Here is a 72,089-nt window from a genome sequence, read left to right on the forward strand (position 1 = left end):
CATCAGAATTAAATTTCGAGGTCGTTTACACATAAGTCGACATCCGGTCACTATTTTAACTTAAGCTAAACCTTGGAACAAAGTGTTCCAATTCATTCCAAAACCTCACCGGACCCGAATCAATTGCCCCGGCAAGTCACACAACAACTGTAAAGCCCAATTTGAGCAGTAAATGGGGAAACAGGGTTGTAATACTCAAAATGATCTGTCGGGTCATTACATTCTCCCCCACTTAAACATACGTTCGTCCTCGAACGTGCCAAGAGTTGTTTCCAAGCCATCAAATCACTGTTCCATCTTACCACACACGTACCCGGGGGTGAACCCACACCATCCTATTCCATATGAGGTTGATAACACAATACAATTGAAATCATTGATTTAACTTTAGCCCATAAACCTTGGAATTTAATTTCTAACCTTTAGAATTTCTTTCAAGACACAAATCTTACATTTACACCGTGTATGAGTTTGAACAAGCTGTATCAAGCCATAACCATAACCATAACCACGGTTGATAATAAAAGAAACACGCGAAATTTCATGACCACTTACCAGATCAACAAGTCACGGAGCTCTCTCGCCCGAACCAGAACCGTAATCACTTTCTGAGTCGACTTTCAATATTATACTCACGAATATACCGAAATTAAACCTGATAGTACCCACTCCAGGTCCAATGACCTTATATTACTAAACATAACTATTCCACAGACATATCGCACCAATATAACTCAGAGCCACAACCCGTGCAATCCGTGCACCAATAAGCAATAGTTCAAATGTACCCAGTCATGGAAAATGACTCAAATGAGAGAACTGCCCCGCCAGATTAACAAGTACCGCCACAACGAAACGTTGAAAATTCATCATACACCGTAGAACCATTACCCGATTCTAACACAAGGTTCATATTATATACCCCGAGCCACCCTGCTCCAAATTAATAACGACGAAGAGGCAAATGACAAAAATGACACACAAAACCTGAAAGGACATAACCATTACGCTATCTTTTATGCAATACCCAAATACTTATCACGCTCAAATTCCGCTATAAGGCTAAAATAGAACCGCACCATATATGCACATAACCAATGAATCACAACTCCTCGTAGCATAAAGGAGTAACTCATAGATCATTTCAGAGCACGAATAAGTTCAACATCAACTGAATGACACGTCCCTCAACAATAGCAGTATGGAGCCAACCATCCTGGCTCGATGTATAATACACATCCTAATTGGGCCTATCAATGGACCCCCAAATCACTCTGGTTACCCATAAATAGATAAAAATCCCTCCGAAAATTCATAATGACTGAATCATAATACATTCTATCATCTAGCTAGCTCCGACCACAACTTCACAGTCCACAACCATGAAACAATTTGTTCCTGACAACTCCTAGTCTCCAAATCCATAGAACACACACACCACCATTTCCGGTCCTATGTCCACCGCCCGAATGTCTAACACTTCTATCATACACGATCATCCCACGAGAAATACTTTAAAAGTTCTTTCGTGCCACTTTGCAAAATTTGAATATCAGCAGTCTATCAACCATGTGAGTACCACAATACTAATTAAACATCCGTAAGTCAAAATACAATGCGCCTTCTAAAATACGTACCCTTCTCATATAACACCAAGTAGTAATTGTATTTATCTAGTCATTTGGAACTGCCCATGTTGTCTAAGAATTCATGACCATTCTGCCCAAACTTCGTTACCTTCCTTCAAGACTGAATGACCACCTTGTACATGTAAATCTAACTTCCGCACAACACATAACATCTATCTTTCCATCATGTAAAAGGCACAAGAATCTCATTATCAACTCTGGTCACCAATAAATTATATATCCGGTTAGTTAGAAACCTTTATCTTGCTTCCTTCCAAGAGAAAATCATAATACACAACATGTTTCTCACACTAGTAGAAAATATCCGGTTCAAACCATGGTAGAAACCATCAAGAATACTTTGAAATCCATTTGCACATAACCAAGCTATTAGAACTAAATTCCTCTAACTTGACCAAACCACGTAGGTCACCAAACCCAAGAATATTACCAACAAAACATCTGTAGAGTCTCACCAAATCATAATTACGCATATAAATAGCACAACCGAAACACCCACTCTGAGAATACCTTATTTGAGTCTAAGGACGTTTTATTTACCTTTCTGATACCAAAATATAAAATCCATAATGATATACAAAAATGCCACAAGTCTCGACACCATCCAACTTAAATATCAGATTTTATCCTTACACAAGTCCGGAGAAATTCTCAATTGCTATATAAAATCTCAAACCCACTAGAATTTTCTCGGTAGTCACCCACTTTGCTCAAATCTAATTGAATCGCCCAAATGGGTCAAAAGACATGTTCCCCATTAGCACAACAACACTCAAAGAAGTAACTCTACTCTAATACCCCCAATCAAATTCATACTCCGTGCGTACTACATATTTTGAAAATAACAACTCACTCATCCCATGATTTTCACATACTCATAAAGTATAATATAACCCGTGTCCAAGAATTCGTTTACTCAAGTCATTCTCGAATTCTATCTCTGCAAGTCATAACTAATCCACAAGTATGCCTCAGACCAAAACTAAAATTTAATATATAACCATGAAATTAAGCCTTCTGCAGCAGGCTCCCCCACTTGGCTCAAAGCCAAAAATTTATACACTCCATAACTCACAATGTCCATACTCTACTACTTCCCTACTACTTCCGTCAGTTCAACAAAAAATTCTTCTCAAACTCATACAACGCCAACCATAAAAATACCCCAAATCATCTGCTAAGCTCATAATCATTCTCTTGACACTCAAGTCAACTTTCTCAGCCAGATTCAAATTCAAATCTCCTCACAAACGCCCTGCTGGCGGAAACGTAACTCTCCACTCACATATAAGGAACACACCTACGTAGATTACTCTCCAGGAGATAACCCACCTCCCTAGCCTCAAATTGACATCTTGTTATATCTTTTTGCAGTCACAATTACTATGCAATCACTTAGTCAATCTGAGTCCAAACTCATTACCCAGACATGAGAATTTAATTTATCCCAAAATTTAACAATATGAAAGATCCTTCAAAACATTCATACTCGAGACTCTACGTCACATTAAAACAAAAATCAAGCACCCAACGACCATTTCTTTACATTTCAAGGAAACACTTCTCGTCACATTCAAATCATCTTAACACATCCCGCAGTCACATCATACACATCATACCGCCATTCCACTGCTCATCGAGCCACAAATTCTACTGTAGGGTCATTACCGGACATATGAGTCCAATTATACAAGTTATAACTGAAGTTAGGGAGCTTAAACTACGGTCTAACCATGGCCTCAAGTCCTCCAGACTGGCCCATCACCAAAACATAGAATTCACATCTCCCACATCATCCCTGAAATCACAAGCCGGCGATACACAACTGATACCGAGCGGTCATGTGCGCATACGAATACATGGAAGGAATTCAAAGAGTTATGTCCCAAGATGAATCAATCCCGCACGATAAGGAAAGAAAGATGGGAAGTATATATCTTAAATGCCCTGTAGCCTCTTCGAAGATAAGTATGGACGTCATCATACCGATCCGCAAGACTCTACTAGACACTTGCTCATGACTTGTAGAACCTATGAACCTAGAGCTCTGATACCACCTTGTCACGACCCAAAATCCAACTAGTCGTGATGACACCTAACCCAACCCGCTAGGTAAGCCAACTTTCAATTATCCAATTCCAATAACAATTATTAAAGCAATTTAAGTAAATAATTATCTTAACCTTATACATTCCCCAAGAATTGGTAGTACAAATCATGAGCTTCTAAGAATAGAGTATACAAAGCGGAAATAAAATAATTACATAGTCTCTTTGAATAATACATAAACAGAGTTTTTATAAATCTAAGGCTACCATGAACAAGAGACATCTACAACAGGAACGCTGGTACATCTTCAAATCCCGCAACCATCGAGCACATCAACAACAACAGCCAACATCTGCACACAATGTGCAGAAGTGTAGTATCAGTACAACCGACCCCATGTACTGAGTAAGTAACAAACCTAACCTTAGGTTGAAAGTAGTGACGAGCTTCTACCAAGGTCAGTCCAAAACCACTAGTCCACAACAATCCATAACAACATAAAGCAAATAATACCAGAAGTAACTCAGAGATAAAATACTCATCTAAATCATGATTTCAAAAATAATAGTTCCTCCTTTCAAGTACATCCGTGAAAAACCCAAATCATTTACCGAAATTTCCAAAAATATGAATAAGTTTGAAAGCAATAATTTTCCCAAAACCCTTTCAATAATAAATGATATGTTTCATTTTCTTTCCAGATAACCCGTGTAAAACAAATGCATCACTATGCCCATCTGTCAACATGTGTGAGAAATCATGAATAATGTGATGCCGTACAGCATAAGGAAAACACATCTCTATGCATATATGTCATATGTGCATGTCAATGCAATGTATCTCAAAGATTGTACTCATGTACTCACATTCTCAGAGTACTCAATATCACTGTCTCGCATTCTCTCTCACTATGCTCAGCACACTCAATCACTCAACGCTATACAATACTTGCTGCGGCGTGCAGCTCGATCCCTATTTATAGTTGACTGCGCTCACTGGGGGTGTGTACAGACTCATTAGGGACTTCTACAACCCAAGCGCTATATGCATGAACAACTCACGTGCTATAATATCATATATGGATCCGCACAGACAACTCACGTGCTACACGGAAAACTCACTTGTTATAATAGTATCTGGATTCGCACGGCCAATTCACGTGTTGCACAGCCAACTCACGTGAAATAGTATAATATATGTATCCGCACGGCCAACTCACGTGCTGCAGGACAACTCACGTGCAATAGTATAATATATATAAAGCCAATATGGCCTGCTGCGGGCGGGCAGCCCCGATCCACATAATAATCCTCACAATTAGGCCCTCGGCCTCTTTCAGTCATCAATCTCTCCAGTCTCTCTCTCATGGGCTCACAATGTCATGAAAATAGCCCAAAAATGATGATATGATGTATCAATAAATAATAACAGAGACTGAGATATGATATGTAATGACATGAATATGACTAAGTATAATTTTCAATTTAAAACAAATAATTCACAACAATATGACCTCTGTGGGTCCCAATAATACTAGCACATAGCCTCAACATGATTTTTAATATACTTTTCAGTTCAATTTCTTTAACACATAAAATCGCATGGAAAATGTCAAGATTATTTAACTACAAAATTCCACAGAAACAATTATGTCAGAATTTCTATAGTGCACGCCCACACGTCCGTCACCTAGCATGTGCGTCACCTCCCAACAATTCACATAATACATATATTCAGGGTTCATACCCTCAGCTCCAAGATTAGATGAGTTACTTACCTCGAACAAGCCAAATCCAATGTCGAGCAAGCTAAGCAATGCTTCAGAAATTCCATTCTGTGCGTATAACTTCCAAATGGCTCGAATCTAGTCACAATTAATTTGATTCATCTCACAAAAATTATAGGAATTAATTCCATATCAAAATACTAATATTTTCCAAAAATCCAAAATTACGTCCCAAAAATGACCCGTGGGGCCCACATCTCGAAATTTGATAAAACTTACAAAATCCGAACCCCCATTCAAGCACAAGTCCAAAATCACCATACGGAGCTATTGGAATCATCAGAATTAAATTATGAGGTCGTTTACACATAAGTCGACATCCGGTCACTATTTTAACTTAAGCTTTAAACCTTAGAACTAAATATTCCAATTCATTCCAAAACCCCACCGGACCCGAACCAATTGCCCTGGCAAGTCACACAACAACTGTAAAGCCCAATTTGAGCAGTAAATGGGGAAACATGGTTGTAATACTCTAAAAGATGGGTTGGGTCATTACAGTAAGCCTAACACACGTTGATTAACATATTAAAACTATTTAACTATTAAGCAAAATTTGATAAATGACACAACGTAACTGAAAATGAATAATATTCATACATTTCTCAAAACCTGTAGTATGGTAATTAGCTCTACGAAGAGTAACTAGGAATATCAATTACAACACTGTTTTGGAATGAAAATAAACCGTAGCAAAAGTAACATCAGAAGGTGACTCCGAGGCCTGCGAGCGGAATGACATGTATACTTTGAAGTCTCCTCAGCAACTCAAATCAGCTAGCTAACATCCAGCACGCTCCGAGGTACCTGGATTTGAACAACAATGTGCAGAAGCATAGTATGAGTATACCACAGTTGGTAACCAGTAAGTATCAAGACTAACCTCAGTGGAGAAGTGACGAGATTCAAGTAAAGACACTCACTAGACATAAAAATATGTGCAGAGTATCAATATATAGCTAATAACGGAAAACAAAATATATAAATGGCGACAAAGAGTAAACATGTAATATAGATGTAAAATAATCAAAACACAACTAAAATATAAGTGAAATAAATTAAGGAAATAAGAATAACAGTTCAAATCATCAAGCCGCTCCAACATAGAATTTACAAGAAGAATCACCTCGAGGTACCACACCTCAAAATCATAATTCACAAGTCACACATCTTATACCCATGTCGCCTTGTGCCCACACAGTCAAACTCCTTCGCACAGCAAGGATCTCGTGCCACAACACAAGTCACACTCGCACGACAAAGATCTCGTTCCAAATGTATATCACAACTGCATGGCAAAGACCTCGTGCCACAATGTATATCACAACCCATGTCCATTACCAATGACTTGTTCAAGAGAAATTTATCAAGAATCAAATTATGTAATGCATGATAACAACTTCCTTTTTATTACATTTCGATATGTTTCCAGCAACTCCATAGAATATGAGATAACAACTCCATATAGGTAAATTTACCTTGGCAACCAAATCATCAAGTAAATGACAGAGACACAAATAAGCACGTTGGAAACAACATAACAAAACAAGTAAAAATACATGACACACACACACAATAATTCATACTATTTCACAAACCTCATCAATAAAATGCCCCCAAGACATCACATATCATCCTCATAGCCCCTCTTGTCTCGCTGCACATGCAACAATAAAGTAAATGCCCGCCTTGTCTCACAACACACACATCAACAATTATCCCACCTTGTCTCGCAACATGTGCAAACCCGATGTGTATATATATAGCCCGCATTGTCTTGTCGTATGTACAATATCAATAATACCAATAGCATGGCATAAACCTCGTGCAAACACCCCGACAATCTGCTTAACAAGTCCACATGTGCCAAAACTACAACAACACAACATACCAACAATTGCCATCAAGATATCAATTCACAAATCCACCAACTCAGTGCACAAGACAATCAATAAGGGAAATCGGATGGGTGTTCAACATATAACATGACTTCAGCTAGCCCAAATAGCAATAATTTCACAAATGCCCTACTTGGCCAATAAGGAATTAAAAACCTAAAACATGATCTCTAGCATGGAATATAAATTTATATAAATAACCAAAGTGAAATCATGTAAAACAAGGACTTCTCAATCAAGGCAAAGCAATAAAAGAAACCTCGAGTCAAAGCCGATCATAACCAACACATATACACATGTGTACCCTCGTCACCTCATGTACACGTCGTTCACATAATACAAAAAATGCAATTAGACCAAATCTTACGGGGAGGTTCCCCTACACAAGGTTAGGCAAGTTACTTACCTTAAAATTCATCAATCAAAACTCTAAAAATGATTTTTCTCTATAATTCACCTTCGCTCGGCTAAAATCTAAACAAAATTGACTCAATAACATGTAATGACCCGATCGGTCATTTTGAGCATTAGCATTCCGTTCAGCTATTTGGAGTCTTGATTAGCTTCGTATGATATATTATGACTTGTGCGTATCACCGGTTTTGGTTCTAGGTGTTTCAGAATTAGTTTGGAAGAATGAATTTCATATTTGAAGCTTTAAGTTGGAGGAGTTGACCAAGTTTGACTTTTTAGTATTTGACCTCGGTTTGGAGTTTTGATGGTTCCGTTAGGTACGGATGGTTATTTTGGACTCGGGCTTATGCCCGGATTTTCATTTGGATATTTCTAGAAGGTTTTGGCACTAGGTGGCGAAAGTTGGAAATTTGAAAGTTTGGAATGTTCATAAGTTTGACCGGTTGTTGAGTTTGATAATATTTAATTCGTGATTTTGATATTTTTATGCATGATTTTAGGCCTCGAGTATGTTCGTGTTATATTATGGGTCTTGTTGGTATGTTCAGATGGGGTCCCGAGGGTCTCAAGTGAGTTTCGGACGTGGTTCAGATCATTTCGAATGGTTTTGCATTGCTGGCTTTCTGTTGTTACCTATTGCTTCTGGTGTTCTTCACGATTGTGAAGGTCCAACCGTGATTGCAAAGGGTGTTTTGGTCGGCTATGAATTTTGTTCTTCGCGTTTGTGTGAGAATACACGCATTCGCGTAGAGTTAGGGCTGGTCTTCATCGCGTTTGCATCTGCTTCTAGGTATTCGCGTAGTGTTTGGGCTGAGCTGGGCAGGATGCTAGTTACCTCTTCGCATTTGTGATGTTGTTCCTGTGATCGCATAGTTCTGCCAGCCTTGTGTTTCACATTCCCGAGGTTGTGTTGCGATCGTGTAGTGCATTTTCAGGGGCAGTGCATTTTTCTTCTTCGCGATCGCGATGGTATTTCAGCAATCGCGATTCATTAATTCGTCCGATGAATACAAAGTACTCTATTTTGGAGGTTTTGACCATTTTTGCATATTTGGAGCTTTGGAGCTCGAATTGAGATGATTTTTGAGGCGATTTTCACCATATGGATTGGAGTAAGTGTTCTTTAAATACGAAAAGTAGGCATTTTCTTAACTATGAAGTACCTTCCAAAATTGAAGTTACAAAGAAAAAAAAGAGGCGGTATAATGATACTTACGTCGTATGGATCGTTCTAATGTTATCGCTTCTTGATTTCTTACCCGGGATGTTAATTTTTTTTGAAACCCTTTTAGAGAGCTTAAGGATAAGTTTATGAGGGTATTCTGTTCGTGTTCTATGAAAAATGAAGAGAAAGACAACTTAAAACCTATATATATATAAAGGAAGGTTGATAAATTTGTTTCCTAGTAGTTAGAACTCACGGGACGGTGATCGGAAGCCGTGAGTTCGATTTATTCCACTTTTAGGGAACTATTTTGTAGCCCACTCATGTTGGACTCTTGTGCTGCTGATTTATGGAGTTTGGAAGGATAAAAGGCATGGAGAAATGCCACATGTGGTAGAGTAGTTGGTTGGTCGTTCGTCGTTGCAGTTTCAGGCTACTTGATAACTTGTTGATTGGGTATGTAATGGTATATTTGGGGTTTTTGTTGTATTAAAGGTCCCAAATTCTAGTTAGGATGTTTTCGAGTTGCTGATTGTATTGTGTTGTTGTCTCGCCTATAGTAGGCTCGAGGGAGCAGTAAAATAAGGGGAAATGCTGCTCGTTTTTTGTTTTTACAGATTAAGTTACTTTCGTTATATAAGTGAGAGTCATTCGTAACTTGACAATAGCTTCACTGTCGTTGTTGTAGATTAAGGTGCAGCGAGCTGAGTTTAGCATTGTTATTGGACAGATTTCTATAAGGTATGTTAAGGCTACTACTCGGGTTTGATTATATTTAATGAATCTATCCTCGTTGTTTTACATTTGATTGAAAATTTCATAAAATAATTTTTTGGGATTTCAATGTCGATTCAAAGTCGAATTTGAGTGAAACTAGTATGGTAGGACTCATAATTGAATGGGTTGTCGGATTTTATGAGTTTTGTCGGGTTTCGAGGTGCAGGCCCGGGTTTGACCTTTTAGTTGACTTTGGGATTTTGATTAAATATTCAACCTTTATTGATTGGGTTTGTTTCCTTAAACATTATTTGATGCATTTGAGTTGCTTTTGACTAGTTTCGAGCCGTTAGGAGGTTGATGCGCGCGGGATGGCATTTCTAAGTATCGTTTGGCTTGCTCGGTATTGGATTTGACTTGTTCTAGGTAAGTAACACTTCTAAACTTGGTGCTGAAGGTATGAACCCCTGAATATACGTGTTATGTGTTTTGTATTGAGGTGACGCACATGCTAGGTGATAGGCGTGTAGGCATGCACAATATGAATTATGACTCGATTGATTCTGTGGTACTGCGTAGCTACTTTTTTTTTATCCATGAAATTTTACGTGCTAGTGTAATTGAGCTATGATACATGTTAGAAACCATGTTAGGCTAAATGCTTATTTTGTAGGGATCCACTGAGGTCATTTTTGCTGTTGGGTTATTTGCTTAAATTTCATTCACATGCTCAGTCATATTCATTCATTTGCATATCACATCTCAATCTCTGCTATCATTTGTTGTCACATCATATTACCATTGTTTGGGCTGGTTGGCATGAGATTTGGGAGCCAGAGAGACTGGAGAGATTGATGACTGAGTTGGGGCATGAGGGCCAGATTATGAGTGATATTGATGGGATCGGGATACAAGCTGCAACAGGTTTTATTGATTCGTGATGGGATCGGGCTGCACGCCGTAGCAGGCCATATTGGCTTTATATATATTATTATTATATAGATCGGGGCTGCCCGCAGCAGGCCATATTGGCTTTATATATATATATATATATATATATATATATATATATATATATATATATTTTATTTTTATTTTTTTTTGGGATCGGGCTGTACGCCGCAGCAGGCCATGATGGCTTATATTAGCGCTTGAGCAGGATCTGCCCCTCCGGAGTCTGACATACCAGCAGTGAGCGCAAGTTATATTGATTCATGATGGGATCAGGCTGCGCGCCGCAGCAGGTACCATACAGTGCTGAGTGACTGAGTGTGCTGAGGGATTGGGCATGATGAGTGGGAGTGTGAGACAGTGAGATTGAGTACTCTGAGAGTATGAGTACATGAGTTCATCACTGTGATGTATTGTATTTGACATGCATACTTGACATACATGCATAGAGATGCATTTTCTCATGTTACGTGGTATTGTGATATTCATGACTTTACATGCACATTGACATGTAGGCATAGAGATATACTTTCCTCATGTTATATAATCAAAATCGAATTAAAATTACTTACCCAATAATTGTGTATGAAAATCTCTTCTCAAAATCGCCTCCCACCATGTCTAGGGCTAAAATATGTGATAAAAATGAAGCCAAGTCCTGAAATACCCAGCTATAAACAAGCCATAGATGTCGCATTTGCGACCTAGATTTCGCAATTACGACCCACGCGAATGCGGAAAAAGGATCGCAAAAGAGACCTATGCATATATATATATATATGTGCAAATGTCGAAAAAGCGACACAATGTTTGGAATTGCGAACTCTTACCCCTTTACGAAAGCGATCACCAGATCGCATATGAAGAAAGCCCTAGCCTAGTGTCCCATCGAAAATGCGATAAATGAGTTAGCAAATGCAAACACTCCAGCCTCCATCCAACTTTGTTAAAGTGATCAAACTTCCACAAATGCGGGCTTCGCAAATGCGAGCAGACCTCCGCAAATGCGAGGTCTGCAGCACTAGCAACCTGAAGCAATGATCAAAACACCCTGAAACACATCTGATCCTCACCCGAGCCCTTGGGGCTCTACACCAAATATCCACAAAAATGACATAAACATCATACAAACTCGCTCGTGGGATAAAAGCACAAATATAACAACCTAAACCATGAATCAGACACATAAACACATGCACATTACAATGAAACTCAAGAATTGCTAGAAACACCACTATGCGTCCGATTCCTATCAAACCAACTCAGAATGACGCCAAACTTTGCAGACAAGTCACAAATGACCAAACATACCTATTCCGAAATCAAAATCCAAACCTAATAGCCATAAAGTCAAACCATGGTCAAACTTAAGAAAATTCTAAACATTCAAATTGCCAATATTTGCCAAAAAGTGTCAAATCAACATAAGATCCTCCAAATCCAATTTCGGGCATACGCCTAAGTCCAAAATCACCATCCGAACGTAACAAAACCATCAAAACTCTAATATAAGATTAAATATGCAAAAAGTCAAACTTAGTCAACTCTTCCAACTTAAAGCTTCTAAAACGAGAATTATTTTTCCAAATCAATTCTGAATCGCTAGAAAGCCGAAGCCAATCATACACGTAAGTCATAATAAATAATATGAAGCTACTCAAGACCTTAAACCACCAAACGCAAGACTAAAGCTCAAAATGACCGATTGGGTCTTTACAATTTGTTACTCCAAAACTAAATTAAACTAAATTGATATGACATTTGAATAAGGATCCATTGATTCATCAATGTTGCTATTTCTTTTTTATTTATTACATCAGGGAAGAGGGAAAAGGGAAAAGGGAAAGGGGATGTTGCACTGATGATGAGGTTTGAACTCTCCACCTCTTCTGTTGAAGCTGGCAGGAAGCTTATCAAATAAACTAACCTTAATCCGATGTTGTTAATTTTCCAAAATGCTACGACCTGGTAAAAAGATAGAATGTAGTACTTGTTAGGTAATGATAGAGAAAACTAAAAAGCTCTTGATTATCACTGCTATATATATATATAGAAATGTGGTTAGTATAACTAATTAAACTCATTTGTAGAGACAGAGATAATCAAACATCCACTTTGGTAAAACGAGGATAAAAAATAAAAAATATAAACACAACATGATTGACAAGATAGATTGAATCGCCTAATCGAGAAGTCAGAGGTGAATTTAGGATTTGAATTTAATGTATTCTTGTTTAGACTTTATCACAACTCATTTGATTTATTGAGGTCAAAATCATTTATATGTACTTATTTACTAAAAACGTTTACATGCACACACACACATACACAACCAAGCGATTCTTGCTTCTGTGTCCTAACTGTCGCTTCTGTGACATTGCATTTGCGGAAAAATTCTCGCAGATGCGAAAACCACTTAAGCCCATGACTCTTCACTTTTGCGAACATAAATCCGCTTCTGCGGACAAGTAGTGCACTTGCACATGCGCATCTACTGTCACGATCCAAAACCACCAATTGAGCGTGATGATACCTAACACACTTGCTAGGCAAGTCGAACATAACACAGACAAATCATAATAACAACATTGATAAAATAATACAAGTCTAAAGTCTTCAACATAACATAATAGCACCAATATATGATAAATTCTCCAAAATTGATAAATACAGAGTCATGAGCTTTAGAACGAAAATACAAGTTTGAAATACTAAATAGCAAAACTATCTAAAATAAAGACAACTGTACAATGTGAAAACATACACCAAGACTACGAACAAGATATAGCTTTACCTCATCTCTCAGATGACAACTCGGCAATAAGCCTCAGCTACTAGTGACTGGGTCAGACACCAAGATATGTACAATTAAGTGGAGAGTGTAGTATGAGTACAACTGACCTCATGTACTCAGCAAGTATTATAACAAACCTTCGCGTGGTAAAATGAGAAAGAATTATAAATAACTCGCTAATCACCATACAGTTCATAAATCCAACTAAGTACAGAATTCGAGGATGGACCCCTATCCACACGCTGCAAGGTGTAGTAACGTGTAATAATTATAATTCAATAGGCGTGGTCACAAGCTCAATATCACAATCTGCCCGGCGTGGTCACAGGCTCAATATCACAATCTACCTGGCGTGGTCACAGGCTCAATATCACAATCTGCCTCGTATGATCACATGCTAAATATCACAATCCTCCCGGCGTGGTCATGAGCTCACTATCACAATCCTCTCGGTGTGGTCACAAGCTAAATATCACAATATGCCTGGCATGGTCACAAGATACCAGTCCACATCATGTCAGACAGAAAGTAAATATACAAGAATATATGTATATGATCAATGAATATCAGATTTCATACTTCTAGACTGATATAAGTGACATGCTAAGGTGTATGCATGTGCAGAGTGTGCTACACAGCTCAAATAAGGTATTTGCATCACTAAAGCAGTAATTGTCAAGTTCAATAAAGAGATTAACCTCAATGCAGTCTCAAACATGGCTCAAATAACTCACAGGGTACATATATGAGAAACATCACAGCATGAAGCTTAGAAATCAATTAAGGGCATATCATATAATTGATAAATACCATGTGCACACACATGGGGACAATCCCATGCATGTGCACCACCCTTAACACGTAGCTATCACAAATAATTGAGGCAACTAGTGACTTAACCAAGTTTAGGCAAGATACTTACCTCAAGCAACCCAAGTCAATGCTCTAATAAGCCCTTCCCGCGTGAATCATTCTCCGAATGGCTCGAATCTCGCCAAAATAAACTAATATAATCAATAAAACCAATAGAAAATGATTCCAAATGATAAAGCTAAGATCTTTAACAAAAATCACAAAGTCAACCCAAAAAGTCAACCCCGATCTTGCACTTCGGAACCCAGCAAAACTCAAAACTTTCTAACACTCATTTTGATACGAGCCTAAATATATGTTTTTCATCAAATCCAACTTCAAATTGACCCTCAAATCATCAAATCTCATTCTCCAAAATCATAGTCCAAAACCCTCAAATTCCACTTTTAATTCATCTAATTTAGGTATAATAATCTATATGTAATCAATATCTAACACCAAAGTTGAGTAAGGATCACTTACCCATTAAATTATGACGAAAACCCCTCCAAAGATCGCCTCTAATTGAGCTCCAGAACTTCCAAAATGAGAAAACAACCAAACCCTTCAAATATAAACACTCTCTAGCAAAGCCGCTTATATGGTCTAAGGCACCGCACCTGAGATACTGCATCTGCGGAAAATCCATCGCAGATGCAGAAGTCACTTACTCCCTGACCAACCGCTTCTGCAGATACACAGCCGCGTTTGCGGCTCCGCTTCTGCGGAAGCTCATGCGCATCTGCGACTGCGCACCTGCGCTCCATGGTTCGCACCTGCGGAACGAGCCCTTCCAGCCCAAATTCGCATCTGCGACCATCCTCACTACTTCAGCGGTCACACACCTGCGACCTTTCTTCGCAGGTGCGAAAGCACCAGGAATCAGATGCTTTTATCAATTCAATCAAGTCCATAAATGATCCGCAACTTATCCGAAACATACTCGGGGCCCATGGGACCCCGTCCAAATATACCAACAAATCCCGAAGCATAATACAAACCTACTCGAGGCCTCAAATCATACCATACAACATCAAAATCATGAATCACACCTTAATTCAAGCCTAAGGAAACTAATGAACTTCCAACTTCTAATTCTCTTGCCGAACCATACCAAATCAACTCCGAAAGACCTAAAATTTTGCATGCAAGTCCCAAATAACGCAATGGACCTATCCAAACTACCGAAACAAAAATCCAATCTCGATATCAACAAGGTTAACTCCTTGTCAAATTTAGGAACCTCCAAACCTTCAACTTGCCAAATGTTGCCGAAAGACATCAAATCAACCTACGGACCTCCAAATCCACACCCGGACATACCCATAAGTCCAAAATCACCATGCGAAACTATTAAAACTCTAATAACTCCATTCCGGGGTCGTCTACACAAAAGTTAAACTCGGATCAACTTTTACAACTTAAACTTCCTACCTAGGGACTAAGTGTCCTAATTCATTCAAAAACCTCCCCGAAACTAAACCAACCACCCCGACAAGTCACATAACCACAAATACACACTTGTAAGGAATCAAATGGGGAAAGGGTGCTAAAATACTCAAAATGACTGGCTAGATCGTTACATTCTCCCCCTTTTAAACAAATGTTTGTCCTCAAACGAGTCTAGAATCATACTAGGAGTCTCAAAAAGGTGAAGATATATGCTCTACATCTCCTTCTCGGTCTCCCAGGTAGCCTCCTCAACCGGGTGACTTCTCCAATGAACCTTCACTGATGCTATATTCTTTGACTTCAATGACCACTGGCTCCACGTCATAAGTTAAATTTCCATCTAACTGCACTGTGCTGAAGTCCAATACATATGACGAATCCCCATAATACCTCCGGAGCATGGAAACATGAAACACTGGGTGAACTCCCGATTGACTAGGTGGCAAGGCAAGTCTATAGGCCACCTCTCCAACCCTCTCAAGCATGCTTTCTTCCCAAACCTCATCACAAACCCTTCATGGGTGAAACTTTGAGTAGAACCTTCTCACCCGCCATATATGCAACATCACAAGCCTTCTTGTTAGCATAACTCTTTAGCGTCGACTATGTTCTATGAAGTCGCTCCTAAATCTACTTCACCTTCTCCAAAGCATCATAGACCAAATCAGTGCCCAACATCCTAGCCTCCCCACGCTAAAACCAATCAACTAGAGAATGATATCGCCTCCCATATAAGGCCTCATAAGGAGCCATCTGGATACTTGACTGATAGTTGTTGTTGTAGAAGAACTCTACTAACGGAAGAAGTTGATCCCATGAACGTCTAAAATCAAAGACACAGAAACATAACATGTCTTCTAAATATAGAATAGTGTGCTCGGACTGTCTATCCATCTGAGATGAAATGTTGTACTTAGCTCGACCTGTGTGCCCAACTCACACTGCACTGCTCTCCAAAAATTTGATGTAAACTGCGTGCCTTGATCCGAGATAATAGACACGGGCACTCCATGATGACGAAGAATCTCCCAAATATAAATCCGAGCCAGTTTCTCTGAAGAGTAGGTAGCCATGATTGAAATGAAGTGTGCAGACTTGGTCAGTGTGTCCACAATAACCCACTCCACATCAAATCGTCTCAAGGTCCGTGGAAGTCCAACAACAGAATCCATAGTGATACGCTCCCACTTCCACTCCGGAATGTCAAGCCTCTGAAGTAAACCACCTGGTCTCTAATCCTCATACGTCACCTGTTGATAGTTAAAACACTGAGCAACATACTCAATACTATCCTTCTTCATTCTCCGCCACCAATAGTGCTGCCTTAAATCCAGATACATCTTCGCAGCACCCGGATGAATGAAATACCGCGAACTATGGGTCTCTTCAAGAATTAACTCACACAACCCATCCATATTCAAAACACAGATCTGACTATGTAGTCTCAGTACCCCATCATCACAATTAGTGACCTCCTTGGCATCATTGTTCTGTACCGTGTACCTTAGGATAAGCAAGTGGGGATCATCATACTAACATGCTTTGATGCGCTCAAACAAGGATGACCTTGTTACAACACAAGCGAGAATTCTGCTGGACTCCAAAATATACAGCCTTACAAACTGATTGTCTAAAGCGTGAACATCCAATGCTAACGGCCTCTCCTCAACTAGAATGTAAGCAAGACTCCCCATGTTCTCAACCTTCCTACTAAAGGCATTAACCACCATATTGGCCTTTCCCGAATGATAAGGAATGGTTAGTTCTTTAGTATCTCTAACCAACTGTGTTGCCTCAAGTTTAGATCCTTTTGCTTGAATAAGTGCTGGAGACTCATATGATTTGTGAACACCTCACAAGACACGCATTAAAGATAGTGCCTCTAAATCTTTAGCACGTGAACAATGAATGACAACTCCAAATCATGTACAGGGTAGTTATTCTCATGAGGCTTACTGATGTGAAGCATAATCAATAACTATACCCTCCTGTATTAACACACATCCAATGCCAATCTGTGATGCATCACAATGTGTTTTCCTCATGCTGAATGGTATGGCATTTTATGACTTGACATGTATATCGACATGTAGGCATAAAGATGTATTTTTCCCATGCTTGATGGTATATGACATTTGATGACTTGACATGTAGGCATAGAGATGTAATTTTCTCATTCTATTCGGTAAATGAAAAGTCTTATTTAAAGTTGTAAATTAGGGAAAATGCAGTTCTATTTGATAAATAATGTTTAATTGATTTCAGCGGTAAGACCAGTCTTAACTGTTATACTTGAAAAAGCATGTCTACTTTCCCGAAGCTATGAACAAGCTGAACGTGATAATTCCTTTTAGCTATTTGTTGTTACTATCATCATCATACCATGTGTTGTTATTATTATTGTCCATTGGTATTAGACTCTGACCTTTATTTGAGCCCATCACTGCTTTCAACCTGAGGTTAGGTTTGTTACTTATTGAGAACATGAGGTCCGTTGTACTCATACTACACATTAGCACCTTCCATTCAGATCTTGGAGCTGATGTTGCTGTGTGCGAGAGCTATCGTCGAAGATGTACCTGCTTTCCGAATATAGCTGCCAATTGTCCTTGTTAGATTTAGATTTGCAAATCTGCTTATGCATATTTTGAATAGAAGATATATTTATTTTGTACCAGCTTTGTAAATTCTAAGTCTTAGAAGCTCATGATTTATTCTACCAATCCTTAGGATTTCGTATAGAAGTTCAGTTACTTTATTCTTTGGTTCTTATTATTCTTATTTGGGTTGAGTGAGTTGTTAATTGGCTTACCAAGCGAGTTGGGTTAGGTGACATTATGACTAGTTAGATTTTGGGTCATGACAGATTCAAGATGAGGATTATTCGGTTCATGATTGAGCGATCTGGCATTGAATTCCAATAGAGGAGGGGTAATTGGACTATGGATGTTCAGGCGTTAGTTGACGGAGTCGCGAGATTGGATATTTTTGAATTTGGTAGAATTTTTGGTTATGTTGTTATGCCGTCGTCCTTGTTGAGTGCCATAAGGTTCGTCAGTATGAGGGTCTTTATTTGCTTGCCTTTTGGGGAAATGTGGTGCGGAGTGGTATCTAAGAAGCGATTATCTGAGATGGCGGTGTATTGTGACTTCAGGGTCAGATCGGCGTTTCCAGTATTAATGGCCCGAGAGAGATGATCTTTAAGGAGGCTTAGAGTTGATGACAACCTATTTGTTTGGGTGTTACATATATGGATTGTGATTTGGGGAGGCATGATTGATGATGGATGATAAGAAGGGGACATGATGGGATATGTCTCGTAGTGGTTGTATTGTTAGTGGGTCAAGTACGAGCAGCAGGGATCGAGTAGTTTGCATAAGAAGATGGTTAAATCAGAGTGGGAATAATATCGTATTGTGTGGATATTGTGGTAGGATAGCCACGTGCTTTTAGGAGGCTTAGTGCGATTTGGGTCATGGTGGACAAATGACTAAGTGTGTGTATTTCGTTTGAGGTGGTGGCTTCTGTACTTGGGAAGTTTGAATGTGATGAAAAGAGTTTTCTTGAAATGTATATGAATGTGAACTCTTGATTGTTTTTTGGGATGCAATATAGCTTCAAGTTTTAAGCGTATTGTTGGGCCTTCAGTTGATAATAATGGAATGAACAGATTCTTACAGTTTGTGGACGGGTGTGGACTATGGAGGACTAACTTATTTCATTGTAGTTATAACTATGACAAAGTTGTTAGAAGATGCCGATGTACGGTTATGCAGGTGGGCTATCTCCTGTGAGAAGGTTAGGAGTAGCGTGATTTCTGATGAGGTTTCTATGAGGAGTTCTACCTTCTATCCAATGGGATGCATGTACTATGATGTGGAGTTTGGATCGCTTGAAGAAGATGGTGCGACTATCAAAAGGTCGAGTGTGCATTTATGGCTGATAATTCAGGATGTGTTATGATTAGTGCAACAAGAACTTATGAGAAATATGGCGAGTAGCGGTGTGAGATTAGAGTATCTAGGAGGAGGAGTCATTGTGGGTACTTGGATTTCGTGATTGTGTCTTGAAGCCAAGTGGGGGAGCCTACTGTCGATGATTGTGCCATGTGGTTATGCGTCTTTGCAATTTCTGATTAGCAGTATGTTGGTGGATTAGTTATGACTGAGGAAGAGAACATCGGGGTTGATTCAAGCAAGGAATTTGATGGATGTGTGCTACGGTCCACCTTATTGATATATGAAGGTTATGAAATGACCAAGATTTGATATTTCTTTGTGAAGGTGATGTGCAAGGGAAGAGATTCATTCGATTGCTTCTTCTGGAGTATTCATGTGCTAACAGAGCACTGGTTGTTAGCTATATATTCCGGACCAGGTCAGAATGGGCGACTCTCAATAATGGTTCTAGTGAGTTCAAGAATTAAAGTGTGGTGCCTAAGGATTTTCGAGTTTGTCATATGGATAAGGAATTAGTTTTGCAGTGGAGCATGAAGAAGACTTGGAATATTTCTATGAATACCACTAGATCTACGGTGCAATGTTAGAGATATGGAAGAAATGGTTTCAGATTCGCAAAAAGGTCTTATCGGTATGGGTGTAGCAGTTGGAAATACTATTGAGCACAAGGGAGGATATAAAAAGGCTTTTGGGTATTGAGACAATGTAGTTTTGTGATTTGGGGTCACTCGGGATGAGTGTTGATTTACATCCATTATGTGCGGTAAAAGAGGTATTGCTTCGAAGGCAAGTCAAGATTAAGTCGGAAGAAGTCCAGTCAGGTTAGTAATGGTTTGGATCATTTTGGAAAACTAAATAATGGGTTCCTTCAGTACAATAAGGCCATACAGGTGTTTCGTGGCCATACTTGTAGGCTTGGCAGTCTTTGTAATTTGGTTGATTGGAGGGATCCAATTCTGATAGTTTGGTTATGTGCAAATGGGTCCCTAAATATTTATGACGGTTTTGACAATGACTTGAGATTTGGTCTTCTACAGTTTTGAGAAGTTGGTTGTGTGTTGAGATTTTTCTTCTAAAATAAGTTAAGCGAAAGATTTCTAGCCGATGAAGTATTTATTCTACTAGTGGTTCATGAGTTATGATGAAATTCTTATACTATTACGTAACAATACGATAGGTGAAGTAAGCGGTATGGGATTGGGGTTGAAGGATCAAGGTTGCGGTTAAGTTTTGATAGAAATGTCACGAGCTCGGAGGAGCGGGAGAGATTTCAGATGTTTAGAGTATACTAGCACTACTTTAGTGTCTCCAGAGATTGGTTTGTTCAGTAGAAGAGGCGTAGTGTATTGATACGCGGGTGCTTGACTAGCACTGTAGAAATAGCATGGTTGGTAGCGCGGATGTTAAGGTTTTTGTCACTTAGTGCGAAAGGTTATGGGAGTATCTCCAATAGGATGATTATGTAGGTGTGACGTATCAGTCATTTAAGTAGTAGAGATTGAGGTCAGGTACGAAGATTCTAGTACTATCGCAGATTGGAGAGTTTATGTCTGAGAAACACACTATTTTTGTGGTTGCAAACTGTGAAAGTTTGTTCAAGAATTGATGGTTGTTTGTATGTGTCATGAATGGGGTCATTGTGGATCTTGAAAGGATACTTACCTATTTTGAGATGTTTGGAATCAACTTAGAGGTCCATTGGCGGGCCTAATGGGAAGGTAGATTTTATGCCGGATCAAATATGTTTATACAACACAACATTTGTCTATGGATGAGTCTTCGAGTGCGGTGGATGTTATTCATGTCGTCGTTTATTTTATGTGTTACTCTTTTATGCCATGTGAGTTGTGAGGCAGCTTTATTATTCACACATGTGTTGTGATCCTATGTAGCTTCTGGTGTTATATGAGCGAGTTGGCTCTCGAGATGCTGGTTGTTTAATGCACCTTAGTCGTACTTGGGCCTTTGTAGCGCATGGTGCTATCCGTCACCCCAGGGTTATGTTTATGCATTTGACGTGCTTGTGGTTGATATACATGTATTTAGTGAGTATGAGCATTTTGGCTCGATGTGTATTCCCTTATTGATAATGTGTGGATCTAGTGGCACGCCGCCACAAGTATGATGCCCAAGGAAACAATTCCAAATGATAAAGGTTGAATCTTTAATAAAAAGTCCAAAGTCATCTAAAAAGTCAAACCCGGGCCCGTACCTTGGAGCTCGACAAAACTCATAAAATCTGACAACCCATTCAATTACAAGTCCAACCGTACTAGTTTCACTCAAATCTGACTCCGAATCGATGTTCAAAACTCAAAAATTTACTTTATGAAATTTTAGAAAAAACCCCCAATTTCTTTTTTGAAATCATCAACCAATTGCCAAAAATGAAGATAGATTCACGAAATATAATCAAAATCGAGTGTAGAATACTTACCCCAATCCACGTGATGAAAATTGCTTCAACAATCACCTCAATCTGAGCCCCAAATCTCAAAATATGATAAAAGAACCAAAAACCTTGATTTTATAGCTTCTGCCCAGCAAAACCCACATGTGTGGTCACATTGTCACATCTGCGACCTCCGCTTCTACGGAACAATTTTTCTTATGCGAAGCATCTCTGAAGACCGGCCTTCCATATCTGCGTGACTTTTCCCGCTTCTGCGCACACGTAGGTACGGTTCAAAATCCCACTTTTGCACTCAATCTTACTTATGGGCCCATGGACATCGCTTATGCGTGACCGCAGATGCGCCTCAAGCTCCGCATCTGCGATGACTCTCAAACTCAGCTCCTTTCACATGTGCGATCACCTCTTTGCTTCTGCGACCACCGCACCTGCGTGATATCAGCCGCAGGTGCGCAACATCAGTACCAGCAACTGTCAGCCATAACATATGAATGGAAAATTGTCCGAGACACATCCCATAACATAACACAGACCTACTCGAGGCCTCAAATCACACGTAACATCGAAATGACGAATCTCACCTCATATCAAATCAACTCGGTATGAACTCAATTTTTTCACAAAAGTCCCAAATGACATAACAAAGCTATTCCAATTCCCGAAACCATAATCCGAATCCGATATCACCAATGTCAAGTCCCGATCAAACTTATAAACTTTTCAAACCTTCAAATTTCCAACTTTCGCCAATTAGTGTTGAATCCTTCTAGAAGTATCCAAATAAAAATCCGGGCATATGCTCGAGTCAAACATCACCGTCTGGACCTAAAAGAACCATCAAAACTCTATTCCGGGGTCAAATTCACAAAAGTCAAACTTGGTCAACTTTTCCAACTTAAAGCTTCAACAGTGGCATTCATTTTTCCAAACATGTTCCGAAACACCTGAAAACCAACGTCGACAAATCACACAAGTCATAATACGTAATACAGAGCTACTCGTACCCCCAAACTACCGAGTGAAGTGCAATTATTAACCCTTACGTGTCTTATTTTTAATTAATTACTTCATGTTTTACCCTTATTGCCGATTCAACTCTTATATGCCTTAACTAAAGTTGTTGCCTCTTTTATAGCCATGCTATCTTTTCCGTAATTTTTTATCCTTGATTGAAGTATCCTTAATTGAATTTTTTGTATCTCTTCCATAATTGCTCAACCCAAAATGAAGTTTTGTTATCCTTTATCATTGTTGACTTATCCTTATTTGGAATCATTGATTCGTGTTATCCCTCTTATTGTTGAATTGTACTTTTGTGGAATCATTTCTAAACATTATCTCTTCCTTATTGAGCTATTCTTATTGAAACCATTATTCCCTATTGTGTCTTTCATTGTGAGCTTGTTCTTCCATTTCATTGTATTTTGAAGTTCCTGAGTTGATTAAAGCCATCGGGGTGTTTGAACCGATGGCTATGCGTGGTTGTGATATTGAAAATGTTTTGAGGAAATATTGTGGCATGTGGGCACATATTATGAAAGTCATTTATCTGAGTTGTTATGTACGTGTTATTGATGAGATCATTGTTATGTTATTTGCACGAGGTTTTTGCCGTTCCATTGTTATGGTGTTTGCACGAGGTTTGTGCCATGCTATTGTTATTGTGTTGCACGAGGTTTGTGCCGTGCTGTTTTTATTGTGTTGCACGAGGTTTCTATCGTGCTATTGTTATTATTGATACACATGTAGTGGTATAAGGTCAGGGTATTTAAACGTATGCGGTAAGATAAGGTGGGATTGAAACACGTGGCTAGTAGAGGAACTACTAGAAGCCATGCAGTGTGATAAGATGGGCTAAAATGCGGGATGCTATTTTGGAAAAAAATAATTTTTAAAAACTAAATATAAAGGCTCCCACGGTGATATAAGGAAAGTTTGTGATTCATTTTATGATTTGAGACTATGAGGCGGTACTTTGGTAGGGCTCTTGTTGTCATTTCCCCATTTTTTTGTACTTGTCTTTGATTGTTGTCTCCTTAGCATACTATTAATTGTCTTCCTCCGTGTTGTACTATTTTCTTAGTTCTTTGTAGCTAATCTTGTTGTGCTAGTCATTGCTTTAATTTTCATTGCTGCCTTTATTACATTGTACATTGCATGGTGATCGTTTCTTATGTGCCATTCATTGTCTCTGCTCTTATTTGTTGACTTGAATTGTGGTAGAACACTTGCACATTCATACACATAGTTAAATAACCCATATCAATTATAGAAGATGAATCCTGACATCATTGACCATTATATGTACTCTTGTCTATTTGCCTTCTGTGTGAGGATAGTCTATTGGCACGTGAGTCGTCTGTGCAGTTTTGAGTTGTAATGTGGGCACAAGATGTCAAGTGATTAGGGTTCATAAATTGGGACCCGTGATATGTGATTATGATGTTCAGTACCTCGTGGAAATGATTGAACAGAACTAGTATGAGAGCAGTTGTTCTTATTGAGTTGTTGCTGGTTTTCCTTTATTTGGTTTCACCTGACTTAGACTGTGATGAGCTTACTCTACTGCATTATTACCTGACTTCCTCTTAAATATTGATGTTACCAGTGTATCGTTGCAAGTATTGTTTTGTATTCCTTATCCTGCTTAGCTTTATATTTATATTGTTTCTCTGTTAGTTCACCTTCACACTTGTTCAGGTTGTTTAGTCCGGTAGGTGTCTTGACTGTCCCTCGTTACTACTCTACCAAGGTTAGTCTTGATATTTACCGGGTACCGCAATGGTGTACTCATACTATGCTTCTGCACATTTTTGTGTAGATCCATGTGCCTCGAATATTGTTGATTATAAGCTAGTTGGTCGAGCATTGCTTTGGAGAATCAAGGTGAACCTGTCATCGCGTTCGTAGGCCTTGGAGTCACCTTTTGATATTGTACTTGTATTGTTTAATCCTTTTTTGAACAATTGTATTTAGGGATATTTTCTAGTAAACTCAGTAGAGCTTATGACTTGTACTACCAGTTTTGGGATGTTATTTCATGTTGTAAATGTTGAGTTCACTTAGAAATATATGGTTTCTGCTTAATAGTTCTGTTGATTAATTTCTGTCAATTTATTTAATAAGTATTAGGTTTACCTAGTCGTAGAAACTAGGTGCCATTACGATATCCTACGGAGGGAAACTGTTGTCGTGACAAGTTGGAATCAGAGCTCTAGGTTCATAGGTGCTATGAGTCATAAGCGAGTTTAGTAAAGTGATGCGGATCGGTACAAAGACGTATGTACTTATCTTCGAGAGGCTACAGAACTATTAGGACAGCTTCACTTCTTTCATTCCTATCGTGTGAGTTTATTGACCTCGGGGTTTGAAACTTTGTCATTCTATTCTCTCACAAATGGTGAGGACACAAACTGCAGTTACCGACGATGCTGCACCAAGAGCCGGTGTTGCTAAAGGCCCAGGCAGAGGCAGAGGCAGAGGCAGAGGCTGAAGAGGCGAACGTGCTATAGCTAGAGCACCTATCAGAGCAGCAGTTGAGGAGCCACCAGTAGCTCCTATTGGGGGACAGGTACCAAGACTTGTTACCCCAAGACTTCAAGAGACTTTAGCACGGTTCCTGAGCATGTTTGGTACATTGGCTCAGGCGGGGTTGATTCCGGTTGCACCAGCTACTTCACAGATTGGGGGAGGAGCTCAGACTCACCCTGCCCCTACTCCAGAGCAGCGAGTCGACATTGGTCAGGTTCCAGGTATCATGCTGACATAACCTGTTATCCCAGTTCAGCCTGTGGTTAGGGTAACTGCATTTGAGGAAGAACATCTTAGACTTGCGAGGTTCAAGAAGTATTACCCTCACACTTTCACTGGTTTGGATTCAGAGGATGTGCATGGGTTCCTAGGGGATTGCTATTGTATTCTCTGTACTATGGGTATTGAGGAGACGAGTGGGGTTACTTTTACTATGTTCCACGTTAAGGGGCAGCATATAAGTGGTGGCGAGCACATGAGTTGGGTAGTCCGGCTGATGCAGATTCACTTTCATGGACTTAGTTTTCATAGGTGTTCTTGATAGACTTTGTTCCCCAGACCCTTCGGGAAGCGTGGCGCGTGGAGTTTGAGCAGCTGCGCCAGGACACTATGTCAGTCTCAGACTATGCCATTAGATTCACTAATTTTTCCAAACATGCACCTGTTTTGGTTTCTACAATCAGAGAGCGAGTTCACATGTTCATTGAGGGGCTCAGTCATGATATCCGGTTCAATATGGATCGGGGGTTGGAGTTAGATGTTCCATTTCAGTAGGTAGTAAAGATCGCTCGCCCATTAGAGGGCATGCGGGACCAGGAGAGAGAGGGTATACGAGGTCAGGAGAGATAGGGAAGAGAGTAATGGTAGGCTATAATCTCAGGATTTAGTCGCTTATTGCACTCTAATTTACTGCACTTTACTCATTTTGAGTTTTAATTGATAGTGTTTTGCACTTATTGTGTCATGTTTGCCTTGTAGGAGTGATTTCGAACATGTAGATGTTATGGAATGAATTCAAGTGATTTGGAGCTTTGAAGTCTGAGTAAAAGCCCAAGGGATTAAGCCGGGATCGTGTTCGGCGGTCGAGGACCAAGTCTGGACATCAAAAATCAAGATTCAATATGTACTCTGAGAAAAGTCCACAACAGAGGCGTGTGGTACACCGCGGCTGCCCAAATCTCTACTGCCTGTCTTAATCAACTCTCTGGATTTCAACCCTAATGCCCCGCATGGCGCGTCACCCCATGCGGCGCACCTGTGCAAGTTTTACAGAGTAAATGTCCTATTTCGGCTAGGAAAAGGTGATTTTGTTTGGGCCCGACCCTACTTGGTATAAATACATGAAAAAATATTATTTTCTGGACTTTTGACACATATTCAATCTAAGGAGGCTAAGGAAGAGTTGGAAGAGAAAAAGCACAAGGATTTCATCATTCCTTTTCACTCAAGACCCGAGTTTGGATTGAATTTATGTTTTTCTATACTTTAATTTTATTTGTGATGAATTTCTCTATACCTATGGAGAGTTCTCTTTAGGGTTTGATGGATTTGGTGTATTGATGATTGTTTGTGGCTTATAACTCTAGTTGTATGTATTGAAGCGTTTTTGGATGATTTAATTGTTGCATCTATATTCACTAGTTCATGTAATCGAGAGAGGCATAACTTGTGATATCTTTGTATTATATTGTTGGTTTAGTTCATTAATTCTTCTTCATAATCTAAAGAGGATATTTGAGTCATTGATTAAACCTAGTTAGGAGAATAATCGAGAGAGGTTCTCCTAAAGAGCAATCCACTATGCATTCCTGCATATCTTCATGTACTTAAAGTGGTTCATCTTATGAGGTTAAGAGTTAATCGAGAGAGATGTTTTTGCTGAACGTTTGAACCAATAATTGAGTGAATTCGAGAGCTCACTTAACATTAGAAGTGAATTACCCAGAGTTAGATCCCAAACAAATATCTTGCACCTATCCCATCAACCCCTATTTTCTCCCATTGATAACTTCCTTGCTTACCTTTGTTGTGATAGTTATTAGTCAATAGCTTTAGATTCTTAGTTAATTTTAGTCATTAATCATATAAATCTCAATTGTTGATTCTCATGGATAGAAATCAAGCTAGAAACTATGAAAATATTGTTTAACTCCAATCTCTGTGGATACGATATTATACTATACTATCTTTGACTAGCGAGCATAATTTAAGTGTGTGTTTCGAGCTCGTCCAATTTTGGCATCGTTGCTGGGGAATTGGCAATCAATAGTGATTGAAATAGTTTGTAGTGCTAATTCAGGGATTTTTATTTTATTTTATTTTATTTTTCCCAATTTACGTTTGGTGTTATTTGACGGTGCGCATGTTACATGTTATATTGGTGCATGACTCGAGCTTCTGAAAATGAAGTTCTACCATAAGAGCCCGAGATAGAAAAACAACTGCGACAAATGAGGAAGGAGAGAAATCTCACTAAGACGGTAGAAAAGGTTGGGCAATCCTCAACCAAAGAAGATATGGCTGGAAACAGTGATGATAGTGTAGATTTGGCTGCGAGAGAAGCAGTCCAACGACTAGAACAAGCTGCATGGGATGCTGAAGAAGCAGCTTTTAGAGATGCACAGATTATCTACGAAGAAGAGAGAGGTCGTCGAATTGCTCAAAATCAAACCTTGGGTGCAGACCAGGTCAGAAATATAGCTTCCATGCCTGGTAAACCACTTGGCGATTATTCTAGAATGATCTACAATCAAGGATTATCAAGTGTTAGACCACCCCCAATTGCAGCAAACAACTTTGAATTGAAGCAAGGGTTGCTTCAAACTCTTCAGAATTTCGGTGTCTTCAGAGGGAAGCCAAACGAAGATCCAAACACACATCTATTGGACTTCGAGGATATTATGAACACCTTTCAATACAATCAAGGATTATCAAGTGTTAGACCACCCCCAATTGCAGCAAAAAACTTTGAATTGAAGCAAGGGTTGCTTCAAACTCTTCAGAATTTCTGTGTCTTCAGAGGGAAGCCAAATGAATATCCAAACACATATCTAATGAACTTCGAGGAGATTATGAATACCTTTCAATACAATGGTGTATCACGGGATGCAGTTTACTTGAGGGCATTCCCCTTCACACTCAAAGATGATACAACACAGTTGCTTCGAAGCTTACCCACAGGTTCGATTAGAACAAGGGAGGAGATGACCAAAAAAATCCTTGATAAATATTTCTCCTAAGCTAAAACGGGTAAGTTTAGAAGTAAAATCCATAACTTCTACCAGAAAGATAGTAAACTATTTTTGAAGCGTGGGAGAGGTTTAAGGAGATTGTTCGAAAGTGTCAACATAGCAGAATTGAACTCTGGATGCAACTCCAAGACTTTTGGGATGGATTGACACCGGCCTCATGTAGAATATTGAGGAATGTAGTTGGAGACCCATTGAAGAAGAAGACTCCATAGGAGATAGTTAAATAAGAAGATCAACTGGTGTTCACCAGGTTGATACTAAGACATCTGTGCAGGTACAACTTGATACTAACTCATGCAGGTTGTGATATATGTGGAGGAGGACATCCTACTCTTGAGTGTCAAACCTCAACTGCGGAAGTGAATGATGTGGGAAACTATAATTTCAATGCAATGGGTCAAAGGCACCCCAGTTTTTCATGGAGTTCTCCTGGAGGTACTGCGAATGCTTGGCAGCAAATTAACTCTAGACCGTAGGGACAAAGAGCTCCAGCATACCAAAGTCAGCAAAGGCAGCAATTTCAGCCTCAACAGCCCATTCGGCCTGGTCTAGAGGATCTAATGAAGGCTTTCATTATCAAGACAGATGAGAGACTGGACGCTCATGGAGCAGCTATCAAAGAATTAGGCACTGGTTTGCGGAACCTGGAGAGACAAGTGGGACACATTGCAACAATATTATTTGAGTGGGTTCCAGGCACTCTCCCCGCTGACACTAGAAAGAATCCCAAAGAAACAGTGAATGTTGAAACTCTGAGAAGTGGGCAAGTGTTGAAAGATCCCACCCCGATCCAAAAAGAGGTGATACTTGAAAACGAAAGAGGGGAGCAACTGAAGAATGATGTTGATAAAAAGAAGAAAGGCCAGATGAAAACTGAGAAGAAGAAGCAGGAAGAAAAACTGAGAAGGGAGTAACACGAGGAGATCAAACATATGCCTGCTTTACCTTTCCCCCAAAATATGCATAGAGAAAAGCTGGACAAGCAGTTTCAGAAATTTTTGGATGTGCTGAAACAGATTCATGTGAACTCACCATTCACAGAAGTGCTCTAACAAATGCTTGCTTATGCCAAATTCTTGAAGGAGATCCTTACAAAGAAAAGGATCAAAAGAGAAGGCTGCACTTAGTGAGAAAGATAAGTGTGAGGTGTACCCCAAAAAGCCTAAGAAGAAGCTGTCTGCATGGAGTGCATTAGTCCACAGGCGAGGAATGGTGCCCGACTTTGACTCAGACCCCGACTAGATGTTCAGGAAAGTTTCCTTTACCTTATGCTTTTTAATTGTTTATCATGGGGACATGCCACAACTTAAAGTGTGGGGTGGGGGTATTTGTATGTATGTATGTATGTATGTATGTATGTATGTATGTATGTATGTATGTATGTATGTATGTATTTTAGTTTTCTTTTTGTTAGTTGTAGTAGTTAGAGATAGGAAAACAATTGGAAAAAACCCATAAAAAAATTTGAAACATTTTCGATATTTACTGACGATGGATATCATTATATAGGTATCTTGAAGGATTAAAGTAGAAAGAAAAAGACAAACAAAATTCTTGTTTGGTAGTGTAATAATTTCCCCTTGGTGTTTCTTTGTGCAACGGTTCTTTTCCAAGGGTGTTCTTTGAACCGGGTATAGTTAGTTTTTATTTTTAGAAGTACGAAACCTTGTGCTATGATTGGAATGGAAAGCAATTTCTCTTGACTTTATTATGCCCAACAATAGTAAGTGTCACGACCTAAAATCCACTAAAAGGTCGTGATGGCGCCTAACACCGCCGTCAGGCAAGCCATTAGTGAATGTTTAACTTAATTAATCATTTTAGTACTTCTGAAATCATAATTTTCATCAATTAAGTAGTAAGAAGTAGAATTCGCAGGGTAATGACAATATTTTTACAACTTCAATAATGAACAACCCGTAAGCATCCCCAAAACCCGGTGTCACAAGTGTATGAGCATCAACTAGGAAATATAATAAAATTCGACATCTGTCTGGAATACAATTTAGACAGGAGAACATAAATAACTCTGATGGAGACTCTGTAGGCTGCGGATCATAATATGGGATGCAGCTCACGGTAAGTCCCCGCGCCTCTGCACCCATAAGACCACCAGACATATATGTACATGCACAAAATAATGTACAACAAGTGTAGCATGAGTACGTAAACCAACGCGTACCCAGTAAGTAACTAGCCTAACCCCAGAGAAGTAGTGATGAGGGGTCAACATCAACACTTACTAGTGGTCCAATAAGACATTTATAATAAAAAGTAAACAGATATGGGGCAGTGTAAAGAAACAAAATAAACAACTATAAGTATATGGTGCAATCCTTTTCTTAACAATGGACTCCTACTATGGCAGAGCAGTTATATATATATATATATATATATATATATATATATATATATATATATATATATATATATATATATATATATATATATATATATATTATAGGTCGTCATAATTCAAATCAGGAAAACTCCCAGATACACTGGCTTTTTGACAAATGATACACATATTTCCATAGAAGTATTTTATAGAAATATCGAGGCGTACGACTCGATCCCATCATAATCTGGTATATAATCATAGATACATCTATTATATATTTTCGAGGCGAACGGCCCGCTCCCATGAGATTGTGGTACATAATCCTGCTGAGGCGAACGACCTGATCGCATAAGATGTGCGCACTGCTAAGGGTCGAACGACACGAACTATAGATGTATCTATCCTGCCGAGGCGAACTTCCCGATCTCATTAGAATAATAAGTTTTGACGGGTTCTTAACCCCACTCACGAAGGGACATGCGAGTTATAAGAAGCTTTGGGGAAACCTTTCGATGAGAACCCATAATGCGGGATAAATTTGTAAGAGGAGTACAATTATTCCGTGGCAAGTCATGAAGTTTGTCCGAATCTCTACAATAGCGAGTCTACCACTCTACACAAATCTAGTCTCAAATTGTAACATGTAGTAAAGGAATTTAATAGGAAAGAGATAACTCAAATAGTACAGTTATAGCATGGCAAGAACCTGAGTCTACTCGGACAATAACATGAATGTAGTTACGTACGGACTCTCGTCACCTCATGCGTATGTAGCCCCCGCAACAAGTAGCAATTATTAATTACAACACCTAGGGGTAGTTTCCCTCTCATAGAGTTAGATAGGAGACTTATGTCGCTCCGAATTTCCATAATCCAGCTTCAACACCATTCTAACACCCCAAATCGATGCCCGTCGCTCCAAAATTAGTCAATCAATGTGCAAATCTATAAATATATACTCTAATACTCATAATAAATCAATTTCTAACAATTTCCGACTCCGCTCGAAAAGTCGATAAAGTCAACCCTCGGGCCCACTTGCCCGGATTCCAACATTTTTCGAAGATAAACATTACCCATAACATTGCTAACTAAAATATATAATGTATTCCAAATTCCATGCCCAAATTCATGGTCAAAATCCAAAAATATAAATTTTTAGGTTTTCCTACAAAATCCCAAATTTCTACAAATGTTTATTTCTAAATCCATATATAAATCTTGTATTTAACTCACAACATGCGGGAATCACTTACATTGACATAGATGATGAAAATACCTCCTTGAAGCTCTCTAAAATCGCCCCAACCAAGTTTTAAATGAGAGAAGAAGAGACAAATCCCTCTCTTAAAACGATTATGCTCAGCGAAATTTTCGCACCTGCAGGACAGTAGCCGCACCTGCGGCCTCGCTTCTGCGACCACGCCACCGCTTCTGCGGAAATCACCCAAACACGGAACCTCGCACCTGCGGAAACATTCCCCGCTTCTGCGACATCACAGGTGCGAGCTCCCTTCCGCTCCTGCGCCTTTTCCCCTTTTGCGCCCTACGCTTCGCTTCTGCGCTTGCGCAGGTGCGGCTAAAACTCCACACCTGCGGTCCTTTCCCTGTCTGACCTGCTCCGCTTCTGCGGCCTTGCACCCGTGGCCAAAACCTCGCAGGTGCGGTTACACCAGATGACAACAGCTTCAACATTTTCATAAGGCCAAATTCAATCCGTTAACCATCCAGAATCCACCCGAGGCCCTCGATACCTTAACCAAATATACCACCATATCCCAAACTACAATACAAACTTAGTCGAAACCTTAAACCACGTCAAACAACATCAAAATCCTAAATCATGCCTCGAATCAAACTTAAAATTTCCAAATTCTATAACTTGTATCGGAATGCATCAAATCAAGTCCGATTGACCTCAAATTTTGCACACAAGTCATAATTGACATTATGGTCATACTCCACATTCTGGAATCAGAATGCGACCCCGATATCAAAACGTCCACTCCCGGTCAAACTTCTAAAAATCTCTAACTCCTAACTTTTACCAAATGACCCCGAAATGACCCACAAACCTCCAAATCTACATCCAGATGCGCTCCTAAGACCAGAATCATCAGACGAACCTATTGGAACCTTACCATCCCGATTCTGAGGTCATTTACTTAAAAGTCAAACCATAGTCAATTCTTCCAACTTAAAGCTTCCGAAATGAGAATGTTTTTTCCAAATCAACTCTGAACTTCCCGAAATTAAATTCCGATCACACGTGCAAGTCACAATACATGAAGTGAAGCTTCTCAAGGCCTCAAACCGCTGAATGACGTGCTAGAGCTCAAAACGACCGGTCGAGTCGTTACATTCTCTCCCACTTAAACATATGTTCGTCCTCGAGCGTACTAAGAACTGTGCCAGAGTTGTCCAAAATCGTTGTTTAACACCTCGTGTACCTACTCGTGCCACCACAACCTAGTTGAGCACATTAGCTCAAGCCAGACTGAAGATCCTTCCTGCTACCTAAGCTAATAAGCTTTAGAACCAAATTCCAACATCCGGAATTCTCCACGATACCACATTCTAACACACGAACACCGTATCAATCACCAGACACTGAACCCAATGTGACCATGCTCCTCCGCTGAAATCACATCATGTACCACATAACTCATTTGCTCAACGCAATCTCCCCCTAAGCATAACAACTAAAATTTCCACTGACCCGAAGCCCGTAATATACCTCATAACAAATATAAGCCCTGTTTCAACTCTTGCACTACTTTCACGACAGAGGAGATCTGTAGAAACTCATAGTTACTTGCTGAATCAACAAATAATGGATCCTCTCCTCCTGTTAAGGACCATTAACACATTCCGGACTGAATAACGACATTTGCTCTTTAATATACCTTATATAAATCTGATTGCACTGATTTGAGGTCCAAAAATCTCGTCTCACCCAGTACAAGGTGCTCGGCAATAAGACACCTCAAACATTGACCAAGGTCTCATATGATGCCACAATGCGCAAGCAAGCCACAAACTCGAATGTGATACATAAGAAAAATGAACTTTGGAAAGAACTACTCAACCCACATAGCTAATTAACAACCGAAACGATGTTACGAATCTTCCTCAGAAAATGAGGAACAAAACACACAAGAATAGATATAGGGAAACTGTACTCCTTATCACACTTTTGGGGTATGCAACCCGATCCACACATGATACCGTTTCGGCGTGCAACCCGATCCAACCATGATACGAGTGGCGGCGTGCCACCCAATCCAAACAACATACATGTGGCGGCGTGCCACCCGATCCAAACAACGTACCCATGGCGGCGTGCCACCCGATCCACACATAATAATCTAAAGAAAAAACACATCAAGCCGTAACGCTTATACTCACGAAATGTCCAAATATCAACCACAAGTACTCCAAGTGCATAATACAAATCTTGGGGAGACGGGTAGCGCCATACTCTAAGAAGATCAAGCACAACTAAGGTATGATATATGATCTGCATCTCGAGAGTCATCCTGCTCACATAACACCACTGCTATGCGGGATCTCAACACATATGCGAATAATCAAGTCGTCTCACAACCCACATGGCACAACAGAGTATTACACTAAATAGCTGACGATGAAAATAATATCCAATGCCCGAATACTCTTCCATAAAAAATGTTATGCTGAATGAACACACCCGGCCTGGTGTAGAGCACATATCCATATTTAGACCCATCAACAGACCTCAAGCCGACTCTGATCGTACCATTCTGGGCTAATAATATTTCAAGGATCCACAATAACCCTTTTCCATGACACATAGAAACATCCATCAAATCCGGAACAAACTCACACAGTCCACATCCCAAGGAATAAAATGCCTCTCAGGCATAAACTCTCTCACATTTACGATAGTAACATAATCCCTATACTTGGTTTCAATCCTTAATCAATCAAGTGACTACATGTCACACTTATACAATCTTCATGTGGGATATGCCCCTACGACCTCCCGCACCAGGTAGCAAAGTCTGCACATCCATACCACCGGCCATAAAAAGCTACAAAGCGAATCAAGAATCCGCAAATCAGCACACAAAGCCTCTTACACAGGACACCGTTCTCAGGTGACGCTAAAGACAATACCAGCTTACTCTAAACATCTAAATTCTTTCCTGCTCATCCGAGCTCGTGACATTCTTGTCAATACCGAACCGCAACCTTGATCCTCAACTTTCAATTCCCATGCCGTTCACTGCACTTAACATGCCAATACGCGAGAGTACAAGAATTCCATAATAACTCCTGAACCACCAATAGAATGAACACTCCATCATATAGAAACCTTTCACTTAACTCATTTCAAGAGAATCATTGGAACATGCGGCTGAATTTCCATAATCGCAGAAAATACAATCCTCAAGTAGTGGTCTAAACCACTATATGTCTTCCGGGATCCATCTACACATAATAGGCCATTCGGATCAAATACCCCCCAAATCAACCAAGTGGTGGTGGAGCTCAAACCCAAGTGTACAACCACAAACTATATGCATAACTTCACGCTGAAGAAACTGATCACTGCCACAATCATGCTGATTCAACCATTACTAACCAACCCAACTTCTTCCAATTTACTCTCGACTTGCCTTAGAAATAATAATAGCTCCATTCAAAATATAACGAGCTAAATCCGCACTCATCCTGAGTGGCCCCATTTCACGAGACCACGCTATTTCAAAACCCACAAACCATTTCATACCCTCCTTATGCGCACATTCGCATCTTCAACTGGTACACCCATTCAGATAATTCCTCTATGAATCCGAAGTTATTTTCTCCCATTCCTCCAATGCTACACCGCAGACTGATGATAACATAGAACACTCCAAGCCCCTTTCACAATCCACTGCAAAAGCTCGATACTTAACTATACCACGGACTAGGGATCCTTAGGCACCACACTTTAATTTTTGAACCCACTAGGATTGTTGTTAAGATTCACCCACTCTGATGTGTTCCCGAATATAATCAAACTCCAAGGCCCTGCTAGCACATGAAAACCTTCTAAAAGAAGCAACCGGCTGAATTCCTTTCCTTGTACATCACATGCCTACGAAGCATAGGCTACGTGTCCTCCCAAAACCTTTACATGAATCGATAAGGCCGAATATAGCACACCTTCATCAATTCTTTTTCTCGAAATACCTATGACATTTTCTTTCCTTAGTCATGATACCCCACTAATACACCGATAACCAGAAACCGCACAAGCAGACAACCACGCGATCCAATCATAGATGGTGGGGCTCCCCCCACTTAGCTTGAAGCTACAATTACATAACCCTGGAACACACCAAGATTCCTTCTTCCCCATTGATAGCAACTGTAAGTCCAACAATACATTCCAAACTCAAAGTCATATTGCATCCAAATAAATTTCGTGGACCTAGTCGTCATCCACCATGAATTCCCAAATGACTCCAAACTTTCCTCAAGGCGTGTGACCATTCTACCACAGAACCCATATGCTACTCTGCCACTCTCCCACTTTGGTTAAACCCTCTCGTTTAAGCAACTACTCGGCTTTCGCTTTTCATACTCGACCCACTAGTAATTCAGCCACTGAGAGACGCCTTCCGCCATGCCCTTCCTCATACTTTGCTGCCTGAATATTGCCCAAAATCAAATCCATACCTATAGCACCTGAACAAATGAGTCGCTACCAACTCTAAACTTCTTAGAAGATCATCTTTCTCGAGCCATCAATACTAGGAATACCAATTCGATTCCGAAATCGCTACACTCTGTTATATCTGACAACCGCTTCTCAAGCACCATTTCACAATACCCTGCCCGAAGGCAAATTGAAGAAGACCATAACACCGGTGAACCTTAACGTGTTCAACAAAGGCGATGACACCACATCACAATTGAGAACTCTACCACGCTCGAAAATATCAAGTCTCATTACTCCATCGACACAAACCTGAATATTCATAGTACGATTGCCTTCCCTTTGCTGGAATTAAATGCTGAACCTCTACATCATGCGCTGAGAAATCCTCCTTCTAAGTCATTCACTACGTCGGCACATAAATGAGCACTCCACAATTACATCAATACAGTGAGATAATAACTCATGAACATCATAGCAACATGTGCATAGCCTCAAACCATCCGAAATATAGCTACTGAGCTTAAATGACAGAACATCCTTCCGCAAGAAGATGATAATAACTTGCTCGAATGCGCAGGGAGAAATTCCCTGCTACCTATTTGTAGTACCACTACAACTCCTCGATGCGCAATTGACATGAGAGATGAACATCGTATAAGAATGTGTACGAAAGATATAAAGGCACAAGCCTCAAAGGAATTAAATTGCACGATGCGAAATCAAGAAGGGAAGTGCTCCTAACAGCCCTATAGACTCTCGAAGATAAGTACATACGTCTCTGTACCGATCTACAAGACTCTACTAGACTTGCTCATGACTCGTGAGACCTAAGTGAACCTAATGCTCTGATACCAAGCTGTCACGACCGATAATCCACTAAAGGTCGTGATGGCGCCTAACACTACCGTCAGGTAATCCATTGGTGAATATTTAACTTAATTACTCATTTTAGTACTTCTGAAATCATATTTTTTATCAATTAAGTAGTAAGAAATAGAATTCGCAGGGTAATGATAATATTTTTACGACTTCGATAATGAACAACCCGTAAGCACCCCCAAAACCCGGTGTCACAAGTGCATGAGCATCAACTAGGAAATATACTAAAATTTGACATCTGTCATGAATATAATTTAGACAGGAGAACATAAATAACTTCGATGGAGACTCTGCTGGCTATGGATCATAACATGGTATGCGGCTCACGGTATATCCCCCCAACATCCGCACCTCTGCGCCCAGAAGACCACCAGACATATATGTACCTGCACAAAAAAATATGCAGCAAGTGTAGCATGAGTACGTAAACCAACGCGTACCCAGTAAGTATTTAGCCTAACCCCAGAGAAGTAGTGACGAGGGGTCAACATCGACACTTACTATTGGTCCAATCAGGCAGTTATAATAAGACGTAATTAGATATGGGGCAGTGCAAAGAAACGTAATAAACAAGTATAAGTACGTCATGCTATCCTTCTCTAAACAATGGACTCAAACCCTTGATTAGCAGTTACCTCCTCCACCAGGGTATATATATATATATATATATATATATATATATATATATATATATATATATATATATATATATATATATATATATATATATATATATATATATATATATATATATATATATATATATATATATATATATATATATATATATATATATATATATATATATATATATATATATATATATATAAAGGACCTCACCAGATAGGTCGTCATAATTCAAATCAGGAAAACTCCCAGATACACTGGCTTTTTGACAAATGATGCGCACGTTTCCATAGAAGTATTTTATAGAAATGTCGAGGTGTACGACCCGATTCCATCATAATATGGTATATATAACCATAGATACATCTATTATATATTGCCGAGGTGAACAACCCGATCACATAAGATATGCGCACTGCCGAGGGTCGAACGGCACGAACCACATATGTATCTATCCTGTCGAGGCGAATGGCCCGATCCCATTAGAATAAGAAGCTTTGACGGATTCTTAACCCCACTCACGAAGGGACATGTGAGTTAGAAGAAGCTTTGGGGAAACCTTTTGATGAGAACGCATAATGCGGGAGAAATTCATAAGAGGAGTACAATTATTCCGTGGCAAATCATGAAGTTCTTCTGAATCTCTACAGTAGCGAGTCTAACACTCTACACAAATCTAGTCTCAAATTGTAACGTGTAGTAAAAGAATTTAATAAGCAAGAGATAACTCAAATAATACAGTTATAGCATGGCATGAACCTGAATCTACCCAGACAATAACATGAATGTAGCTACATACGGACTCTCGTCACCTCATGCGTACGTAGCCCACGCAACAAGTAGCAATTATAAATTACATCACCTAGGGGTAGTTTCCCCCTCATAGAGTTAGACATGAGACTTACCTCGCTCCGAAGTTCCATAATCCGGCTCCAACGCCACTATAACACCCCCAAACTGATGCCCGTCGCTCCAAAACTAGTCAATCAATGTGCAAATCCATAAATATATACTCTAATACTTTTAATAAATCAATTTATAATAATTTCCCACTCCGCTCGAAAAGTCGATAAACTCAACCCTCAGGCCCACGTGCCCGGATTTCGAATTTTGTTCGAAGATAAAAATTACCCATAACATTGCTAACTCAAATATATAATTTATTCCAAATTCCATGCCCAAATTCGTGGTAAAAATCCAAAAATACAAATTTCTACGTTTTCCTATAAAATCCCAAATTTCTACAAATTTGTGTGTCTAAATCCATATATAAATCTTGTATTTAACTCACAACACGCGGGAATCACTTACCTTGACATAGATGATAAAAATCCCTCCTTGAAGCTCTCTAAAATCGCCCCAACCAAGTAAAAAATGAGAGAAGAAGAGCCAAATCCCGCTCTTAAAACCATTCATCCCAGCGATATTTTCGCACCCGCGGGACAGTAGACGCACCTCCGACCACGCCACCGCTTCTGCAGAAATCACCCAAACACGATGCCTCGCACCTGCAAAAACATTCCCCGCTTCTGCGACATCACATGTGCGAGCTCCCTTCCGCTTCTGCGCTTGCGCAGATGTGGCTAAAACTTCGCACCTGCAGTACATCCCCTAGCCGACCTGCTCCACTTTTGCAACCCCTGGGCTGCTTCTGCGGCCCCGCACCTACGGCCAAAACCTCGCAGGTGCGGTTACACCAGATGACAACAACTTCTACATTTTCATAAGGCCAAATTCAATCTATTAACCATTCGAAATCCACCCGAGGCCCTCGCGACCTTAACCAAATATACCAACATGTCCCAAATTATAGTACGAACTTAGTCAAAGCCTTAAACCACATCAAACAACATCAAAATCATGAATCGCATCTCGAATCAAACTTAAAATTTCCAAATTTCCAAATTCTATAACTTGTATCGGAACGCATCAAATCAAGTCCGATTGACCTCAAATTTTACACACAAGTTATAATTGTGATTAGGGTCCTACTCCAACTTCAGGAATCGGAATCCAACCCCGATATCAAAAAGTCCACTCCAGGTCAAACTTCTAAAAACCTCCAACTTCCAACTTTCGCCAAATGACCCCAAAACGACCTACATACCTCCAAATCCACATCCAGATGCGCTCCTAAGACAAGAATCATCACACGAACCTATTGGAACCTTAAAATCCCGATTCCGAGGTTGTTTACTCTAAAGTCCAACCTTAGTCAATTCATCCAACTTAAAGCTTCCGAGATGAGAATTTTCTTTCCAATTCAATTCCGAACTTTTCAAAATTAAATTCCGATCACACGTGCAAGTCACAATACATGAAGTGAAGCTTCTCAAGGCCTCAAACCGCTGAACGATGCGCTAGAGCTCAAAACGCCTGGTCAGGTCGTTATAGTAAGTGCTATAGATGTAATGCTTAGGCTCAGTTTTTGACTCTTGTATAAGCACCTTAAAGTGTATGATCTTAATTGTGGCTAACTGCTTTAACTAGAGTGTCTTGATAATCAGATCATGAGTGAGTTATGTTCCATGTGGGTGTGAGGTTTTGTGTTATTCTGTGCATTGCATTTGATGTCTAGAACTTGCCCCGTGTGTTTGCAAAGCCAAATAGTAGTTTTGTTAAGTCTTGAAAATGATATATGCGTTTCTTTATTGAGCCATTTATAAGCTTTTACCCACCAAATTGTTATGTATCTTAGTTAACCCTTTTGAGCTTGTAATCTTGTTTCTTTGGCAATCACAGTACAAGCCTTACACATTTGTTTGAATTGACCATCTATTTGAACCTTTTCACCTCTCCTGAGCACTTGAATTTGATATGAACTATGAAAAAATTAAAGTGTGGGGTGATTGGGTTGGCTTTTGAGTGGAACTAATGAAATAAGCAGAAATGTGCACTATTTTGAAAAGAAAAAGTAAGAGCCACTTGAATTGAAAGAGAAAAACAATAGTTGTATTGTGGGGAAAAATATTCTTTGATAGTGGTGACTCTTGATGTATTTGTGCTTAAAGAAGTTGGGAGTTAATGTATATTGATGTGAAGGTGGAGTTATGGTTTGACATAAGTGTGTGGTTTTGAACAATGAAGTGTATGTATTAAAGTGCTTAGGGATGTGTAGTCACTCTTATATCTAAATATAGCCTACCCGTCCCGCAACCTACTTTACAATCAATGAAAGTCCTACTTGATCCTTGTCTGAATGAGCTCAATTAGTAGAGTAGTACACTACGGGAAAGCCTATGGTACGTCTGTTGTGGCATATGAATGTTGTTTCTGAGAGTGAGCGAATTCTTTCTATCTTGAGTTCCTAATTATTCTTAATTTGTATTGTGTGTGGAACTACTCTCTATTGTTGTGTGAGGGCACTTGATTCATGAAGGAAATGTAATGCTTGACCTCTCTGTTAGAGTAAGTAAACGGGTTATAAATAGTGTGTGGTGCTTGTGAGTCAAATCTTGAGGCGAGGATCTTACCGTATTGTGCTTAATCTGTTTTAAATACTCTTGGTGTGGTAAGTTATGAGAGTTGTTATAAAGGTTGTATTTATATAATTTGTATTTGGAATGCTTGAGGACGAGCAATGGTTTTAAGTGTAGGGTGTTGATGGTAGGCTATAATCTCAGGATTTAGCTGCTTATTGTACTATAATTTACTACACTTTAGTCATTTTGAGTTTTAAGTGATAGTGTTTTGCACTTATTATGTGTTTTATGTCTTGTATGAGTGATTTCTAGCTATGTAGATGTTATGGAATGAATTCGAGTGATTTAGAGCTTTGAAGTTTGAGTAAAATCCTAGAGGATTAAGCTGGGATCGTGTTCGGGGGTTGAGGACCAATTCTGGATGTCAAAAACAGAAATTCAATCTATACTGTAAGAAAAGTCCACAACTGCGGCGCATGGGTGACGTGTGGTGTGGCGCGTGGTACGCCGCGGCTTCCCAAATCTCTGTTGCCTATCAGAATCAACTCTCTAGATTTCCCCACTAATGCCCTGCATGGCGCATCATCCCATGCGATGCGCCTGTGCAAAATTTACAGAGTAAAAGTCCTATTTCGGCTAGGAAAATGTGATTTTGTTTGGGCCCGACCCTACTTGGAATAAATACATAAAAAAAACATTATTTTCTGGACTTTTGACATATATTCAACCTAAGGAGGCTAAGGAGGAGTTGGAAGAGAAAAAGCACAAGGATTTCATTATTTCTTCCTCACTCAAGACTCGAGTTTAGATTGAATTTATGTTTTCCTATACTTTAATTTTATTTGCGATGCATTTCTTCATACCTATGGAGTAGTTCTGTTTAGGGTTTGATGTATTTGGTATATTGATGATTATTTGTGGATTATAACTCTAGTTTTATGTATTGAAGCATTTTGGATGATTTAATTGTTGCATCTATATTCACTAATTCATGTAATCGAGAGAGGCATAACTTATGATATCTTTGCATTATATTGTTGGTTGAGTTCATTAATTCTTCTTAATAATCGAAAGAGGCTATTTGAATCATTGATTAAACCTAGTTAGGATAATAATCTAGAGAGGTTCTCCTAAAGACCAATCCACTACGCATTCCTGCATATCTTCACGTGCTTAAAGTGGTTGATCTTGTGAGGTTAAGACTTAATCGAGAGAGGAGTTTTTGCTGATTGTTTGAACCAATAATTCAGTAAATTTGACAGACTCACTTAACATTAGAAGTGAATTACCTAGAGTTATATCCAAAACAACTATCTTGCACCTATCCCATCAACCCCTATTTTATCCCACCGATAACTTCCTTCCTTACCTTTGTTGCAATAGTCATTAGTCAATATCTTTAGATTCTTAGTTAATTTTAGTTATTAATTATATAAATCTCAATTGTTGATTTTCCTAGATAGCAATCAAGCTAGAAACTACGAAAATACTATTTAACTCTAATCCATGTGGATAAGATATTATACTATACTATCTTTGACTAACGAGCATAATTTAAGCATGTGTTTCAAGCTCGTCAGAGAGGCTAAGAGGCCTAGAAGACCGGGAGGACCTACTGGTCCCTATTTTGTAGGCAAGGTACGACATGGTAGAGGTTTTGTGAGTAATCCGATTCAGTTTGTACTTCAGGCTTCACACGGTGTTCTAGGTGCCTATGGGTCTTAGGGTACCCGAGACGCAAAGCTTCCATAGCCACGTAAGTAGAGGAGTTGCTTTGAGTATGGAGATACCAATCGTATGGTGATAAATTATCCCAGACTCCAGACAGATGTATCACAGCGGGGTATTCAGTCTATGAGTGTTGCTCCAGTTGCTGATATCCCTTCATTGCCAGCTTGGGGTACAGGTCAGGGAGTAGAGGGCACCCAAGAGGGGGAGGCCCGACCCGTTGATATGTTTTCTACAGTAGGGCTGAGGCCACCACACCATATGATGTCGTACAGGTATGGGTTAGAATATTTATAGAGGAGCATCATTCGTATTTCATTTCGGTTCTACTTATCGGGGTGAGTTCTCCTATTTTGCTTAACATATGGGTGAGTTTCGTCATTGTGTACTCTATTTATGTGTTTACCCCTATTGGGAGATCCTATACTGGTAGCCCGTGTCTATCGTGTTGTTTTAATTCATTCTTGAGAGCTGTGAGACTAGAAGTGACTTTCTGTTATCCATTACGGTAGGTTTTGATGTGATTTTTGGGTGGTTGGCTACGCTTTGTGATTTAAATGCTCTACTGGTGCGGGATTTCAGTATGCGTTCTAATTTTATTGGCATAACTGAATTAGAGGAAGGTTTTCGGTTGATATGATGTGTATTCTACTTGGAATTTAGAGTTGATTGTGATACCATCGCGATTTCATGTGATTTGGTTTATTTGAACCGGGCTGCATGCCGTGATGAAGTTATATCAGCATGTGATCCTTATGATTAGTTCATGTCTTTTGATTCTCCCTTATGAAATTGATTCGTAGTATGGTACTGATAGGGAGTGGCGCCTGTCGAGCTTGTTTGATAGTTCTTTCATGTGTTTCCTTGTATATTCAGTCATATTTGTGTTCTACTAATTGAGTTTTAGCTTGCGAGGTGTATGCACAGGTGGCGGTAGATGTGAGTTGTTGATTTGGGTGAATATTATGAGGTCTTCATGTTTCTTGCATCATTGTCGGTATTGTGGAGGCTTGGAATGAGGTTCTAACTGATATGGGGTTAATTACCGGTGCTGGATTTGATTATGGGTAGCTATTGTATTCAGAGATGTGGTCATGGGCATATGTGTGATGTGTTACGTTGTGTGGTTGTACCTTGTGGGTGTAGGCATAAGTTGCTGCAACTGGTTGAGGTTGGTACTGTGTGTGGATGTAGGAATCAGTTCTTTTGGAAGTAAATGGATGGTGAGAAATTTGGTTTTAAGGCCTATCAGTATGGGTAGAAGGAATAATCTTCAGTTGAGATGGTGTCGTCGGGCCTATTTGGATTGGCGTGACGTGGGATCATGTGCTAGTATATGTATGGTAAGTTCATTCAGTGATTTGAGGACTTCGAAGTGGTTCTTGGCATGTACGAGGACAAATGTTTGTTTAAGAGGGGGAGAATGTAACGACCCGACCGGTCATTTTTTAGGATTAGCATCCCGTTTGGTGGATTCAGGTGTCGAGAAGCTTTGTATTATGTGTTATGACGTGCGTGCATGGACAAGTTCAGATTTCGAATGATTTGAGATTGATTTGGAAGAAGGATTCATGCTTTAGAAGCTTAAGCGATAAGAGTTGATCGGAGTCTTGACTTTTGTGTAGATGACTCCGAAATGGCATTTTGATGATTCCAATAGTTTCGTATGGTAATTTTGGAATTAGTTGTGCGTCCGGATTTGGATTTGGAGGTCCGTTGGGTAATTTGATGCATTTTGGCAAAAATTAGAAAGTTAAAGTTTTGGAAGGTTAAGAGGTTTGACTTTTTTGATATCGGGCTTGGATTGTAATTCCGAGAGTTGGATTAGCTCCATTATGTCATTTGGAACTTCGATGCAAAATTTGACGTCATTCCGGGTTGATTTGATATGTTTTGGGATGAGTTTTGGAAGTTGGAAGATTTGAAAGTTCATAAGTTCGATTTGAGGTGTACTTCATAGTTTCGATGTTGTTTGATGTGATTTTACGCCTCAAGTAGGTCCACGTTGTGTTATGGAACTTGTTTGTATATTTGGACGCGGTCTCGACTGTCTCAGACTAGTTTCGGACGAGGTTCGGATCGTTTTGGAAATTTTTGGTTAAAGCTGTTGGGCGGTGTTCTGGTGTATCCGCTTATGCGGAGGTTTGATCGCAGATGCAGAGCCGCTTCTACAAAGTTTATGTCGCTTCTGCGATGTTGAGGCCTGGGAGGAAGCTTCGCTTTTGCGGAGTTTTTGTCGCAGATGCGATGGCCGCATTTGCGGCCCATTGATCGCAAATGCGAAGATGTCCGCTTCTGCGACTGTTTGTACACTTTCGCGGAGTCGCAAATGCGACTCATTATTGCCTTGATGCGGCCATTGGGCTGGCTAGTTGGGTTCGTAGATGCGAACCTTTTCTCACAAATGCGAGGCCGCGGATGTGTTGTTTCTGTTCACAAATGCGAAAAAACCTTGACAGAATCACATATATTCGAGGGTTTGTCATTTTTGTCCATTTTTGAGTTTGAAGCCTCAATTTTGAGCGATTCTGGAAGGATTCTTCACAAGTTTGATTTTGGTAAGTGTTCTCTATCCAAAAATGTTTACATTTCATGATTTCATACTTATTTATATCATTAAATCAGTGAATTGAAAGGAAGAAAATGTGAAATTTTGTAAAACGCTTTCAAAAATATAAAATAATGATTTGAAGGACGAATTCATATCGGAATTTGGTAATTCTTGTATGGTTAGACTCATATTGGAATGGGTGTTCGGGTTTTATAAATTTAGTCGGGTTCCAAGGTGAGATCCTGGGGTTGACTTTTTATTTTTAATTAAGGATCGATGTTTTATTAACCGAAATTGTTTCCTATGAGTTTTATTTATGATTTGAAGTTATTTTGGCTAGATTTGAGTCGTCCGGAGGTTGTTTCACTTGAGAAGGTCATTTTAGAGTATCGGTCTAGCTTCTTTGAGGTAGGTATCTTACCTAACTTTGAGTGGGGGAACTACCCCTTAGGATTTGAGTCACGTGTTCTAATTGTGTCATGTGAATGCCGTGTACGCGAGGTGACGAGTACGTACTCGGGCTTATTTATTGAAATTTGACCATTTAGGGCTCTTAGGTTCTTATGTCTATTAAATATGAAGTTGTTTTGTCATGTTATATTCCACATTTACTAAATTCACCCTTACGTGTCTTATTTGGAATTAATTGCTTCATGTTTTACCCTTATTGCCGATTAAACTCTTATATGCCTTAACTGAAGTTGTTGACTATTTTATTGACATTCTATCCTTTCCGTAATTGTTTACCCTTGATTGAAGTTATTATTATCTTTTTCATAATCTGCTTATCCTTAATTGAATTTTTTATATCTCTTTTAGCAATTTCTCAACCCTAAATAAAGTTTTGTTATCCCTTATCATTGTTGACTTATCCTTATTTGGAATCATTGATTCGTGTTATCCCTCTTATCGTTGAATTTTACTTTGGTGGAATCATTGATACACATTATCTCTTCCTTGCTGAGATATTCTTGTTGAAATCATTATTCCATGTTGCGTCTTTCATTGTGAGCTCATTCTTCCGTTTCATTGTGTTTTGAAGTTCGTGAGTTGATTTACTTGTCATATTCTCGTATTATTGTCGTTGTTGCTATCGTATTCAGTGTAGTTGAAACCGAGGGCTATGCGTGGTTGTGATATTGAAATTGTTTTGAGGAAATATTGTGGCACGTGGGCACCTATTGTGAAAGTCATTTATCTGAGTTGTTATGTTTTGGCATACGTGCTATTGATGAGATAATTGTTATGTTGTTTGCACGAGGTTTCTGTCGTGCTGTTGTTATTATGTTTGCACGAGGTTTCTACCGTGCTGGATTTATTCTGTTGCACGAGGTTTCTGCCGTGCTGTTGTTATTATTGATACGCATGCGGTGGTATAAGGTTTGGGTGTTGAAACATATGCGGTGAGATAAGGTGGGATTGAAATGCGTGGTTAGTAAGGGAACTACTAGAAGCCATGCGGTGTGATAAGGTGGGCTAAAACACAAGATGCTATTCCAGGAAAATAATGTTCAAAAACTAAATGTAAAGGCTCCCGTTGTGATATAAAGAAAGTTGTGATTCAATTTACTATTTGAGACTACGAGACGGTACCTCGGTAGGGCTCTTGTTGTCATTTCCCCATTCTTTTGTACTTATCATTGATTGTTGTCTCCTTAGCATACTATTAATTGTCTTCCTCTGTGTTGCATTATTTGCTTAGTTCTACGTAGCTAATCTTGTTGTGCTAGTCGTTGCTTCAAACTTCATTGCTGCCTTTATTATACTGTACATTGCGTGGTGATATTTTCTTATGTGCCATTCATTGTCTCTGCTCTTATTTGTTGACTTGAATTGTGGTAGAACACTTGCACAAGCATACACGCAGTTAAATCACCCATATCGGTTTTAGAAGATGACTCCTGACGTCATTGACCATTATACGCACTCTTGTCTACTTTCCTTCTGTGTGAGGATTGTCTACTGGCACGTGAGTCGTCCGTCTGGTTATGAGTTGTAATGTGGGGACAAGATGTCAAATGATTAGGGTTCATGAATTGGGACCCATGAGATGTGATTATGAGGTTCAGTACCTGTGGAAATACTTGAACAGATCTGGTGTGAAAGCGATTATTCTTATTGTATTGTTGCTGGTTTTTCTTCATTTGGTTTCACTAGACTTAAACTGTGATCAGCTTACTCTACAGCATTATTACCTGATGTCTTCCTGTTAAATATTGGTGTTACCAGTGTATCATTGAAGTATTGTTTTGTATTCCTTATCCTGCTTAGCTTTATATTAATATTGTTTCTCTGTTAGTTAACCTTCACACTTGTTCAGTTTGCTTAGTCCGGTAGGTGTATTGACTGTCTCTCATTACTACTCTACCGAAGTTAGTCTTGATACTTACTGGGTACCGTTGTGATGTACTCATAATACGCTTCTTCATATTTTTGTGCATATCCATATGCCTTGGATATTGTTGATTATTAGCTAGCTGGTCGAGCATTACTATGAAGAATCAAGGTAAACATGTCGTCACGTTCGCAGGCGACGAAGTCACCTTCTAATATTGTATTTGTACTATTTAATCGTTTTCTGAAAAGTTGTATTTAGGGATTTTTTTCTAGTAAACGCGGTAGAGCTTTTGACTTGTACTACCAGCTTTGGGATATTATTTCATGTTGTAAATGTTGAGTTCATTTAGAAATATCCGATTTCTGCTTAATAGTTATGTTGGTTAATTTCTGTCAATTTATTCAATAAGTATTAGGCTTACCTAATCGTAGAGACTAGGTGCCGTCACGACATCCTACGGAGGGAAACTGGGGTCGTGACAACATGCTTCATTTGAAATTGTCATTACATGTCACATTCTCTACTTGTCAAATTTGCTCTTATATGCTTTATTGGGAGTTGTTACTACTTTTACCATTACGTGATTCCTTTTATCATTGAGTTGCTCTTCGTTGAAATTATTGTTACATGATATCCCTTGTTACCGATTTATTCTCATACCTTTAGATGAAGTACTAGCCATGTCATCTCTTTCATTGCTAGCTTAATTCATACACTAAAATCCAGAGTTTCCATTTCATGGAGACACTTTCATTATTGAGTTTATCCTTAAACAAATAATTGGAATCGAAGTTATCATAAGTCATTTATCTATTTTAATTGCAATTCTGTTTAAAGGAGGTTTTGTTACTTGTTGAGTTACTTTTCCTTTCATTTTGTTGTTATTGAGATTCCATATACGTTATGTTGAGTCATGGGCTATTTGTTATGGAAATATTGATATTGTTGGATCTTTGGAAAGGTTGTGGCCTACGGGCACTTGTGATACGAGTGATATGTTGTGTTGTTATGATGATAGCACATGTGAATTGTTGCATGGGTTGGTTGTTGTTATGCGGTGTATAAGGATGGCATTTCACCGTTGATGTTATACAGGGCATAAGGGTGGCATATCACTGTTGTTGAACGGACGTAGTGATACGGGTGGCTTTTGTGTTATTGTTCGGGTGGAGCGATACAGGTGGATATTGCACGGAGTGATAAGGGTGGCTATTACATAGAGTGATAAGGGTGGATATTAGATAGAGTGATACGGGTGGCTATCAGAGAGATAAGGGTGGCTAATAATATTGTCAGAGTGGAGTGATAAGGGTGGCTATTACACGGAGTGATACGGATAGCTATCGGAGAGATAAGGGTGGCAGATGTCAGGGATGATGTGTGATGATTGGAGATATTTTGTTGGTGGTTTTTGTGTGATGTTTTGATTTTCCTTATGTTTGTCATACGCCTTGCGTGACTTGTTTTGTTATTTTGATGAGCTATTCGATGTCTTTGATATTACTTGTTGACTTAGGTTGCATTAGTACACTCGCACAGCCATACACTATAGCATGCCACTTATACTAGCTCATCAGTACCAAACGTGACATTTATCGATCATGCCCATGCATTCTTGTATTATCTATTTCCATGTTGATATTTTGAGCATGTGACCATGCCGGGCGGATTGTGATTGAGAGCATGTGACCATGCTGGGCGGATGGTGATTGTGAGCCTGTGATCATGCCGGGACAGATTTGATTGTGATACTGTGATCATGCGTGGCACATTTTGATTGTGAGCATATGACTATGCCGGGAGGATTTCGATTATGAGCCTGTGGCTATGTCGGGTGGGTTGTGATATTGGCACGTGAGTTGTCCGTGCGGTTGTGTTTCGAGATGTGGGCACGAGGTACCATGAGTATATAATGGTGGGTTGAGACTCGTGACTTGTGACTATGAGATGAGGTACCACTGAGTGATTTTTTTTATGAAACTTGTGAAATACAGCTTGATTAGTTAGTTTACTTCGATGTTCCTTATTTAGTTTGAACGATACTTTACGGTGTTCATTCTTGTTGCCAATTATTGATTTGTGCTTTCCATTATTAGCTTTATGCTTCTATACTGTACAAGTTATTTTGTCTAGTGAGTGTATTAACTTGTACCTCGTCACTACTCCACCGAGGTTAGTCTTGATACTTACTGGGTACCGATCATGGTGTACTCATACTACACTTCTACACATGTTTGTGCAGAGCTAGGTATTGGAGATATCAGACCAGACAGAGTTAGCTTGTTGATAGCGAGGATTCAAGGTAGAGTTTCTTGGTCATCGCAATCCCTTGAAGTTCTTTCATTCTTTGTTGTAACGACCCGACCAGTCGTTTTGAGAGTTATAACCCCATTTCCCCCATTTACTACTCATTTTATAATTTATAGCTGTTATGTGACTTGTCGGGATAGTCGGTTCGGGTCCGGAGTGATTTCAGAATAAAATGAGACACTTAGTCTCAAGGTTGAAAGTTTAAGTTGAAATGGTTGACCGGATGTTGACTTATGAGTAAGAGACTCCAGAATGGAGTTTTTATGGTTCAATTAGCTCCGTTGGGTGATTTTGGAGTTAGGAGAATATCCGGACTATGATTTGGAGGTCCGTATTGGAATTAGGCTTGAAATGGCGAAAGTTGAATTTTTTGGATGTTTGATCGGGAATGGACTTTTTGTTATCGGGGTCGGATTTTGATTCTGGAAGTTTGAGAAGGTACGTAATGTCATTTGTAACTTGCATGCAAAATTTGGGGTCAATCTGACGTATTTGGTTAGGTTGCAGCATCATATGTAGAAGTTGAATTTCCTTAGTTTCAATAGGCTTGAATTGGGGTGTGATTCATGTTTTTGAAGTTGTTTGATGTGATTTGAGGCATTGACTAAGTTCGTATGAGGTTTTAGGACTTGTTAGTACTTTTGGTTGAGGTTCCGGGGGCCTCGAGTTGATTCCTGATGGTTAACGAATCAAAAGTTGAAGTTGAGAGATTGCTTAAGTTGGAGGGGATTGTGCAGGTGGTCGCAGGTGCGAGGAGTTTTCTGCACCTACGTGGCCGCAGGTGCGGTGAGAGGTGCACAGATGCGGAAGGCGCGCAGGTGCGATAGGGAATTCCGCACCTGCGTGACCGTAGATACGGCAAGGGGACCGTAGAAGCATAACTAGGCAGATGAGCTTGGTCCGTATAACTGGCTTGGATGCTCACAAAAGCGAGTCCACAGAAGTGGAGTGACGGACTGCCGGAGTGGAGTGCGCCGCAGATGCGTGTGTGATGTCGCTTATGTGACGCCACAGAAGCGGAAGTGCTGGACACAACACTTAAATGCAATGGTTCGCGATTTTGCTTCATTTTAAACATTTTGAACTCGGGTTTTGGCGATTCTTTAGAGGGTTTTCGAGGGTATTCTTGAGGTATGTCCCTTGTGCTCATTTTTTTATCAATAATCTTGTGTCCCCATTGATTTTCCTACCAAGTTGGTGTGTATTTAAGGTGTAAATTGGGAGTTTGAGGCTAGGGATTTGGAGAGTTTGATTTGGGGATTTGGGTGATGATTTGGTGTCGGATTTTGATAAATTTGGTATGGTTGGACTCGTGGTTGAATGGCTTTCAAGTTTTGTGACTTTTATCGAATTTTGAGACGTGGGCCTGGGGTTGGCTTTTGAGCCGTTTTTTGATTTTGATTAATAGCTTTGCATTTCCTTATGGAGTTGATTCCTTTAGCCCGTATTGATTATATCGAATTGTTTATGGCTAGATTCGAGGAATTCAGAGGCCGTTTCGCCAGGCAAGGGTGTGTTGGAGTAGAGATTTGCTTAGATTGAGGTAAGTAACAGTTTTCAATTTGGTTCTGAGGGTACGAAACCTCGTATTACGTGTCATGTATTTGGTTTTGAGGTGACGCAGATGCTAGGTGACGGGCATGTGGGTGTGCACCGTAGGAATTGTGACTTGGTCAAATTCCATGGAACTATATAGTTGAATAATCTGTTGTTATCCGTACATTCTCCATGTATTAGAGAAATTGAACCACAAATCATGTTAGAAATCATGTTTAGTCTATGTGTTGGCATTTCAGGGACCCACAGAGGTCGGGTACATGTTCAATTATCCACTAAATTGTTGTTTTGTACTCAGTCACAGTTTTACTTGTATATTATATCTCAGTCTCTATTGTTCATTATTGATGCATCATATTATTGTTGTTTGGGCTGCTTATCATGATTTCTGAGAGCCCAAGATACTGGAGATGTGGATGATTGAGTGAGGCCGATGGCCTGATCGCGAGGATATTTATGGGATCGGGCTGCACACCGCAACATGTTTCACTGATGTATGCCATGATTGGCTTCTTATAGCGCTTGGACTGAAAGAGCCCCTCTGGAGTCTGTACACACCCTCGATGAGTGCAGGTACCTACTGAGTGCGAGTGTCGAGCACCGAGTGCCGAGAGATTAAGAGGAGTGGGTGATTATAAGGACAGAGTGATTGTGAGGTTGGAGTGTATGGGAGGACAGAGTGACTATTCCTCTGAGAGGATGCATTTGACTTTCATTTATGTTGCACTTCAATTGTCATATATCACTGTCGTGAAATTTCCGAGAGATATTATCTTTTGTTTCAGTTGAACTTGACATGAATTAACTGTTTTGGCCTTAATTGTCGAACTTGAAAGCATGCCTACTTTCCTATGCTGAAACCACTATAATTGAACGTGACTGTGAAGCTTGTCACTACTTTCAGTTCTTTATTTAGTCTTGTTACTTACTGAGTTGGTTGTACTCACGCTACACCCTGCACTTCGTGTGCAGATCCAGGTGTTTCCGGACACGGTAGGTGTTGATTCCATCGCACAGTTGATCTTTTGGAGATTCCAAGGTAGCTGCCCGGTGTTTCGCAGACCCTGTCTCTCCTTCCCTATCTTTCTGCTTATTGTATTTAGTTTCATACTATTATAGATAGTGTTTTTAATACTCGTGATGTATAGATACTCATGTACTCTATGACACCCCGATAGCTGGGAAATTCCGCGTTGTGTTATGGGTTTCTATCCCGTTTTATGAGAACTTTCATTGTTTAAATAGTTTTATTTCATTTTCTGTTAAAAGTGTTAGAAATATTGTGAAATGTCAGCTTGCCTAGTACCACGATAGGCGCCTTCACGACATGCTAAAATTTTGGGTCGTGACAAGTTAGTATCAGAGCCTAGGTTACGTAGGTCTCACAAGTCATGAGCAGGTTTAGTGGAGTCTTGCGGATCTGTGCGGAGATGTCTGTACTTATCTTCAAGAGGCTGTCGAACCCTTAGGAAACTTCACATTCTTGTATTCTTGTCATGTGGATTTGGTGATTCCGGTCACTAAATGTCTGTTTTCTATACTCTCATAGATGGTGAGGACACGTGGTACCGTGCAGGATGGACAGCCACTAGTAACACCAGCTAGAAACTCGTACAACGGCTAGAGCAGCACCTGCAAATCCACCAGTTGCTCCAACTCAGGAGCAGGTTCCAGATGTAGTTAAGCCAGGGGGGCCAGCGCAGACACCAGTTGTGCCCATTGTGATTCCAGACCTTCAGGATGCTTTGGCCCAGATATTGACGGTTTGCACTGGCCTTACTCAGGTGGTTTTGGTGCAAGCCGCACTAGCAACTTCTCAGGCCGGCGGAGGTACTCATACCCTTGCTGCCCGTACTCTAGAGTAGGTGAAGTAGGGACTTCAGACACTGAGGGTACTACCAGCCCAGCCGGTTGCAGCTGCTCAGGCCCCGATGGACCCCGTTATGACTGATGATGAGTATAGGAGACTTGAGAGATTTGGGAGGATTTATCCTCCATCATTTAGCGATTCTGAGTCAGAGGATGCTTAGGGCTTCTTCGATAAGTGCCGGCGGATTCTTTGCATGACAGGTATTCTGGAGACTAGTGGGGTCTTGTTCACTACTTTCCAGTTCGCTGGGGCATTCTTCTGATGGTGGGAGGCCTATGAGAGGCGCATGGCAATCAGTGCAGCACCACTTGGAAGGAGTTCTCCGTTCTCTTCTTAGAGAAGTTCGTGTCTCAATCTCGCAGGGAGAAGCTGCGCAGACGATTTGAGCAGTTATGTCAGAAGGGCATATCTGTGACGCACTACGAGATGAGGTTTTCTGAGTTGGCTCATTGCACAGTTTGGTTGTTTCCCACTTATAGGGAGAGTATTAGGAGGTTCATTGATGGTATCACATGTCAAATGCGGTTGATTATAACTCGAGAGAGGGTGTGTAGTGCTACTTTTGATGAAGTGGCTGACATTCCTCGGTAGATAGAGATGGTCCGTAGCTAGGAGCGTAGAGAGATGGAGGCCAACAGGCCTCATGGATTAGGTGGTTTTAGCGGTGTTCCTTCTGGGGGTTAGTTCTACCACGGCAGGGGTCGTCCGTATAGGCACGCTCAGACGGCTCGTCCAGTTCACCGTGGTATACCATCCAACCATAGTTCATACAGTTCTCATCAGGGTTAGTTATCTCTCAGTGCCCTTCCACCTCAGAGTTCATCCCGTGCTCCATCGGCTCTTGGTTCATCTATACCGAGTCTTCGAGCAGTTATCCAAGTGCTCAAGGCTCCTTTCAGCCCCCACCACCAGCATCGGGGAGTTGGTTTGAGTGCGGGGAGTTTGGGCATATGTGGAGGCAATGTCCTGGTCGCCCGGGAGGTCCAGTGCAGCAGAGGAGTCAGGTGATGACTTCAGCACCAGTTACTTCACCACCCGTCCAGCTAGCTCGGGGTGGGGCTCAGTCACCAAGGGGTCGCCCAAAGGGGGAAACCAATCAGGTGGAGGCCTTCGTGCCAGACCAGATGTTGTTTTTTCTGATGCAGTAATCACAAGTATTGTCTCAGTATGTCATAGGGATGCCTCTGTATTATTTGACCATGGTTCCACTTATTCATATGTATCATCGTATTTTGCTCATTATCTGGATATTCCCCATGAGTCCTTAGTTTCATCTATTCGTATATCTACGCCAGCAGGCGTACTATTATTGTGGACTGTATATATTGGTCGTGTGTAGTGACTATTGGGGGATTGGAGACTAGAGTTGATCTCTTATTGCTTAGTATGGTGGACTTCGACGTGATTTTGGGTATGGATTGGTTGTCTCCATGTCATGCTATTCTGGATTGTCACGCTAAGATCGTGACGTTGGGGATGCCGGGGTTGCCAAGGATTGAGTGGAGAGGTTCTCTAGACTATGTTCCCAGCAGAGTGATTTTATATCTGAGGGCCCAGCAGATGGTTGGGAAGGGTTGTTTATCTTTATTGGTTTTTGTGAGGGATATTGGTGTCGATACTCCTACTATTGATTCTGTTCCGGTGGTGCGAGATTTTCTGGATGTGTTTCCTGCAGACTTGCCGGGCATGCTGCCCGACAAGGATATTGAATTTGGTATTAACTTGGTGCTGGGCACTCAGCCTATTTCTATTACATCATATCGTATAGCACTATCTGAGTTGAAGGAATTGAAGGAGCAGCTTTAGGAACTTCTTGATAAGGGGTTTATTAGGCCTAGTGTGTCGCCTTGGGGTGCACCGATTCTATTTGTGAAGAAGAAGAATGGTACTATGCGGATGTGCAATGATTACAGGCAGTTAAACAAAGTTAGAATATTGAATAGGTATCCTTTGCCATGCATTGATGATCTATTTGCCCAGTTTCAAGGAGCGAGGGTGTTCTCTAAGATTGACTTGAGGTCTGCGTATCACCAGTTGAAGATTTGGGACTCGGATATTCTAAAGACAGCATTCAGGACCTATTATGGTCATTATGAGATCCTCGTGATGTCTTTTGGGCTGACCAATGCCCCATCAGTATCCATGCATCTGATGAACAATGTATTTCAGCCTTATCTTGGCTCATTTGTCATAGTGTTCATTGATGCTATCCTAGTGTACTCTCGTAGCCAGGAAGAGCATGCCCAGCATTTGAGGATTATGTTGCAGCGGTCGAGGGAGGAGAAACTTTATGCTAAGTTCTCCAAATATGAGTTCAGTTCAGTGGCGTTCTTGGGGCACGAGGTGTCCAGCGAGGGGATACTGATGGATCCGAAGAAGATAGAGGAGGTTCAGAGTTTGCCCAGACCGTCCTCAGCTACGAAGATTCAGAGCTTTCTCGTTTTGGCCGGTTATTACCTTCGCTTCGTGGAGGGTTTCCCGTCTATTGCATCTCCATTGACCAAATTGACCTAGAAGGGTGCTATCTGCAGGTGGTCAGATGAGTGTGAGGAGAGCTTTCAGAAGCTCAAGACTGCCTTGACCACTACGCCAGTTCTAGTTTTGCCTTTAGCTTCAGGCTCTTATACATTGTATTGTGATGCTTCTCGGATCGGTATTGGATGTGTCTTGATGCAGGAAGGTAGAGTGATTGCTTATGTTTCGCGTTAGTTGAAGCCTCGCGAGAAGAACTACTATGTCCATGATTTGGAGTTAGCTGGCATCGTTCATTCATTGAAGATTTGGAGGCATTATCTCTACGGTGTGTCTTCTGAGGTGTTTTCGGATCATCGGAGTCTCCAGCAGTTTTTCAAATAGAAGGATCTAAATTTGAGGCTGCGGAGATGGTTGGAGCTACTAAAAGACTATGATATCACTATTCTGTATCATCCCGGGAAGGCCTATATGGTGGATGATGCCTTGAATAGAAAGGCAGTAAGTATGGGTAGCCTTGCATTCATTCATGTTGGTGAGAGACCTCTTGTAGTTGATATTCAGGCCTTGTCCAACTAGTTCGTGAGATTAGATGTCTCGGAGCCCAATCAGATTCTAGCTTATGTCGTTTCTTGGTCTTCCTTATATGATCACATCAGAGTGCGCCAGTATGATGATCCTTATTTGCTTGTCCTTATAGACACGGTCCAGCACGGTGATGCCAGAGATGTTACTATTGGGGATGATGGAGTATTGAGGATGCAAGGTCGGATTTTTGTGCCTAATGTGGATGGGTACATGAGTTGATTCTTGAGGAGGCCCACAATTCGCGGTATTCCAGTCATCCGGGTGCCACGAATAAGTATCAAGACCTGAGGCAGCATTATTGGTGGAGAAGAATGAAGAAGGATATATTGGGGTTTGTAGCTCGGTGCCTCAACAGTCAGCAGGTGAAGTATGAGCATCAGAGACAGGGCAGATTGCTTCAGAGGTTAGAGATTCCAGAGTGGAAATGGGAGCGGATCACCGTGGATGTTGTAGTTGGGCTCCCACGGACTTCGAGAAACTTCAATGCTATTTGGATGATTATGGATAGGCTGACCAAGTCCGCGCACTTCATTCTAGTTGGGACTACTTATACTTAGGAACGGTTGATTGAGATTTACATACGAGAGATTGCTCGCCTCCACGGCGTTCCAATGTCCATCATTTCAGATCGCGGCACGCAATTTACATCGCAGTTTTGGAGAGCCGTACAGCGAAAGTTGGGTACCCAGGTTGAGTTGAGCACAGCGTTTCACCCTCAGATGGACGGAGAGTCCGAACACACTATTCAGATATTGGAGGACATGCTAAGTGCTTGTGTCATCGATTTTGGGGGTTCTTGCGATCCGTTTCTGCCACTCACGGAGTTTGACTACAACAATAGCTATTAGTCGAGCATTTAGATGGATCCATATAAGGCTTTGTATGGGAGACGGTGTAGATCTCCGGTGGGTTGGTTTGAGCCTGGTGAGGCTACGCTATTAGCTACTGACTTGGTTGAGGATGCTTTGGACAATGTTAAATTGATTCAGGAGCAGCTTCGCACAGTGCAGACTAGACAGAAGAGTTATGCCGGCAGGAAGGTCCGTGATGATTCTTACATAGTTGGGGAGAAGGTACTGCTCAAGGTTTCACCCATGAAGGTTGCTATAAGGTTCAGGAAGAATGGCAAGTTGAGCCCTTGGTATATTGGGCCATTTCAGGTACTTCAAAGGATGGGGGGAAGTTCCTTACAAGCTTTCTTTGCCACCTAGTTTTTCGAGTATGCATCCAGTATTTCATGTTTCTATACTCCGAAAGTATGTCGGTGATCTGTCTTATGTTTTGGATTTCGGCACGATTTAGTTGGATGGTGATTTGACTTATGATGTGGAGCCGGTTACTATTTTGGATCAGCAGGTTCAAAAGTTGAGGTCAAAGGACATAGCTTCAATGAAGGTGCAGTGGAGAGGTCAGCCAGTTGAGGAGGCTACTTGGGGGACTGAGCGGCAGATGCGGAGCAGATATCCACACCTATTTGAGACTCCAGGTATGTTTCTAGACCCGTTCGAGGATGAAAATTTGTTTAATAGGGGATGATGTAACGACCCAGCCGGTCATTTTGAGAGTTATAGCCCCGTTTCCTCTATTTACTTCTCATTTTGTAATTTATAGCTATTATGTGACTTGCCGGGGTAGTCGGTTTGGGTCCGAAGCGATTTCAGAATGAAATGAGATAATTAGTCTCAAGGTTTAAAGCTTAACTTGAATTGGTTGACCAGATGTTGACTGTTGACTTTTGAGTAAACGACTCCAGAATGGAGTTTTGATGGTTTCGTTAGCTCCGTTGAGTGATTTTGGACTTAGGACAGTGTCTGGATTGTGATTTAGAGGTCCGTAGTGGAATTAGGCTTGAAATGGCGAAAGTTAAATTTTTGGGAAGTTTGACCGGGAGTGGACTTTTTGTTATCGAGGTCGAATTCCTGTTTCGGAAGTTTGAGTAGGTCAGTAATGTCAGTTGTAACTTGCATGCAAAATTTAGGGTCAATCGGACGTTTTTGATAGGTTGAGGCGTCATTTGTAGAAGTTGAATTTCCTTAGTTTTAATAGGCTTGAATTGGGGTGCGATTCGTATTTTTGAAGTTGTTTATGTGATTTGAGGGCTCGACTAAGTTCGTATGAGGTTTTAGGACTTGTTGGTATGTTTAGTTGAGGTCCCGTGGGCCTCAGGTTGATTCCAAATGGTTAACGGATCAAAAGTTGAAGTTGAGAGATTGTTGAAGTTGGACCTCTACTAGTGTAACCCCACCTGCAGAGCTTTGATCGCAGGTGTGGGCTAGCTTGCGCAGGTGCGAGTTTGGAGGGGATTGTGCAGGTGGTCGTAGGTGCGAGGAGTTTTCCGCACCTGCGGCCACGCAAGTGTTGTGAGAGGTGCACAGAAGCGGAAGGGACGCAAGTGCGATAGAGAATTCCGCACTTGCGTGACCGCAGATGCGGCAGGGGGACCGCATTGATTATATCAAATTGTTTATGGCTAGATTCGAGGCATTCAGAGGCCATTTTGCGAGGCAAGGGTGTGTTGGAGTAGAGATTTGCTCGAATTGAGGTAAGTAACAGTTCTAAATTTGGTTCTGAGGATACGAAACCCCGTATTATGTGTCATGTATTTGATTTTGAGGTGACGTACATGCTAGGTGACGGGCGTGTTGGCGTGCACCATTGGAATTGTGACTTGGTCAAATTCCATGGAACTGTGTAGTTGAATAATCTGTTGTTATATGTATATTCTCCATGTATTAGAGAAATCGAACCATAAATTAGGTTAAAAATCATGTTTAGACTATGTGTTGGCACTGTAGCGCCCACAGAGGTTGGCACATGTTGAATTATATGCTAAATCGATGTTTTGTACTCGGTCACAGTTTTACTTGTATATTACATCTCAGTCTCTGTTGTTCATTATTGATGCATCATAATATTGTTGTTTGGGCTACTTATCATGATTTTTGAGAGCCTGGGAGACTAGAGAGGTTGATGACTGAGTGAAGCTGAGGGCCTAATTGTGAGGATATTTATGGGATCGAGCTGCACGCCGCAACATTTTTCACTGATATATTCCATGATTGGCTTGTTATAGCGCTTGGGATGAAGAAGCCCCTCCGGAATCTGTACACACCCCCAGTGAGTGCAGGTACCTACTGAGTGCGAGTGCCGAGTGCTGAGTGATTCAGAGGAATGAGTGATTGTAAGGAAAGAGTGATTGTGAGGTTGGAGTGTATGGGAGGACTGAGTGACTGTTCCTCTGAGAGGATGCATTTGACTTTCATTTCGGTTGCACTTCAGTTGTCATATATCACTGTCGTGAAATTTCCGAGAGATATTATCTTCTGTTTCAGTTGAACTTGACATGAATTAACTGTTTTAGCCTTAATTGTCGAACTTGAAAGCATGCCTACTTTCCTATGTTGAAACCACTATAATTGAACTTGATTGTGAAGCACGTCACTACTTTCAGTTCTTTATTTAGTCTTGTTACTTACTGAGTTGGTTGTACTCACGCCACACCCCTGCACTTCGTGTACAGATCCAGGTATTTCCGGACACGGTGGGTGTTGATTCCATCGTACAGTTGATCTTTTGGAGATTCCAAGGTAGCTGCTTGGCATTTCGCAGACCTTGTCTCTCCTTCCCGATCTTCCTGCTTATTGTCTTTAGTTTCAGACTATTATAGACAGTGTTTTCCGGACTTGTTATATATAGATGCTCATGTACTTTGTGACACCCCGATAGTTGTGAACTTTTGCGTTGTGTTTTGGGTTTCTATCCCATTTTATGAGAACTTTCATTGTTTAAAATGCTTTAATTCGTTTTCTATTAAAAGTGTTGGAAATATTGTGAAATGTCGGCTTGCTTAGTACCATGTTAGGCGCCATCACGACAGGTTAGGATTTTGGGTCGTGACATTTGTACTATCACTTTGTATTTGAACAGTATTGTATTTCGATCCTTGAGCTCATTCCATGTATTTAATTAGAGTTCGTGACTCTGTATCACCAGTCTTGAGGAAGTATTTATGATTATTGCCACGTAGGCTTATTCCGCTTTTGTCTTGGCACTTGTAATAAACTATGTTTCAAGTTATCATTGTTATGAACTCGCTTAATCATTGTTAGTAATCGACTTACCAGGTCGTAGAGACTAGGTGCCAACACGACATCCTGCGGAGGGAAATTGGGGTCGTGACAGGTGTTCATGGTAGATGAAACATATACTGCGGGTAGTGCCATGGTGAAAAAGAAGAAGATAAAGGAAAATGTTTTAATCTTTTATTAATAAATTGGTAAAAAGTGATTGGGACCTACATATTACACATGTCAAGCAATAATAGGTTAAGAATATGATGCCCTATTTGGTCGCCCCCATTTAACATGTACCCACTTTTTAATTTGTTTTTAACTTGTACCCACTTTTTAAACAACTTCAGGCTTTTTTCTCCACCTCCTCCTCCTTCTTCTTCTTTTTCTTCTTCTTCGTGTGATAGTGATATTATATGATGTTTGTGAACATATTTTAAGGTAGTCTATGATATTTGATAGTGGTGAGCTATTGTGCCGCTTTAGTTTTTACTATTGCTTTTTTTAAGCAAATATGTCACTCGGCTTGATGCCTTGTGGTGAATATATTAATAATAATTCAAAATAGGAATCCACTTAATACAATGTATGTAAAAATGCAAATGAAAGTAGGAAAAAAAAATGAAATATAGCTATTACAAAAGTTTGACTTGAACATGTTCCAGCCGAAGGTGTTGTTTGTATCCTCTAACCAAGTGTAAAACCTCAGTGTAGCACCTCAAACGCTCTCACCAGGCGCCATGTTTTGCGTACCAAAAGGATTAGGCCAACTTGAATTGCTAACGTACACCTCCAATTATTGTTGTTGTCCAAACTTATGATGGGGCGTGCAAACACTTTGAGACCTTTGTCTTTCCAATTATTGTGACTAGTCGACTGGTAGATTACCCACAACCCTTATACCACAATAACTTGTCCATCTTCGATTGAAAATAAGAATTCTAGTAGAAGACAATCAGTTGTACTAAACAACTGATCCATAAACCACAATAAATGTTTCAGTTTCTTCCCGTGTAGTGCTATACATTTCCCAGAATGAGCATTATACAATGTTAATACCACTGTTAGGTGATACAGCAGCATACGTTAACTAACCTGTCCAAAGCTTTCCAACTTAATCAGTGTAATAAAGCTGCCAAGACCATTTTTGTTACACCAGTAATGCAAGCTTGAGGATGAGTAACTGATGAGTAACTGCAGGGACTATCTTGTGTTTGATATCTTTGAGAAGCCATTGTATTTAACTGTAGTACACAGATGTACTGATTCATTAATCTGGAGCTCTCCTTTTTGAAAAACTAACCCTTAGTTTAGGAGTTTGTAGCTTGCCAAGATTTAATATTCTCCTCCTTGTACTGGGCAGTTCAGAGAAAGAGAGGAATTGATTTGTACCTGCACTAGAAAACACTATGTTAGCTATAAAATCTGCGAGAGTGTTGCCTTCTCTGAATATATATTGAAGGATCACATTGAAATAATTTTTCATCTCCTTAATTTTTTGGACTTCTGCACTTATACACCAACGTGAGTCCCATTCCCCTTCTATGACTTTCTTCAAAGTCAATGAGTCAGTCTCCAATATCAGTGGGTGCTTCTCGTATGTAACACAATATTCCAGTCCCTAGAGTATTGCTTGTGCTTCAGCTACAACATTTGTGGTCACACATATGTCGACTAACTTTGCATACACTAGATCTCCAGCCTCATTTCTAATACAAAATCAAATTGAGCTAGGCCCTGTGTTTCCTTTTGAGGCTCCATCAGTGTTACACTTATACCAACCTGCATATGGAGGTTGCCAGTTAACTCTCTTGGTGATTAGTATTGGCTTGTATGCTTTAAAGAATTGGATCATATCTGGACATAAAGTAGGTATGTTTGTTAGCCATGGATACCTTGTCTTTGCCAAGTAATGAAGTATCTTGTTGACTTCATGTATGACTCTATTTGTTGAGACTCTTCCTCCATACTTTCATGTGTTTCTCCTTTTCCACAGTTCCCATGTAATGATAGCTGGTGTTGCTTGAAACAAAGGTTGCAATTTTGGACAGCATTTTGCACTCCACCATGCTCGTACCACTTGCTTCCGTGTATTACTAGTTCAGTAATGCCTGCAACTACCATAAACTATTTCCATACCTTTGTTGCTATGTTGCTTGTCAGAAAAATATGTTCATATGTCTCTTCCTGGGATGTTGACAACACCAACATCTAGAAACACATATGTATCCATGTTTCCTCCATAAGTCATCGGTTGACAGTTTGTGTCTCCACAGTATCCATAAAATGAATGAGATCTTGAATGGTAGTCCTTTATCTGCATTTTTCTAAATTCCTGATTTGGATTTACTCGATGCCTCAGGATTTGCCAAGCATTATTGATAGTAAACTTGCCTAATGAAGTTGGCATCCAATATGGTTTATCTCACTGCTCATCTCTACTATCATAATGGATCTTTTTTATATGTTCAGCAATGTCTTGTGGGAAATTCTGGTTAATTAGTGTGCCATTCCATTCTCTTCCTTGCCTCAGTTCTGCCACCTCTTGTAAGTTCTCCTCAATACTGAAGTATGGAGGTAGGACATGATACTAAGTTCTCCCAATCCAGTCCAATTTTCATGCCATATATTTGTTGTGCCACTTTTCATCTCCCATAGTATCTCATGCTCTACTTGTTCCCTTGCATTCAACATCTGTTTCCACACATGGGATCCTTGTTTGAATTGTACTTCAGTAGGTATCTCTTTTATGTAGTACTTATTCCACATGTAGTTCGACTACAAAGATTTTCCAGTCCTAAATAACAACCACAACTTCACAAATAATGCCTTTGATACATCATTCAATGATCTAAATCCAAGGTCTCCTTCTTCTTTAGGAGTACATAGCTTCTGCCAACTTGCCCAGCGCCTGCTCCTCCCTTCTTCCTCGGTGCTCCAAAAGAATCTGGCAAATATTTTGTGTAGGTGTTTCAGAATGTTTTGAGGTGGATCCAGTACTGAGAGTAGGTACACTGTCATACTTTGCAAAACACTAGTGATTAGTGTTGCTTTTCCTCCAGATGATAATAGCTTCCCTTTCCAAGCATGTAGCTTAGCCTTCACCTTTTTTCTTGATAATAGTCTTTCCTTCTTCTAGTGTAGAAGATGGGGCACCCTAGATACATGAATGGAAACTGACCTCTTGTGAATCCTGTGATGTCTTTCACTTTCTGTATTAGAGCATTTGCATGCATATGGTAGGAGCTCTTAGCCCTATTGATTTGCTAACCAGAGATCTGTTCATAGCTGCTTAATACTATCACGATCTTCATCAAGGAGGGTTGAAGAGCTAATGCAAAAATTATGGTATCATCAGCATATGCTAAGTGGTTTAGGTGTTCTGTCCACTTGGGCATACCAAATCCTCGAAATGATTCATCCTCAAATAATTTGTTCAGTGACCTAGAGAGTACCTCTGCAGACAGTATGAATAGTGCTGGGGAGAGTGGATCGCCTTGCTTCACTCCCCTTATTGATTTAAAGAATCCTGATGATTTTCCATTAACTAGTACTAAGTACCAATTGTTGGATAATAGGTTCCAGATTAGGGTGATGAAATGTTCTGCAAACCCCATTTTTCCTAATACATGCATCAAATACTTCCATGATACTCTGTCATACGCCTTCGACATGTTAAGTTTAATCACCACATTAGCAGGTTTACCCATCTTCCTTATGTTTGTGACTATTTCCTGTGTAAGAAGTATGTTTTCAAATATGCTTCTTCCTTTCACAAATCCAGATTGATTTGGAGAGATATACTCAGGTAAGAACTTTTCTAATCTGCTATGTAAACATCTGGATAGTACTTTGTTGATGAAATTTCTCAAATTGATGGGTCTTAGGTCTGAAAATGATTATGATCTTTGTTTCTTTGGTAGCATAACCAAGTTTGTGTGAGTGATGGATTTTGGTAATGCTGCCCCTCCAAAGAAATGTAATACCATCTCCCAGCATTCTTGATAAAACATGCCAGTGAATCCATCGGGGCCACTGGAACTGTTTCCATTTAATCCAAAAACATCTGCTTTAACCTCTTCCAACGTTGGATACCTACATAACTCCAAGTTCTGATCCATAGATACCATAGCAGGAACATTGGTATGCATTGAAAATTCTGTAGGGTCTCTTTGTTTTGAGAACTGATTTTGAAAGAATTCAACTGCGGCAATAGCAATTTGATCTTGGTCTTCTAGCCAATTCCATGTTCCATTCTGGATCCCTTTTATTTGTAACTTCTTCCTCTTGCCACTGACATGATTGTGGAAGAAGCTCATATTTCTCTCACCCTCAGCAAACTAAGTCATTCCAACTTTCTGCTTCTAGTACTGCTCCTCCAAACTTAGGTATTTCTTCAATTCTGATTGAGTTCTCTAAAGGATGATTCTGTTCTCTATTGTTGGCTCCTCCTCAAACAACATTTCTTTAAGCTTCATAATATCTTCTAGTATTGCTAATTGTTTGAATATGCCCCCAAAGGTCTACCTACTCCATTGTGATAGTGTTGTCTTTACTTTCTTCAGCTTGTTCTTGAACATCAAAAAGGGGTCTCCAACGAAATCTGCATGCCAGTTCTGTTTTACTACTTCCATGAAGGTTTCATGCTTTGTCCAGAAATTCAAGAATCTGAATGATCTAGCAAAGTTTGTAGTTTTTTTTCCTCCAGTCATCAGTAGTGGCGCATGATCTGATCCAATTTGAATTAAGTGCTCAACTTCTATTGTAGGAAGCATATTTTGAAATGGTAAATTCACAAATATCCTGTCCAGTATTTTGAATATACAGGTTGTATTAGGCCTTCCATTCCACTAAGTGAATGGACTGCCCTTGTATCCTTGATCAAATAATCTACATGACTTTATATAGAAGGAAAATTATCATATTCTGGCGGATGTACTGGTAATCCCCCTATTTTATCATCCTCATGTAACACCACATTGAAATCCCCTCCTACTAGCCATGGTAACTCTATATCACTTGCCAAATAATACAGATTATCCAAGAGTTCCAATCTCTCCAGAGATGAGCATTTTGCATACACAAATGTCATTATTAACAATTGTTCAAGTTCTTGGTGTAATACCTTCACTGTCACCTATTGTTTGGTATCCATGACCAATTCCCACTCCACAACATCATTAAAGAATAACAATATCTTCCCATTGATATTTTAATATGCGCTATCCATATTTAGCCTTCGTTTATACCTTTGAATATGCCTTGCATTCTGGAAAGGTTCCAGTAATGCGATGACAAAGAATTTGTGCTCCCTTTGCATATTAATCACCCTTGGAAAGGCATGTTGAGTGTTGATAGACATGATATTCTAAATGAGTATTTTAATCATTATTTGGAGTGTGATGTTGCCCTCCTGGGTAGTATTCTTGTTTGTTTTTGTAGCTCTTTGTTCTGAATTTGCTTCCTTGACTTCTTGCCTCCTTTTGAATTAAATCTATAGGATAGGTTAGCTTCTCTTGCCACTTGGTGGAATTTTCCAGCATTTGTTTCATTATCCTCTTCTTCTTCAAGTTGATGTTGCTCCAGTAGAACCATGTCAACAGGTTCCAAATTATGAGTGATTAGGTCGTGCAGTGTCTGTATTGGTGACTTTACTGGAGCATTAAGTTGCAATTGCATACCCTGTTCTTTGGCTGATGAACAAGCTATCTGCATATTTTCAGATTCCCTTGTAACAATCGCCTGATCCTCATTCACCTTCTCATATTGCACCAACACCCTATTAGTCTCATGTAATTGAGAGACATCTCCCCTAGGTTATGAAGCTGGTCACTATCATATTCATCACCAGAAACTAATTTTTCTTCAGCCTGCATATGCTTGTGTTCATCCTCCTCTAGCCCAGAAAGAGAAGATTTGTTCAATTGGCACTGTTCCGCCATTGTTGCAGTTGTTTCATTTTCGCTGGGGCCTACTTCCTTAAGATTAGTTATGGGTGACTCTTTTGCCATTGTTCTTATTGTCTCAAATTGAGATGAGTGTGCTTCTGCTGGTCCAACTCCCACTTCCTTGGTCCTAGATGGTGGTGTTATTTGAGATACATCCTCTACTGCTACTGCTTCCTCTGATTTATTCAATGCTACTGCAGATGATGAAGGTGCATTATGTGTTTCAGTAATAGTTAATGCAGCTGTTTCCCTTTGCCTTGTCGATTGCATCATTTTATTTTGGATGGGATTAGTTTTGGACTTGGACATGATTGTTTGTAACTCCATAGATTTTCATCGATCTACCACACTCCTATGATCTTCCTCCTGAGAAATGATAATCTGCCTCAGTTCAGTCCCTATATTAACTATCCCAATATTAGCAGGTCCTTCAGCCCTTTCCCGCAAACTATGAGGCTCTTCAACTCTTCCTTTGATATCATCAATTTCCACCCTTTCATATGCCTTTTGTGGGTCATATAGTTGATTGGAAATTCTATTTGTTGTCTGGGTGATATCGGGTGGTTGGTTCTTATTAATTATGTGCATTGGTTGACTGTTTTTCTGTTGTTTGGTCTTGACATTAATACTTTTGAAATTCTTCCTCTTTTGTGATTTCCACTGATCCTTGGAATGGTTATTCCTCACTGCTAGTTGTATTTCTTGCTTTTGTTTGTGTCCTTCTATTACTTCCTTGGTTTGATCCCGTGTTACCTGCTATTGCTTGTTTAGTTTTGTCCTTGTCCTGCATTTGTACTATCTGATTCTGTGATTGTTGCATGTCTATGCTCCCAGAGTTGTCTTGGGAGTTCTGGGTGCAATCTTGTCCTACTGCTTCAACTCTGTCCTTTCTCTTTCCCTCCTTCTCTCTTCTTTTGATTGGACAATATTGATTTTTATGCCCCAAATATTTGCAATTTATGCACTATGTAGGCAAATCCTCATATTCCACTTCAAGTTATTGACCATACCCATTCACACCGTGTTCTTCATCAAATCCAAGCCAGATATGTTGTGGCCTTTGTCTTGTCAAGTCAATCTACACCCTAACTTTTGCAACACTACCCCTTGTCTTCTGCATTGATGCGACATCAAGATCCAGCCCCTTACCTACTGGTGATAGCAGGACAGTGTGGACCTCCATATAGTATATAGGTGCTAAGGTAGTTCTGGTATTATCACCCACATAGGAAAAATAGGCGAGTCTTCATTTTCTTTAAAGTTAGGTATCCATGCTTGTAGTTGCATTCTCTGTCCCTGTATAAACATGAATTGCTTTGTCCATACAGTGGTATGATCATACTCATTGTCAAGGTTAATGTAGACTGTTCTAGCATTGAAATGAGCTATTTTGACTCATCCTTTGAGTTATGTCTGTGCAATGAAGCGCCTCCTAATATGTTCCATCCTAGGCATTATGTGAAGGAACTTGCCTACGATAGTGTATTGACATCCGCTAGCCAAAGTGATCATGTAATCTTTCCTTGTTAATATGACGGCTGGTTGTCCCTACTTGGTTGTGATCTTTGGTGGGGTGAAGTTAATTGGGGTTGTCTCACCCATTAGTTTTGCTCTTAATTTGGTTGCTAATGAATGTGTAACAGTGGGTGGTGGTGGTACTGGATTGTTGGTAAGTTGTTTTATTTGTGAACTAGATTCTTTTGGAGCTGTGTTCAGATTGGGATTAATTGGAGGGTTAGCTATTGCTGGTTTCTGATTTAGAGGAATATGCTTGTCAAAGTTTGATGATATCTTTGGGAAATTATTGACGGTAGTCTCTTAATTAACTGGAAGGGTATGCACGACTTTTTTTTGGGCATTCTTTGCTGCATGCATTTGCACTTGTGCAACAGGACCATCATTTTGGTCGACAACCTGAGCTTCTGTTGTTGGGATTTGGGACACAGTGTCCTTACCCCGTAGTTCATTATCTCCTGCTATCTTGATAGTTGATCCTTTCTTTGTTTGTTTTCTGTTTGAATTACCTTGACGGCTACTTTCAGCATCATGTTGGTAAGCATATACATCAATTTTCTCCTTCAACTTGTTGCTAGAATTGACTGTGGCATTTTTTCGAATATCTGATACTTGCACATCTATGATAGAACTAACTATGTGACTTTTGTGCATTTCATTTCCTTTCCCTACACTATTGACAGTTCTCTCATGCATTGTTGTGATGTTTTGTCCATCAATGTGTTCATTGGGTAGATTTGTTGTTTAAATACATACTGATTGGCATTGACCTTGTTCCATTTGGGCAGTTTGACCTCCATTCCCGTTCATCTGGTGTGATTTAATTTGGTCATTGTTATCAGTTATTATAGTTCGAGCCTCCAAATCATTGTTGACATTTTGGTGTTGTACTGGACACATATCTCCAGTATATGGAGCTGGTCGATTCAGTATTGAATCGGCTGCAATATTTGTTGAACTGTCCATGCGAGTTTGTCGTTGTTGTATCCTTACCTCCACGCTGTAAATCTGAGGCTACTAGGGAGATGTTCGCAGCAGGAATTCGGTCGATTTGCTGTTATATATTGCTTGGCGTTTCTTGGTGGTTGTCCGGGGTTTTCCACCACCGGTCGTCGAAGCGGCGTGCATGGGCAAGGCATTGTGTACTGTAGCAGTAAGTCGCCTTGTACGGAGAGGTTTTAAGGGTACTTTCATTAGCAAATATTTTGGACTTTTACTATTGCTTAGGGTTTCTTCTTCTTCTTTTTCTTAATTGCAAAATGGGTTCGTTAGATATGTTGTTGTTTTGACAAAATGGATGATTGGGGTTTGTTCTTGATGATATTTGGAGGTTATGTTTCAAATTTAAGCTCATTTTGAGTAGATTTAGGTATTAAATTGTATATTGGATTGTTAAAATTCGAAGAACAAATTTCTGTTTGTGGGCAATTTGGATTCTAGGCTTATTTGGCCTTATGTTCATGAAAACGTTGGTTGCACTTCAAACCCTTTGTCCTTAAGTGTATCTGAAGTGCAATTTTCACTTCAGACTTATTAGCCTTAAGTGCCTGAAATCATTGGTTTCACTTCAGATCTATTTGGCTTTAAGTGCATTTGAAGTGCAATTTATCACTTCGGACTTATTGGCCTTAAGTGCCTGAACTCATTGGTTACACTTCAGATCTATTTGGCCTTAAGTACATTTGAAGTGCAATTTATCACTTCAGACTTATTAGCCTTAAGTGCATGAAACCATTGGTTACACTTCACACCTATTTGGCCTTAAGTGTATCTGAAGTGTAATTTTTCACTTCAGACTTATTGGCCTTAAGTGTAGGAAAACATTTGTTGCACTTAAGACTTTTTGGCTTTAGGTGGATCTGAAGTACAATTTTTGACTTCAGACTTATTGGCCTAAAGTGCATAAAATCATTGGTTGCACTTCATACCTATTTGGCCTTAAGTGCATCTGAAGTGTAATTTTTTCACTTCAAATAATTTTTTTTTTAACTTCAGATCCGATAGGTCTGAAGTTGATCGTAAAGTGAGTAGGCTTGCAAATTGTTTTGCAAAGTGGATATAGGTTCAATTGTGACCCCAAAACCGGGTATAAATACAAAAGCCCCAACACTTCCTAACAAGAGAATTATTCATGGACCAAAAGTTGACGAGACTACAACAGTTTCAAAGGCTACAAGATCATCGCCGAAAGTTTACTTGCTGTCGTGTTGGTCTATTGAATAAATTTCATTGATATTGGTTGGAGACTTGGAGGATATTTGGAAGTTCCCAATCTATGGATCATAAAACCTTTGCAAGTAGGGGTGTATAAATCTAACTGAAAAACCGTATCAAACCGAAAAGTCAAATTAAATTGATTAAAAAACTCGATTAGGTTTGGTTTGATTTGGTTTGGAATTGAGTAAAAAATCTGAATTAAACCGACATATAAATATATAGTTTTTATACATACTTTTAAAACTTTTCTAGAAATATTTGTGATTCTCTTATGGTATGTAATACTTAGTTAAATAGGAAGTGCTCTATTTTTATTACTTTAAATAATAGGTTGTATGATCACTTTCTTTTCAAGTGTTAGTAAAATGCGTCAATCTCTTTGTTCTTCCATATTCCTATGTCAAAATCTGTTAAATTTATATATCTTTTTCGAATGTGAAGTAGTATTTCGATAATTTAAAATCAAATAGAACGTATCACTATACAGGTATCATATTGATTTTTATGTTTAATTATTAAATTCAGTTAACCTTGAAAGTGTACATCAATGAAATATTAAAGTCAGACAGCTAAAAAATAACTATAATATGTTACTCAGAAAATTCTCCCGTAAGAATATTTTAATAGATCATATATTTGTCAATTTTTTAAATTTTCACTAAACATATATTTACTTATCAAAATTGAACATAAAGTAAGATTGAGATAATATCCATGAAACAAAAAAAAATAAAAAATTTGAAAAACCTGACAAAATCGAACTAATCCAAACTGATATAGTTGGTTTGATATGATTTTGATAAAAGTCGAACAACAGCTTTCACCAGCTTTTCAGAAGCCATGGCTTTCACTGATTTCTTGTCTTTCTTAGGAAACACACTTCCTTTCTTTGATGTGCCTTCACCATATCCTTTTCCATTTACATTTTTCTCTATCTCTCTTTCTCGCTCTCAGAGTTTATGTATTTATATGAGGAAGTGTAATCTATTGCTTTAATTTGTTGCTTAAGTTGTGATGCTTTGAAGAGTATTTTGTGTGCGGTATTAATAGGAGTTGAGGCTTCGTTTATGGTCTTCTTCTGAA

General features: G+C 39.8%; 1 non-coding gene across 1 annotated transcript; it reads right to left on the reverse strand.

The window, feature by feature from the left end:
• Positions 1-28,881: 28,881 nt before the first annotated feature.
• LOC142167704 (small nucleolar RNA R71) lies at positions 28,882-28,987 on the reverse strand. Its single transcript, XR_012697791.1, has one exon. It is a non-coding gene; the product is annotated as a small nucleolar RNA R71 (small nucleolar RNA).
• Between the last annotated feature and the right edge of the window lie 43,102 nt (positions 28,988-72,089).

Source organism: Nicotiana tabacum, chromosome 12 (genome assembly GCF_000715075.1).
Source record: "Nicotiana tabacum cultivar K326 chromosome 12, ASM71507v2, whole genome shotgun sequence".
Lineage (NCBI taxonomy): Eukaryota > Viridiplantae > Streptophyta > Magnoliopsida > Solanales > Solanaceae > Nicotiana > Nicotiana tabacum.